Here is a 72089-nt window from a genome sequence, read left to right as displayed (position 1 = left end):
TGTCACCTGTTTTGGTACCATTTGATTTGGTATTATAATGACTGCAACTCTTTGAGCCTACATTGTTCAGGAATGTGCCGCACAGTGTATGTGAGGACGTTGCAGGCTGTGGAACAAAGGCATATTGATTTTTAAAAGAAGCAGTGCAGATATGCAGACATTTCTTGATAGGTGTCACTGTATGTTTATCAGATACCACTTCACTGATGTGTTCACAGTGACAGTAAGACAGATCAGTTGCAAGTGTGGAATATTTTTTTTATTATTTTTGAAAGCTGATGGCAATAGGAGGAGATCTCTCCAGTGTTTCCCACCGCTTGCCATCCTGTGTTAAAAATAGTCATACAAACGGTGACACTGAGCCATCATGGCATGTCATTTTTGTCATCATCTCTGTGCTGAGAAATGGCTGGAACACATGTGACAACCCGTCGATTGAGAGGAGAGATAGTCACGATTGTCCACCTGGCTCATGCGTTTGTGTTGGGTTAATTTTCAAAGAATACACGTGTAGGCTCTAATCATGCTGAAATAACATTAATTACCTAACGCATTGGCTCTGAGTCATTTTCAGGGTTCATATTTTACTTTTCTCCCCTGGTTGAAGTGCAAAAATAAGGTCTAGGAGTAACCTCTTCTTGTGGCTTTTAATTCCAGTGACAAGACTCTGTTGCGACCCTCTTGCTAATGTCTAAAAGTGATGATCTGGAGATGATAACATGTAAACACCTTAAAAGTTTTGTAGTTCTTCTGCATTTTTGGAATTGGCCATTCTCCAAAACTAAAACCATTGTAACAAATATAACACAGTGTGAAGAGGTACCAACACCATCCTTTCGGATAGTGTTTACTGAATGAAGATGGAGAAAGCACTAGGCATTAACAAGTCCCTAACCCAAAGGCCCTCTCCTCTCCATCTTGTGCCAGCAGTGGGGCTCTTGAGCATGTTGTTCACACACAGGCACATCCATCTTCTTTTTATCCCAAATTACTTGCCGTCTTTGATTCTCACTCCCCGTGTAAATGAAGTGGGTGTGAGAGGGCGGGAAAGCGGTGGGCTGATGGATCTTATTAAAGGTGTTGCATTGATAATCAGTGGAGAGACAACAAGATATGGGTTGAGCAAGGAGGAGAAAGAGAGAAAGAGAGAGGCAAGAAAGGGGTTGGGGGGGGGGGGGGGGGGGATATAACAAAAGATATGTCTCTGTTCACAGTGGCAACATGCCCTTGAGAGGACAGAGACAGAAAAGCCAAAGAAAGACAGAGAGAGCATGGGAAAAGAGATGGAGGAGACTGTTGAGCTGTCACAGATGTAGCAGTTATGTCACTTTGGTTTATCTCCATCAGTGCATCTGACTGACCAGGGAGGCAATTTCACATGTTTGAGCTGAGTGAAACTCCATGTTTACGAAGGGATAAACGTTTGTAGGACTCTCTCTCCCTATCCTTCCATCCATTCCGTTTCCTGGCCCTGCTCTAGACCTCCATTTAGGAAGTGAGAAATTACACATCTTTATTTATAAATCATGGAACTCCCATATCTTCCACTTGGTAACAATAACTGCACAATTCATTTGCCTTTTTCTGGATGCACTCTGTCTGCTACGGGGTGAGTGTTGTTTTTTTTCCCCCCATATGATAATGTGTTTTTTCTCAGTTTGATTTGTTTATATTGAACTGTGAACATACAGTGCGCAACATTACCGAAACACCGGTCTGATCTTTTCCTAACATTGTTCCTATTCAGTGCAACTGCAGGTCATGCCTTACAGAGTTCTTGCAATGAACAGAATATCACTTTGACAGGAGACCTCAGGGGATGCTATCCCGTCTCTCAGTCGGATTATTTCCACCTGCTACGATGTGTGGCCTGGAGGACATGCTATTATGATATTTTCTTTTTAAAAGAAGGCATATGTTTGACTGTAATATATACAATCAGATCTTGTTCTGCTTATATCTGCTTATATATAATGGTGGGCTAGGTTTGGATACAGCTGCAACAGTATTTGTTGCATTTCTGTATTTAAAGGGAAGTGATATATAATTTTAAAAAAACCCACCTGCATTATACAGGCAAAACTCAGACCTTCAAGCATTTATCTGGCCTGTCTATCGGTTTAGGTTCTCAGTAAAGCCATTGTCAGGAAATGTTGAAATTTTAAGGCTTTAAAAGTAAGTATGATTATGCCACAGAAAGTCACAGAGTCAAGGACCATTTTAATGTTGTTTCATGTCAGTTTTATGTCAGGACAATTTCCTGTATGGTCTAGATGTTTTTTATAGATATTTAGAAATTTTCCATTTATATGTCATGTTCAGGCAAGCAATACAGGATATATAAAACAGTTAGAAATATGTCAACGAATAAAAGAATTACAAATTAGTTGTTTTGAATGTATTTAATTTTCTAAAATGTCCTTATTGTGCCAATAGTTATCATGTTCAGACTTTTGAAACATGAGCTCTCTTCAGCATAAACTAAATGGTTAAATCACTTTTTAACTGACCAATAGCTGGCGGAGGATTTTATATGGACAAGATAATGTTTGGGCTTTTTTAAAATTATGATTATAATTATATTAAAGCATTGTAACAAACTGCATATGACTTGTTCTGGTTATTGATTGGAATTTTATTGCCTTATTCTTTATGACCACCCTTCTTATCTCATTATGTTGTAGATAAACTAAGTTTGCCAAGCTTGGAAGTCAAAGTCGAGGTGATGTGGGATGAGGAAGGAAAGAGAAGTGTTTGGGGCTTGTACAGAAGGTATTATACACACACTGGTACACTGCATGCTAGAGAAAACACACTGAGCCTGTGAGCTTGACTTTATTAGATTCAAGCTTAAAGTATTGTCAGTTACAGCTGGAAAGCTGACTTTACGTAATCGCACAGCCTGAGACAGCCAAGCAACCCAAGGATGCACGAAAAGACATGCATATATATATATGTCCAAATTTGTATATTTCTTATACTGTGAGGTATGAAAACTGAAAGTAGGCTAAATTGTATTGTTTATTATTAGAAGAATTTAACTTTTCTAGCTTCAGTGTAAAACAAGAACAAACTGCTTACAGAACTTTTAAATGAATTAAATTAAATGAAAAAAATAAAATGAAAAATCTCTTAGATGTGTTGACAACGAAAACCGTGTCAGTGGAAAACAATTTTTAAACTTTATGAAAATAACCCAAGAGTTATTATTCACTTTTGTTTGTCATTGTTTTTGTTTTTTAATTATTGCTTGTTTTAGGCAGCAAATTAACTTGCTTGTGGCCAATGCATTGCTAAGAGATTACAGTAATTTCACTTATTTCTATGTGACCAAGTTGAGTTGTAAAACTAAACCTTGTAAAACAGTTTTAAACCTCCATATTTGCAAGGTCTGAGTACTGAGCAGCTCCCATTAGCAAATCAAAGTACCCAAATTTGCTGATGGTAACTGTCATATTTCAGCTGTTTGTTCCAGCCGTTTATTTTTCTCACTACTCTTACTAGCACCAATATCTTTTGTAGCTTTAATGATATAGAGGAATAAAGGCAACACAGATACAGAGTATCGCTGAAACCAGAATATCTGTGTCAAACAGCATGAGATACTTCTGAATTCTGTCCTATCCATAGACAGCAGAAAACATTGACATGCCTCCCGTGACGTTTGGAAGAATCCAGTTGAGTGTTTTTGTTGTTGCCACCTTGGTGTTTTGAACTCAATCTGACAAAAAAGGGGTGGATCTGACTGTGAACCCACATGCTCATTGGCTAAGGACTTGTCAATCACCAGCACCGAGCCAATGATCATACTGTGCATAATCTTTCTTTTCTGAAACAGCCTAACTTTTTATTCAATATGACACAAAATGAGTGATGGAGACCATGAATGTGGCAAGAAAGTGTTTACAGAGGTCAAGTCAGAGAGCAGTTTTCCTGTAGACTTCTGTTTTGTTGGAAGGTTTAGGGTTTTTTTTTGCCACCACCCCCACAGAGATTGTCCCCTGGTGGCCATTTAAAAGAATGCAGGCTTAAGGTCCTACCATGTTGGCTTCACTTTTCAGACCCAGCAGCTACTCCCATGTTTTATACTGTTTATGGTCCTGTCAGAGAGCAGGCTGGTAAAATGAACTAACATTGAATCATTAGAAATGATTTCGTCATTCCATTAATTCGACTTTTAAGTCGGGCTGGTTCAGATTCGTTCAGCATACGCTAGCCCTATCTCTTCTTTTCATTCCAGTTTTGTTAAATGTCACATTTCTCAATTTGTCATTAGTCAGAGTTCAGTGTGGAGTGACACTGACTGACAGCCAAGTCACGCTGTGGCAAACGATCAGTGATGGATTTGACTGAACCAGCTCAAAGGGTTGTTTAAAAAAAGCATGATTTTATTATTACTTGTTTTCATCCGTTGCTGAAAACAGTGAAATTATCATCGAAATACAGTTTGTTTAAATGTCATCGTCTGCTGGCAGGGACCCTACGATGTAATTTAAAAAAAAAAAACTAAAAAAAAAAAGCAGGGTAGCAAAACTAGAACTTTTCTCACCCTGAGAATTCAGAAATGGGGATGCTTTTACTTCCCTTGTTTTACTTATTGGTTAACCACAGTGACTCGGTGATGGTGCTTTATGAAAAGTAAAAAGTATAAGTAATGTGTAATTTTTCCTGGGGTTCATCCTCTGAAAACTATGATATCTCTGCAAAAATTTGTGAGTTACAGTTAGTCAGATTAATGAGAGATTTCAGAGATTTGTTGTTTTCTTTTTTTTTAGGGTCACAGACAGAGATGTGTCTGGTCTGTTAATTTATCAGAAAACAGTAAAAGTATATTAAAACAAGAGATGTGAGAGAACATAAGGGTCAGTGTGGATGATGCAGTTATGAGGCGTAAGCACAACAGAGCCAAGAACTGAGCGAAATACATAGAGGAGGAAGAGGACAAGGCTTAAAAATTTCCCTCACATCGCGTGCCTCTGGGTTATATCTCAAGTGCACCAATGAAACAATGTTTTCTCACAATAAATTACACATGAAAATGCTGGATCGTAATATATTCGCAGACTACATATAAATGTCATTAGGTATTTAACTGTATGTCTCTTTGAATGTTCCTATCTGCGCCTCTGTTATGCTGCCTCCTTGTCTCTCTCTGTCTTTCAGAGTTTATTTTTTTCTTTGTTTTAATTCGTTTCTCTGGAGGGGATTAGAATAGCAGCAGTCATGAGGGAGTTGTTACCTGGATTAAACTTGATTGGTTGCTTTCTTGATTGTTGATGATAGTAACATAAAACAGTAATCCACTGGATAATGATGATTCTCTCGAGATGGTAACATGGAATTAGAATCACCAGGAGGCTATGTTTTCTAACTACCAACTAAATTAAAAATCTAATTTTCATAGCTTTGTTTTATTGCTTCTCCCATTTCTAAATCTTTATAGAAAAACAGATACTGCTAAGTATTAGTACTAGACTAAGATAATAAGCTGTCTGCGCTGTATGGGTCTATTTAATGATCTGAGTGAGAGCTATTTTAAGCTTAAATACCGGACATTAGCAAAGTAAATTGCAATGACACTATAGCTGACTCAAAACACAAACTGTCAGCTATAACTTTTGAAGTATTTTTCTTGTCAGTGAAAAGTTGTTGTACTTGTCAAGCAGCATTAATGGATGTTGTGCATTTTCTCTAGTGACACATACACATTATAGTTAAAGTGTTTTAGTAGGTTTTAGCAAAAGATGCTCTTTTTGGTTACAATCTAGCACGATAGAGCAGATACAGTATATATATTTAAGTTGAATAATGAGCCTTGTGAAATTATGTGATGTTGATAGTCAAGGATGTCTTTTAGTACATTTGGGTGGAAATGTGTAGGCCGGTTGAACATGCTTATTGAATGTTATTCCAGCCGCACCTCGGCGTCTCCCCAAGTCGCCCATTAACTGAAATGTGTGAGCAAATGCATTTGACTGTGCTGAGTGTGACTTTGCTGAGTGTGACGGAGTTTTCTTTTCAGAGGAGGAAAACAGCGCCTCTTGAATCAGTGGAGCGTGATGCATCTGTATGGCAGCAAGTTGGGCCTCTGCACTCGCGCAAATGCTGTGACACCCTGCTCTGCAAATGTCAGTCCCATCCAATTAAATGGTTGAGCGATGCCATTGCCCACAAGGGGATTCCGCCGATGAAGTTCTTTGTTTGTTATCAGCTTTGTTTCCCGTTTTTCACTTTCACAGACAAGAATGTTGTTCATAGATGCCCCTACAATACATTCTGAGAGAGGGAAGACCCGTGAGCTGTTACAGTGCCATGTTTCATGCAGAAGTACCCTCATGCTCTGTCTGTGATTCTCTTGGGTCATGTCTGTGCTTGTTATTCATTTGCAAGCAGTTTGGACCACCTACACATTGGCTATATTTACAACAATGTCAGTCTGTAGTCTGCAGTTAACTTCACTTTGATTATTGGTTGCTCTCCTTGTCAAGCACCTACATTATCTGCCTAGGCTGCAGTCAAGAAATTCATCCGAATGTTCAAGAGCAACCAACAGTAAGCGATGGTCTCTGCTGAGTGATGATAGATTAATAAACAATCCACACAAAGCTCAGTTATTGTCCTTATAATGCTATAATGCTGTTCTGTGTGTGGCAGAAAACAGCACAGTTTTATGTTTCCTTGGAGATTGAGCTAAAAATTAGCTTAACATTTGCCACCACACTGTCTCATGGTATATAATTACAAGGGGAGTCTCATACTTGTTTTAATTTGAACATGTCATATATATATATAAGTGTGTATATAAATAAAAGAATCCCATAATGATGAGCCAGGTCAATATAGTCATCTAAGAGGACATACTTTACTGTAATGTTCACAGGGAAAAATTCCTTAACATGACTATAAACCATACTGTTTGTTTTTGGCTGTCTGTCAGAGCATGGAAGGGTTATTGGCTGACTTTTGCTCATGTAAATCCTGCTTCAGCAGCCACAGTCATTTCCACATATTAATTAAGCCAACTTGCAAACCTACTGCTAGTAGTAGCTGTGCCAATGTGCCACTCTTACAACAAGAAGATAACGCGGAGGAGAAGTGTGCAGGCATTTGCTGTCTTTTAGGAGGGAAGGTCTTAACCGGTGAATTTGGATCTCGAGGCATATTCTCCAGATGCTAGGCCAGTCCCACCCTTTTCTGTTGGATGTGTGTTTCACACTCTTACTAAAGTCATTAGCCAAAGCCTTTTACACTTTGGCACCAAGACATTTTTCAGGAAAGGGATTTAAGAGCTCTGTTGAACTTTTTCCTTAACTGGGCTTGGTTTGCTCACCATGTTTTTTCCTGTTGAGCTAATGCTAAAAAAAAGATTCAGATAGTGATTAAAAAAAAGGACAGACCTTATAGGACTGTAATTCCCTAAAAGAAATTTGATGTTCATTCCACCATGTTAACAGTGACACTCTCCAAAGGCAGCACATGTGAAAGGTTGGACACTACATTACAGGGAAATGTTTTGTGTGAGGGGCTTCTCTACGGGTCAGTGGGTACTGCCAAGAAAATATTCAGACTCTGACATTTGTTCAGGGCTTGTCTTCAATCTGCTGTAAATATTTTCTTTGCCAAGGAAGTTAAGTCACATTTGTGACTTATAAGAATTATAATTCTCTCCAACACATTCAAAATGATTGGTTAACTCTACAAGCATATTGAATTCCTCCTGAAGAACTGATGATTACATACTGAGGGTATTATGAGAGCTATTTTGGGAGAATGTGCGCAGTGAGCTGGCAGTGGTAGACATTAAGTGGTCTAAAACTAGATTTTTCAGCCTGGCTTATTAAATGTTTGCTAATTGACAGTGCAAAGGTCATGATGTTCTTGGCTTGAAAATGCTCAAATACCTTGGGACAATTTAGCTGTCTACTATTTCTATGTTCAAGCTAATTGAGAAATCCAGCACATTCTTTTTCTTTTAGCTTCTGTGCAGTACCAATATATTAGAGAAAAGAAAGTGGACATCATATAAAGATTAAAGGACATGTAAGTTATTAAACACAACAGCTGCTTAATATGGAACATTAAATTAGTTTTATATATCACACATAAGTTACAAAAGTTAAATAGTAAGAAAAAAATTACACTGCTTACAATATGGATTCCTGGATACATGCATTGTTTTAAATCCTGCAGATTTCATTTAAGAAAAATAAATATGAAAGCAAATATATCAGACACAAAAACATAGAAGCACCAACAAATAATCCAGAAAGATAACGATGTGGTTAAATAGTAGATAGCTTTAAATTCATAGACACAATAAATCTAAGTAATCAGTTCACTGTAGTTTCGTTTATATACCACCATTTCATTGTCTGAAAGCATTTTATCTTGTAAACAATTTCCAAATATTAGTGTGAACACCAGCCATGAGATCCACTGTGAGTAATCTGACTCCAATGGTGGGGAGGAAGAACTCCCTTTTAACAAGAAGAGACCCCTGGCACAACCAGGTTTTGGTAGGGGGAGCCATCTGCCATGAGTAGAGTTGAAATACAAAACAGACACAAGGAGTCCCTGAACGTCAAATGGGACCAAATCCAAACTGTGGCAGGAACAAAACTAGACAAAAGTTAATGACATGCAATTAGTGGCAAATAGATGGGTAGTCAAAAGAGAAGAGTGAAAGACAAGCTCTCATTGCATCATGGGAAGTCCCCCTATAGCAGTACAACTAAAGGATGTTCCACAGTAGAGCTTAAGGCTCCTATTCAACAGTATTTGAATAAGAGGTTTAGCTTTGAATTTAAACCTCATCATTATGTACATTTTTAGAGTCCACATTAACAAAACACTTTTTAAAAAATTCACAGCACTATGTTTACAATATCATAACAAATTAAGACAGGCATTATATTTTGTGACTCCTCTAACAACTGCAAGGAAACTACATTAGTTCTGGCTTTAAGATTAAAAAGCAATGACTTGTACAACAAGCTCAAGCAGACAAGTAGACAAATGCAGCAAGTCCCTGAGGGGTTAAGAAGTGTCCATCAACTGTCTGTCTGCGCCTCAGCCTCAAGCTTTTCCTATCCTCTATCAACTCGCCTCCCTTCAAAGTGTCAAGTCAGTAAAAAGTTTCTTTAGACAGTGGAGACTCTACTGAGTGCAGCTATAGCCTAAGGAAGATTTATTAAATTGTAGTCTTTTTTTCTCAAAATTGAAAGTGACAGAAGAAAAAAAAAGAAAACAAATTTAACGATCAAAACGATTTGTTACGAGTTTTGTTTGTCTATGGATATCTGACAGCTGATAAGGAAACATTGAAGCATTGACAGGAATAAATAAGTTCCAAATGATGAGGAATACTTTTTGTATATTCATACTGAACACTTAGAGTTTGTATATATATAACATACATACACCGACAAGGAGAATATGGCATTGATAGAATACAACTCTGACATCAGACACAATGTGGTAGGTTATACAGTTAGGTATATAAATATTTGAACAGAGACAACTTTTTTTTATAATTTTGGTTCTGTTTGTTACCACAATGAATTTTAAATGAAACAACTCAGATGCAGTTGAAGTGCAGACTTTCAACTTTAATTCAGTGGGTTGAACAAAAAAGGCTGCATTAAATGTGAGGAACTAAAACATTTTTAACACAATCCCTTCATTTCAGGGGCTCAAAAGTAATTGGACAAAGTAAATAACTGAAAATAGAATGTTCATTTCTAATACTTGGTTGAAAACCCTTTGCTGGCAATGAAGGCCTGAGGTCTTGTTCTCATGTACATCATCTAATGCTGGGTTTCCTCTTTAATGTTCAGCCAGGCCTTTCCGTTGCTTTATGTTCGTGGGTCTTTCTGTCTGAAGTTTAGTCTTCAACAAATGAAATGCATGCTCCACTGGGTATTCCACTTCTTTGCTTTAAAAAACTCCTGGGTTGCTTTGACTATATGTTTTGGGTCATTGTTCATCTGTATTATGAAATGTTGGCCAATCATTTTCATTGCATTTAGCTGGATTTGAGCAGACGGTATGTCTCTGAACACCTCAGAATTTAATGCTTCTGTCCTGTGTCACATCATCAAAAAACACTAGTGTCCCAGTACCACTGCTAGCCTTGCATGCCCAAGCCATTACACTTCCTCCACCGTGTTTTACAGATGATGTGGTATGCTTTGAATCATGAGCTGTTCTACGCCTTCGCCATACTTTTTTCTTGTCATCATTCTGGTAGCGGTTGATCTTGGTTCAATCTGTCCAAAGAATGTTTTTCCAGGTCTGTGCTGTCTTATTTAGATGTTTTTTTTTGTTTGTTTGTTTGTTTTTTAGCAAAGTCCAATCTGTTCTTTCTATTCTTGAGGCTTATTAGTGGCTTGCACCTTGCAGTGGACACTCTGTACTTATTTTCATGCAGTCTTCTCTTCATGGTAGACTTGCATATCAATACGCCTACCTCCTGGAGAGTGTTGTTCACTTGGTTGACTGTTGTAAAGGGGTTTGTCCTTACCCTGGAAATGATTCTGCGCTCATCCACCTCTGTTGTCTTCCATGGATGTCCAAGTCTTTCTGCATTACTGAGTTCATCAGTGCTTTCTTTCTTCCTCAGGATGTACAAAACTTTAGATTTTGCCACTACTAATATTGTAGCAATTTTCTGAATGGGTTTTTTCTGTTTTCACAGCTTAAGGATGGCTTGTATCACCTGCATGGAGCAAAATTTTCCAAATACAAGCACCATACCTCAAATCAACTCCCGGGATACTGATATAACGAAGGAATTGCCCACACCAGCCCATGAAATAGCCTTTGAATCACTAGTCAAATTACTTTTGGTAAAAAAGAGGGTGGCACATGTTAAAGAGCTGAAGCTCCTAAACCCTTTATCCAATTTAAATCTGGATAACCTCAAATGAAAGCTAAGAGTCGTTATGTCCATGTCCACTATATGACTGTTATTGGAATATGTTTCCAATAATATATGCACAATGGAGACACTACTGAGCAGTGTGGACATAATGAGCCAACCCTGGTAGGAGAGAGCAATGTTAAGGAACTAGTTGATGATCAGGCACCTACTATGACAAATGTATTTACTGAGCTGAGTATAAAGATTATGGCTAGACTCAAAACAGTCAAATAACCAGTAATATGGCTCCTTAGCTCACTGTAGATATTAACATAGCTCTACTCACCATCTTCACTACCAGCATTATAGAAACCAGTAAGTTTGTATGTGCCACTGCCACAGTTTTCCTAGAAACATTTAGGTAAAGGGGCAAGAATAAATCCAAAGAGGTCCCCCACAGATGGGGTATTTGAAGCAAAAATCAAAGAAGCCTAGAAAGATTTTAGTAGGAATTTAGAGGTGCAGTAAGGTGTTGTGAGAGATGGGTTCTGGAGGGATAAGAAGCACAGCAAGATGTCCATAAGTGAGACTCTGCAGACTTCCAAACAGAAGCTCTGGCCTCTAGGCTGCAGAGCTATACCATGGAAGCAGGGACCAAGACCGAGACCTGCATGTGGTGGACTCCTTGCTGCAAGGGGAAAAGAGCACATGGACAAACCCACACAGAGCTGAGACTGAACAATACTGGAAGGAAGGAAGTGTGAAATTGTCTACCAAAAACTGCAGCCTTTTCCTCTTTGTCATCCCCCTCTGTGTCTGGTTGGTTGGAAAATAGCTGCCTTTTCCTCTGAAACTTGTAGTCCCAGATGTTCCAATCACTTCAATGGTCACAAGTGTCTAAAATCATTTTTCTAAAAACACTTGTGAAAAAATGGATTGCTCTCAGGAGCTCAGTGAATTCCAGTGTGGTACTGTGATAGAATGCCACCTGTGCAACGAGTCCAGTTTTGAAATTCCTTGCTACTAAATATTCCACAGTAAACTGTTGGTGGTATTGGGAACAATAGCAACTCGGCCACAACATGGTCGGTCATATAAAATCAGAGAGCAGGTCAGCGGATGCAGAGGTGCAGAAGTCACCAACTTTCTGCAGAGTCAATCACTACAGATCTCTAAACTTCATGTGGCTTTCAGATTAGCTCAAGAACAGCTTATACATGGATGACATCAAGCTGTATACCAGAAGTGAGAGAGACATCTACTCACGGATCCATCTCACCAGGATCTACATTAAGGACATTAGGATGTAGTGTGGTCGAATGGTTGCAAATAGAGGTGAAGTGAGCTGAATGAACGGAACTACCAGTCACAATAGCAGAAATTCAGAAACACAGGACAGCTGCAAGTACCTGGTTATTCCACACGCCAGCAGCAACTATGATAAAGATGTGAAAGGTCAGCCATAGCCAAGTACCTCTAAAAGACGGGGGCTGAGAAGCTAGTAATAAGATCCAAGCTATCAATATGTGTGGGTGTTTGAGTGTGAGTGTGCATTTACATGCAAGAGCACTCTAACATTTTGCTATCATATTTTAGTTGCAAAGAACTTGTAATTTTTTTTCTCCATGTTATTTGATAATTATTTGATATAAATGAACATAATTCTTTGCAGTGCCTTTTAAGATTATCAAGGTTTGTATTAGTGAGTTTTGTAAGAGTCCAAACATTTCATTTTCTGAAAATACACAGAGCATAAGAAGGCCCATCTCTTTACCAAGTTAAAATAAACCAAGAGGCTCAAGGCCCATTATCTATTTTCTTTGGTCTCATCTGAAACATCAATAGATTTAAGCACTTAGCAAGCCAATATATTTTCTCCTATTTTTAGAAGACCATTTCTTTGGTCTTTTGTCACCAGCTGCTTGTCCTCAGCCCACCAAGTATTCCAGTCTTTGGAAATTAAAACCTTGAAAATTGATAATAGTAGTTTGGAAAAGCTTGAAGAGCTCAAAACGCAGTTATATGCAAACTGAAACATCATCTAACTCAGGAGTGTCAAACATAAGACCTAGGGGCCAGAATCAGCCTGGCAAAGACTCCAATCTGGTCCATTGGATGACTTTAAAATGTATGCACTCCTCAACATTTTTCAGACTCTCAACTGTATTTCAATTAGTTTTACGGCTTTTCCTACTGATAAAGATCTCCCCATGGCCATTCATACTACATCAAAGTAATTAAGTATTAATAGTTCCTGTTTTTCCACTGCTATAGAAAGATATAGCTCTTTTCAGTCAAAAATAAATAAATAAATAAATGAATATTTTTTGAAGGAATTTTTTTGGGGAACTAACAAAATATTTCTGTTTTATAGTTGCACCACAGTCTGGGCAATGAACTGCCAGAACTTTTTTTTTGAATTTGACATATTTATTTTTCACAATTTAAGTTCAAAGAGTTGCACTAACAGATTTCTTTCATTTACTGCAACACCATTTTCTTTGTCATGAGACATAATGTTGAAATTGCACTTCTTTGCGTAGTTAAAGCTCTTTACACTGACAGTTTCAATGGTCTGGTCTATTTGAGATCAAATTGGATTGTATGAGGCCCACGATGTAAAATTTGTTTGACATCCTTGATCTAAACAGTTAAACGATTACTGGTTTATGTTTTATTCGTTAACAACATTGGATATTATTAGTTTAGAAATTTCAGTAAGTTGTAGTAAGTTGGATTGAGTAAATTGGGATTGGGTGGGATGTGGTATAGCATGGGGAAAAAAATCTAATCTAAGCTGTAAGAGTGAGTAGAATCTTTTTCGCTTCAATTCATCTTTATCTGCATGGATTTATGCAGCTGTCCCAGCAATTTGCCGGTCTTTATGCTACACCCTGTTATCAGACTTCAAAGACCATGCTGTGTTGCTTATCAAAGTGTTCAGGGTCTATAAAAGCTTATCGTGGTGGGACATCACTTCTGACAGCAACAATGTGTGTTTAGGGTGAGATTGGACTTTTGATTTTAACTAAACCCGTGGCTGATACAGTGCTGATGATGCTTGTTTGTTGTTTTGCAAAACTGATCAAATGTGTCTGAGAATCAAATTGCCATGAGGGAGCATAAGTTATTACTAGTTCACCTTTGTGATATTTTCTAAGACTGACCAAGAAATATCTCATTTATAGTTTTGTAAATAAATATTGAACTATATCAGTGTGACAGCCTTGCATGTAAGGGTGGCGGAATAACTTTACTCTAAGAGCTGTTTGCTACAATAAGTATAATATTGGGTGTTGGGACCATTACTGGTATAAGATAAGTAGTAGTAGAAGTATCCCTACTACCTGAAGAAGAAGCCTCAGATGTAATGTACAGCCAGTTAGACTATTTCATTGATTTTTGCTGCCCTTTTACTGAAGCAAAGAAAAATATGAAAAGGTCTGAGGTTTAGCAGTACTTAGTAACAGCTAAGGTGTGGTTTATGTAGGGAAATGGAAAAGAAGCCTCTCAAAAGAGGCTTAGAAGCACACCAGGACCTCAACGCTGCCCTGTACCACCGCAATTGTGTGATTATTTAAAGACAAAACTACCCAAATGCAAAACGCCACTGGCAGACAAATGCAAAACCAAATCTTTATTACAGAGGTTTAAGCCATAAACAGGAGGTCAAAACAAATTAAACAAAATGTAGACATGGAGTAGGAAAAAGGAAAAAGAACAATAGGAAAAGACAAAATTGCAAAAACGAAGGAAAGAATTGCCAAGAGGAAGACTGAGGTAAAATTGTTAGTCCTTGCTGAAATAATCAAGAACTAAATCATTTTGTGCGACAAATACATTTTTCTATTTGACTCTTGTTTATAGTTTGTCTTTATGAATCTCACCCTTGAAGCTGTGCCTGTAATTTACACAAGCTGTCATGGAGCTTGAATATAGGGAAGCTACACATCAGCTTCTTCAGTTTGCCATTTTTGTTTCTCATATATTTAAAATGGCCGTTTTAACACGCTGGGCAAAGAGTGATTTCAACTTGGAGGAACAAGACAGTGAGAGAAAAGCTAGAAGACAGAGCAGAGGGAGATTGATTGGGAGACATACCTTGGCTAATGGAAAAGCCTTCGGATGAGACTGTAATCTGGGTAAAATGTCAGACTGCTTTCAGCCGGGGAGCCTGACGTTTTCCCAATTAAGCAGAGGTGCAAAGGCAGCTTTTCCCTAATTGTTTAACATGTAGTCCAGTGGCCGAGTGGCACAACTTACACAGGTATTCAGGAGATCACCATGTGGTGATTGACATAGCCAGCCCTCTGTGATGTCTACTCCATGAACCTCATCAGCCTTCAGGTCAGCACCTGCACAACAAAAGAAGGGCTTGTGGCTCGGCTTAGAATGAAGAGCTTCAGAGGGATAATGAAGCTGTTATCAATAGTGGTGGTTATCAGACATGAGTAGTTTTGAAGGACTTCATTTATCTTCATTATTACTCTAAATGTGTCATTCAGATATTTGCACCTCCCTCTCTGTTGACCATTCAGAATAATTCAAATAAAGAACGAGGGAACTGCTTTCCCTCTTCTTTTTACTGCCTTTTTTGAAGTCCTACAATATGTCCAGTTTTACTGAGCTACTGCCATAGATCCTGCAGGGCTCTCAGAAGTGAAACATCCAGTTTCGGCCAGTCTTGTGTTTGCAGCAGTCCTGCGCTGGAGTGGCTGGTCAGTGCTGAGTTTCACTGTGTTTGGCCAGCTTAATGAAACCTTGATTTCCCAAACTCCCTTTCTGTATGTTTCTTCTCTCATCACTCTGCTCAGAGTCTCTGTGCCTCTGACAGTGCCAGGAGCTGCCATTTGGTTTTGTTTGTAGAGTGCTCATAGCCAACTGAATCAACAAGCTGACTGATTAAAATGAAAATGGGCCCTCACTCTTGGCCCTCTATTTCTGTCTTCTGTTTTCTCTCTGCTCAGCTGTGGGGGCCTTACTATATACATTTTCCTCTCATGAATAACAGTGATAAACCTCAATATCTACCACTGCCACTTGAAATAAAAAGTTAATGAAACATAAGAATTGTTTGGACGTCAGACTGTGGAAGATGGTGTGTTTCTGGAGAGTTCCAGCACTTCAGGCAATATTTAACTACAGAAAATGCTGACTCAAACATGCAGAAATCTCCTCTTTACCGTTGGTAATGCAATAATAGAACTAGTCAGCATTGTTGGATTTTAGGTTATTCATTAAATGTCAAATATGAGAAGCTTGTTTATGAAGGAATCTATCCTGCTCTTTTTTTCTATTTAGGAATTTTGTAATGATTACAAAGGTGTGTTAAAATTAAAGTTGATTTAACATAGCAGGGCATCTGAGATGTGGTTATCGCTGCCTCTGCAGAAAAATAACTTACTGGAACTTTATATGTAGTATGTCGGACTTGTACAGGTGCTCAGCTGCACTGAAAATAGGTAAAGTGGCCTTACCTATGTAAAAATGCTTATTTATGATGTTAGGAAAGCAGGGGTTTTTTTTTTTCAATGATTGCACTTTTATGAATTGAAGCTTCACTTTTGGAAAGACATGACAGCGGCATATCACCAACTGCTGTGATGCTGCTTTTGAAGTGACAATTGGCTAAGTCTGTTGGAATAAGTAAAAAGACTGCAACTGGCCAAGCTAGAGCACTCGATGAGGGATGTCAGACTTTTAGACACACCAGAGAAGACACACAAACTGTGGTCAGCACAAGGGCTACAAAGCAAAAGGGAACATTTGCATTTCATTGCAGATTAGATATATGTACTCCAGTGGTTTTAACTGACTGTCTTTAAATACTCAACTCTGAGAAGCACAGAGCAAGTTGTTAGGAGACTTGAAAAGACGTGATGAAAAACCAAAAGTCAAATCTATATTTTCTATTTTTGCACAGGCGTCTTTCTCTAACAGGGCTCTATAGGATTATAGCCACTCAGGATCACTCATGTTCAGGCAATCAGAATGATCCTCTTCAATCCTTCGGGGTGCTGCCCTTATAAAAGGACAGCAGCCGCCCACATTTCTTCAGTGACAGCCGACGATACCATGGATAGCTTCATCAGACCACTCTGCAGAGTTCTATTGTGCCTGGCACAGTTGACTGCATGGGCTGCTGGCTGCTGTGCAATGATGCTGAGCGCACCCCTGCTGGTGTCACACAACTTTCTCAGTTACTGGCTCTGCCACAAAGTTTTGTTACACCGCAAAGTACATGAAATTCCACATTTTTAAATCTCTGCTGTGAATAAACTTCATACCATCATATATGCTTTTGTCAAGGCACATACAAGTCTATTCAACACATCTTTTTATGGCTTCTGTAGCACTATGATGTGTTAAAATTAGTTTACATTGTGCAGTGAACTCTTGTTACATTAGGGAATCCTAGGTTGTGTTTTATGTATATGGCAGATACAAATACAAATGCATCAGGACTATAGCTTTTTCTTTTTAGCATGGATAGAGCTACAGGTACATTTTCTTTGCTGCTTCTTTCTCCACATTTTTATATTTCTCAACTATCCTGAGATCCAATTTCTTACAAAGAAAATTAGCAGTGATTAGCATTAGGTCCTGCAGGACTTGCAAATATGATTTTGTCTGGAAAGCTACACTGTGACAGTTGGTAGATCACTTTCTGATAAGATATAAGAAGTTTAAATCAACCTATCCTACGCTTTATATTACCTACTGTCCAGACAGATATAAAAGCAAACAAGTAGCTTGGAGAACTTCCTGAGTGTAAGAAAGGCTGTAAATTAGCCCTTTCCATGGCAGAACTTCTCCTCTGTCGCCCAGTTGGATTGAGCACACACTGTGAGTTTCTGCACTCGTCATGATCACAGACCTTTGTGTGATACCACAGGGCACAATGGGTGACATCCTTAGTAATCAGCGCCTGCTGCCTGTGACAACAGAGCTATATCGGCAGATGACATGTCATGTGGTCACATACTGTGCGTTGATGTGTGCGTTTGATAGCAGGGAGAATAAAGGTGTGAGTCTAGACTCAAGAGAGAGGAGATCGCCGTAGGAGACTGTGAGGCAGTGGCTTACATGCAGAGCTGGTGGTTTGTGTGAATAGCTAATGACGAACAAAGTCATCCACAATTCTTATATGGGATAGGAAGTCCTGGGAATTAGCTAGCACCCTTCCAGATGCACCAAAGCGTGAATGTCTCCTGTTGGCAAACTGTTACAGCACCTCCCACAGTTTGCGCAGATTTCTGTGTGTATGTGTGTGACTGAACCTTTCTTATTTAGGCATGCCCTAATTATATTGCCTGTACCGAGAAAGGTTTGTCTTGGATTTTAAACAATTAAACTGCATATAGACTACGCATATTAATTATGATAATATTTCCTCTCTCTTCGATTTGAGAACTTCCATTCTTACAGCATTGTTTCCCATACTCTTTATCTATTTTCTATCCCGTGCACAGGGATTCAGTTAAATCCTTCATTATCATTTTCTGCTTACCTCCGGGTTGTCAGATGCAAATTGATCCTCTCTTTTCTACACTTTTTAATCAACATCAGCCTAAGGGAAAACAATGCCTCCCACAAGGTAAAAGTGTTTGTTTTCAATATGTAGAAATCAATCTGTCTTGCATTGCTGCAGTGTCCATTTGTGGTGGAGAAGCTGCACTATCTGATAGCTTCAGAAGGCTTTGACCCTTTGTTACTGTATATCCCTGAGTGGAATGAAGTAGTTAGCTTTGTCTGAGTGCTGAAGGAGTGCACACACATATTTACACAAAAATCCACTCACAGACGGGCTCTGTCCTTGAGCGTTTAAGAGAGCATCTCATTGATGGGTGGAAAATTAATTTTTCTTATATGTCTATAGTAGTTTTCAAGCGTTATTATTATTTTTTTTTTAAAAAGGGTTGTCTTTTTTTTCTTTTTTTTGCTGCATATATTTGTTATTTATTTAAAATTTTTGTTTTTACAAGGTTGTACACCAAATAAATATCCTGTAAGGTTTGCAATGTAATAGAAGAGCTACAAGGGTGCTACAGAGATTTAATTATGTGAGCAGAATGATCTTGAAAACCAATATATATACTTTTTAAATACACAAGAGGGAATATAACTCATTTTGTTCATTTCCTCAATTCAAATTATGACATCATCCCCTTTATTGCAGGATAATTGTTTTATACAGATTCCTTTTTTTGTTTATTAACCATTTTTATTTCAAACGTAAACACAGAAAAATTAAAAAGAATAAGTGTTTTGACACAAGCATAAAAGCTATTCTATCAATGAAGGCAAAATTAATTAGCACAGGCTTAATGAATAAATGATAGCATTCATGAAGCGTGTATCCTCACACGCGCTGGAGAGAGAAAAGTGTTGCAGACAAAGGTGGGCACAGATTATCTGCTTGTACAATGAGCTTACATCCTCAGAACACTCTGCAGCCATCCTGAACAGGTGTTGTTGCGGATTTCTACAAAGACAGCTTAATGATGCGGTGAAAGCTTATCCATGCTATCACCTACCTTTTTTTCCTCCCCACCCTAGTGAAGTTCACCTGCAGTTCTTTTTGGAAAATGAGCATCCTGTCTGTACTGGATCTCTCCAGCATGAGTTTGCCCCAAGCAAACAACAAGGTTTCGTTTGTTCGTACCCTCTTGAAGAACACATAGATGCTTTTTCAAACATAATTTCTCTGTGTCTTTCAAAACTGTTACAAGAGTCTGTGTTGGGAACAAAAATGCCATGTATTCATCCAGTTTCTTCTGCTTAGAATCTCTAATTAACCTAAAATATATGTTTTTGGACTGTAAAGGACATTAAGTTACAATTTCACAGCCACTAGAGGGCTTTGCCACTTCACCTTATGCATATATCATTTAGTGGCTCTTAGTGAAACAGCTAATGTCATTCTCACCTGCTAATATTTTTACTTATATTTCTCTTTTTGTGTCTTTTAACAGTAATACATTATTGTTCATGTAACTGTTGCTATATTAACAGAGGATGGTAAGTATTTCTAAACAATGGTACAGTATCAGTGCAATTTAAAGTCCAAATCTGATGGAAACTGTGAACCCTGTCTCATCCTCTCCTGTGTGAGCTTTTATGTTCAGCTTTGGTTTGGTTTTTTAAGGTCTTTACAGTCCTGCTGTTGTTACGATTAGTCTAATATTTTAGTGCTGTGTTAGCACTGCAGTATATGGAGCTTGTATGATTGAACAGCAGTGCTGCTAATTCAAGTGCATAATTCTCCCACGTCTGGCTATGAAAATGTATAGCGTCTCCGAGCATGAACAGTCATTCTTATTATGAGATGCGGTCTCAGTTGTTTGACCATTATTGTGATGCGCACGGTTAAGAGATACAGCTGTCAAGAGGCCAAATGGAGAAGCTAAGTTCAATACTAGGTCAGCCTTGAAACAATTCATGGTAAAGTGACAGTGCTGTCATCAGTAGCTGCGTTTCAGTGACACATTGTGGAGAATCATTAGGGAGTCATGGTGAATGTCATATTAGAAATCCTTGTCCGCAAAATTCATTAGTGCTTATTGTTGTTGTTGATGTTTTACCTTCCTCGTGGAGCCATAGTGTCTCCCTGAAGACAATAAAATGCCTTGTTCGGACCTGCTAACCTGCTATTAAAAAAGAAACTGGTCAAAAATAACATTTAGTCAACAATAAGTTCCTTTTCTTTTTGAATCATAGACTGTAGATCCCAGCAACTCTTCCACATATTGTAGAGTGTTAATGAATACCCTTCTGTCCCCTGCATTTTCAGCTCAAATTATAGGAAAGCAGGCCAACTCTCTTTTCAGTGAAGCTGTACTTAGTTTGTGGTTGTGGAATTAGAAAAGCAAATTTATAAAAAAAAAATTTCAGCAGTTAGGGAGCACTGGTAATTAGTTTAATTTGTAACACATTCTAATCCTGATCACGTCTCAAATTCGAGACACAGTGGGTACTGTTTTTGCAGAATAGTGTCACCGAGCCTGTCAACTCACACACGCAATGACTTATATTTAGATGTTTCTGTTTTACTCCCAACATATGTTGCCACTAACGGAGACAATGAAACAAGGGGTTTGAAGATAACCAGAAAGCAATCAACGTTTGGCAGCAGTTGTCAGCCACTGAATGATTTATGTCCGATCGCAGTTCTGGTTTACCTCTCTTCCTGCCAGTCAGCGGCCGGTGTGTTGTTGTGAAGCAGAGGTGCTGCTCGCAGTTTGATTGGAGTGGCGTGGAGCTGCAGCACATGAAAAAAGAGCCGGTGTCACCTTGTCACTCCTGGGCACGCCGCCAAACTGCCGGTGGGGGGGTTGGAGCGGGCATGTTGCCGAGGAGGGATGTGTGTTGAGCACGTTGGTGATGAATCATTGTGCTGCTCGACTCTCTCCTCTACCCCTTCTCTCCCCCAGCCTGTCCCATACCCCACCCTCCACCTCTCCCCATCACTAACACTGTAATTATCCGCCTACAGAGGGTGGGACATCTGCAATAACACTAGAGTTTGATCATTTGTGTGTGTGTTGAAGACCATAGTGACTCACTGCAAAAAGGAGCATGCTGAAGAGGGTAATTTAGGATTGAATCTGTCGTTTTCATAAGTCATTCAGTGAGTTTCGGTCTCTGTATGTCAGAAAGTTGGCAGCAGGTGGACTACATGTTGTCAAGTCGGTTGGTCGGAGGACCTATGTGGTTCATTTCAAGCTTGCACATTAGAGGCGCATTCCTGCACAGGACTGCACCTAGTCACGATCCTGCAGCTGATCCATCTGGGGGTTTATGTGTGGCACATCTGATTAGAGACCGAGGGTCGAATGTGAAGTCACTCAAGATCAAGGCTTGTGCTGAAATAGATGCTCCCATGGTAGCAGGGCTGTCACAACAGCTGAAGCTCTGTGGTGGAGAAGAAAGGTGGATGGAGGTGACGCTGGGGGACTCTGGGTTGGTAACACACATGCTCAGTCGCAGCAAATGCTTCTGGTGATCGGAACTGATTTTCTCATATTTGATCATCCCACAGCTGTGTAGAATCAAAGTCAGTGGCTCACTGATGAAAAAACAAATATATTTGTTAATATAACAACACAAGTATTTGACTAACTGAAGAGAATATCAAATAAAGTATGCAGTGGATTGTGTATTTATTGTATTTAATTATTGCTCGAGATGTGGAATTATATGTTAAGACATCAACTTGTTGAAGGTTTTCATTGTTGAAGGTTTACAGTGTTGTGCAATCTGTATTCAAGTTATGCTTTAAAACACAATCGCAACACAAACCTCCCATTGCCTTGCATGCTGTTGAGCTTGAGGTTTCATCATTATGATATAGCGCTTTACTATAATTCCTCCTCTTGGCTTTATTTCTGTGTGTCAAGACAAAAACTGTCTAAACTTTCTGCAACTTTTTCTTTTTCTTTTTTTTATTTCAGGAGGAAAATTTCAGGCTAAAACTTCCATGGTTCCTATCTCTCCCGGCTGTGGCCCAGCAAGGTCACTGAACTGCACACTAATTATCACCTGAGGGTGTGTGGTCTTCTCAGGGGTCTGGGAACCCCACCCCCACCCCAACCCACTCACCCAGTTTGAGCATTTAAGGACTTGGAGCAAGTGTTGCATGTGTACACATCTGTGCCTGCTGCATATGTGTTTTTTATGCATAAGAATGTAATGTTCACCATTATCTATGCTGCGTGTTGTTTGTGCGCGCGCGTGTGAGAGAGACAATGGATGATCCCTCTCGGATTGTCATGGTAGTGAAGTCTGGTTAAGCACCTCTTAAGACAGCTGTGCTATCTGTCTTGTCTCGGTGGATTTCCTCCCAATTTCTGTGAAATGAGACAATATAAGAGACCAGCCAACATCTCATTTGAAGACTAATTAGGTTATTCAGAAGGCGGGCGAGGGCGTGCGTTGCATTAATGGTTTAATATGTGCTCTTTGAGATGATGAATATTGAGTCACATTTGTATTGCATGGGTGAGTGAAAATACATAATGTTATCTGTTATTTAGATCCTTGTAGAAGCAATCTGCATATCTCAGCTTTTAAATTCTCACAAGATAATTAGAGAGATAGACTGTATGTAACACTGCAGCATGTTTGCTGGCACACAGTTGATTTCTCAAAGTTGGGGGAAAAAAAGACAACTGTGAAATGTGTTTGGACAGCAGAGGCATTAACATCTGTGAAGTCAGGAGTGTGAAAATGTCTGAAAAAAATCTGAGTTTTTATCTGTGACTCTTCTTTTTTACCTCCTCTTATATAGACATGACAAGGTTAAGAAAATGTATAAATTTAGTGGAGCTGTAATGTGATATCTTTTTCCAATTAACACATGAGATGTTAACCGAGCAGCCATCTGAGCGAAGATGACGTTTTATGCAATCCCCGCACAGCTTGCCCCACTGGTTCGCTCAGCCCAAGAAGCAGGACTTGAGGGGGGTTTAACTCGTGTCAACATATAGAAAAAGGGAAAGAGAGTATGATATGAAGCAGAGAGAGAGAGAGAGAGAGAGAGACAATTCCCTTAAGAAGAGAAGAAAGAGCTTTCACATGACCTCCATGTACATCCACTGGTGCTACCTGGAGCACAAACACTGGGATCCAGAGGATATGGAAATTTCCCCTTGTCATCCATTATCGTTTATGGCAGCTCATGGATTTGATATTTCTAGTCAACTGAGATCGTCTTTCATCCATGAACACCCCTTGGAGAAGAAAAGCCTCAAATAGAGATTAAAAAAGGAAAAAGTATGGGAATTAGGAAGGATGAGGGAGAGCTGGACACTTATAACCTCACCTTATAACCTTCTCTGTTAAGCCATCAGTCTTTCTGACCCTTGTAATTAACACACAAAGCACAGGGATGGAAATTGGTCCCTGTGAGACTCTGGTCTCAGCCTACAAATAAGATATTGCCGCATAGGCAGTATTTTACAGAAAGCAGAGAATAGATTTGTCTCCTGGCAGACACAGCAAATATTTCATCCAGGGTATGCCTGCGGCTTAAAGCCTTGTCGGTATTAGTGCGCCTAAAAGTTGTCGGGAGCTTACAGTCCACATGGGAATGCTTTTACAATATCAGTTACTTCAAACACACACAGGCATTCAGAGGGATTTACACACACATTCGTGTCAAGTGGAGGAGAAAAAAAAGCGAAAACAGCTGGAAATGACATAACAACTTCCTCTTGTTTTTCTAATTGGCTTAATCTTTAATTCTGTACTGTTACGGTGCAAAATGACGGTGATTTTGCTCCACGCAGCACTCCCATCTTCCTCTGTACCCCCCACTAGCAGCCCCAGGGAGTGGAGGCCAGCCGGATATAGTAATTGAATCACTAACGGCAGATCACTTTTTGGCTGACTCCAGCTTGTGGGGTAGACAAGAATGCTTCGACAGTGCTGGCTGGCAGGCTGAGCAAATAGTGGACTATATGGATGCGTGCTGAAGAAAGCCTGAGCTCAAGAATGAGAATGATTGGGCTGCACATGTTAGCTACAGGGCTGATGGTATAAGAGCAAAGGATAAGGCTGTGCCAGTGTAATCTCACAAGGGACCACTTTAACACCATTTCTGAGTTCTTCTTATCATGTAGCTTAATGACTTTAATGACTTGTAGAAAAATTCTGAAAACTGTTAGAAGGCTTTGAAAATCAAAGAAAGGCTTTATGAAGTCAGGGATTTTTTTTCAAGCGCAGCAAAAGCCTGTACAATCCGGTCTGTGTAGAGTCCGCTCAGGACTCTGACTGCAACGCCGCATTTCAACTCTTTGTCTTTGTTCCTGTGAAGAGGACAGGAAGTGTTGCAATGTGGAGGAACTAGTTTACTTATTCATCAGGTTTTCAAGTTCTAGCGGACACAAGGTTTCTCGGGGATGATAAATGGCATTGGAAGGCCCAGGTGGATGGAGAGGGGGAGGAGGTAAATAATGGAACAGCCTGACAAACAAAGGGGGCTACATGATGCATTGTCTGAATGTGAAGCAAAGCTACAGGTGTGTGTGTGTGTGTCTGTGTGTGTGTGTGTAGAGGTGTGAATGTGTGAGCAGAACTGATGGTTGTGGAAACTTTATTGTCTCTTTCCGTCTCTCCCTGATCCCTGTAGGTGTGTTTAGGCATTTTTTGAAGTGAGCCTTGCAGCGCCACCTCTGTGAAGTGACTGCGTGGATGAAGACGGCGCATTTGGGCAGGGATAGAAAATAGAATAAATAAATATATAAAAGAGAGAACATCCCCCCCAGAGTGGAAATGTAACTCTAATGCAGCAGGAGGAGGTGGACAGGAAAGCTATTAAGGCTGAGCGAGGGCCTGGGGTCCACTCAAGTTTTACATTCCTACTCTGGGCTGCACCGTGTGTTTCACTGACACATTCTCTCTGTCTCACACACACACATATAGACACACTTAGACACACATCCTCTCAACCTGCTCTTCCAGCTCTGTTCCATCTGAACTCTTTCTCAGCGCTGAGCTGAGCAGACTCAAGGAAACGGTTCATTTAAATGTACATAATTTGCTCTCCGAGGCTTACTCTTGGTCTTACTGTTCCCCTGTGGCACCATAGAGAAACAGCCCAGGAGAGAGACACAGAGAGAACAGATTTTATCCTGGATGAATCCAGTGGCCTGGACAGAAGCACAGACTGGTAAAAGCCAGGCAGTGTGAGAGCTTCAGGTACACTGGACATTTATCCCCTTGAGGCTTTGATGCCAACACGTGTTTTCATCTTGTCTCGCCACCAGATTCTGTGTGCTGGAGAAGCCCAAACACTATGCTGCACAGTTAGTCATTTACTCAGTAAGGTGCTCAATAGCATAGATTTTCATACATGTCACTATATGTTGAGAAAATTATGAACAATAAAAAGAATCCTGACAGCGGACTAGCAGGAATTGGCCTAGTTCCAGTACTCTCATTCTGAAGCAACAGGCCAATGAATAATAAAGGTAACGGTCTAAAACCAGATGAAAAGAGGAAGGCAGAAAAGAGACGGATTGAAAGAAAGGGAAAAGCGATTTGGCCTTTGTCAAAGTCAACACTTGACCTTTTGCGGATCAGAAGGTGATTGTTTTGACTGTGTTGCACAAGCTGGTGTGTTGTCAGAGTGTGTAAGATGCACACCATGGCAGACTTACTGTGAGGCGTCACAATATCACTCATCAGGCTGTTTGCTTATTTCGGTGTGTGAGAAATTTCTTAACCTCTGGATTTAAACTGGCTCAGTCTTTACACTAAGCGTTGAAGCTCCGAGCACATGTCTGTTCTCCGTGAATAAAGTAAACAAAGCAAGCAAATCCACATAATTGATTCCATTTGGTCTGAGTCAATTCATATCAAATAATGGGTAAACAACAAGAGGGATAAAAGGGATAAAAGACATGCTTTTTTTTGCAGAGGGACTTCCAATCACTACAGTAGGAATGAAATAAAATTAAAGATTTAAGATCACAACAAAAAGAGTTTTTGCAAAACAAAAGCCTAATTAGGTGGTTCATTCAACATCACAGGTGTATTTCTTTCGCTCAATTTTGACCTGAAAAAATAAATGAATTCAAGAGTTTAAGAGCTGATGGGCGGGTATACTTGACTTGGTTGTAATATACAGCTGAAATAAAATTGCTGGCAGAAATTCACAATACACTGGTTCCCTTCTGTACTTATCATTAGTGCAGAAGATGCATTATCATCCATTCTAATCAAAAATAAAGAAGAAAGCAGTCCAGATTATGAAGAAGACTTCATCCCTTACATAATTAGTGAGTTTAACTGATGATGAGGTGACTTTTGATTGCTACTGCTAAATTGCTCTATATTTGTTCTTTGCAAGGCTTTCAAGTGTTTAGATTAAAGGGGAGAAAACGATCGTTTACATGTGTTCGTTCAAAGATGTTCTTTAAAACAGCAGCAGGCAAATAACTGCTGCATTACTTCTTAAGTTCCTCAATCTTGGATTTCAGACTGTTTGAATTTGTTATTGCACATATTTGTTAAAATCATAGCAGCCTCTTTTAAAGCTCTTTAAAATCCACACTTGCTCAGAACTTACCTGTGATTAATTACAGAGCAAATATACTGGAGATCTGAGGTTTAATTATGACTTAACTTCATTTAAGCATTATTTTCATGTGTAAAGCAAAGTCTTTTATTCAAGAGAAGATTAATTCACAATATACTCCTGTGAAAGATGCCATTTATTATAAATTTCATTTCCTCTTAGGACCACAAATGGTGGCTGTTTACCCTCTAAAAGTAATAAAAATAATAATAATGACATAATTTATTCAGTCAAGTCAAATAATCACTAAGGACAAGTTCTATGTAAATTCATTTGATTGCTGTATTAGTGCTTACGTGTATTGTCTCAGTAAATTAAACTAAACAAATAAAAGCAGTCATGAATTCCATTTCCAGACTTCTTTATTTTGTATGGCAACATGCACTGGTAGATCTGGTCTTTTATCAGTGTGTCAGTTTACAAAAGACCATAACGCCCACACTCCCACTGGGCTAAATCTGCTGCTCAAACACACACAAATGAAAATATTTAAGAAGCATTTCTCAAGAATCCATATGGTGTAGATGTGTAAATGTGTCTCATAGATCACGGGGCTCAGTTGTTATTAAAGCCACAATAAGCAAAGCATTCACATTGAGTATTGTTAGTTCTTGCTCCTTAATTGGTTGCATTCGCAACCGATTACTGGATTACATTTCAAACTAAACAACACCTAACGTTAGCCTGAGAGAACTGGAACTTGTAAATTCTTTTGTAGAAGCGGGTTGCTTACAATGCTCATCAGTAATTTAAAAAGCAACTCAAAAAGGCATCAATGTATGGTGCTGTGAAAAAATATGTGCCCCTTCCTGATTTTTTTTATTTTTGGCATATTAGTTACACTTAAAAACAAACATATCCCAAGTCCATACAAAATAAAAATTGATTTTTTAAATGATCGTCACATTTATTAAGGGACAAAAGCTATCAACATCTATCTGGCTCTATAAGAAAGTATAACTGTGAATTAACTATAATTACAAACTTCTTTTGAAAACTGAGTTCAATTTCATTGGCCACACACAGGCCTGATTTCTGTCAGGGATGTTGAATCAAATAAATCACTTAAATAGAATCTGTCTGGAAAAGTGACGTAGGTTAAAAGATCTCAAAAACACCATGTTTTGTAGCATCTAAAGAACTAGATGAGAAACAGCCAACTTTCAGTCTGCAAAGGGATACAGCTCCATTTTTAAGGCTTTGAGACTCCAGCAAACCACAGCGAGAGTCATTATCCACAAACGTGGAAAAGTTGAAACAGTGGTGCACCATTCCAGGAGGTCGCAAAAGAAACCAGGAAAACATCCAAAGAACTATAAGCCTCACTTGTCTCAGCTGAGGTCAGTGTTCCTGATTCAACAATAAGAAACAGACTAAAAGTGTTCCAAAGTGAAAACCATTTCTGATCAAAGACTTGCCTTAAATTTTCCAAAGAACATCTTGATGATCCCTTCTGGAATGACTTTTGGAAAACTATTCTGAGGACTGACAAGAGCACAGTTGAACCATTTAGTAAGTTTGAGTCCCGTTACATGTGGTGTAAAACCAACAAAGCATTTCATAAAAAGAACATCATATCAACAGTTGAGCATGGCGGTGGTAGTATGATGGTCTGCCGCTGCTTTCCTGCTTCAGGACCTGGACAACTTTCCAGAAAGTACTGTAAGAGAATGTCTGGCAGTTTATGTGCCCTGAAGCATAAGCTTACTTTGCTTATGCAACTAGACAATGATCTGAAACAGCAAATCCACCTCTGAATGGCTAAATACATAAATAAATTAATGAATTAAATAATAAATAAACGTGACGTTGTCAAATTCCAGACTCAAATCAGGTTAAGATGCTTTAACATGACCTTAAACAGGCTATCAAAAACCCTCCAGTGTTACTGAGTTAAAACAAACTTCTTCCACAGTGATGTCAAAGCTCCATTGTCGGTTATCACAAACACTTGATTGCAGTTCTACCTGCCAAGGGTGGCACAGCAAGGTATTAGGATTAAGAGGCAATTACTAGAGTAGGATCTCTTGAGACCAGTCTTTTACGTGGTCTTGGTCTTGGTCTCGACGGACTTTGGTCTTGGTCTTGTCTTGGTCTCGGATCCCTCGGTCTTGTCTTGGTCTCGCTGTCTCGGTCTTGCTGTCTCAGATCGACATAGTGGTCGGGAGATTTGGAGTCAACAGTATCCATGACACACAATGTAACGTTTGATAATGTGTCATGCGCAAAAGCATCAGCTCTAAGAACCGTGCTTAGAGAGTGCTTTGTATTGAATCAGAAGAGTCGAATCCCAATGAGCGAGAGCTGGCTCCTCACTTAATTTGCTTTCGCTGCTCAGCTCTCACACAGTGGCTCAGCTATGCTCCAATCACTCCATATTGTGGCCAATCACATGCGAGGATATAGGATAATATCATTATGTGAAAAACAGAGAGGGCGAGAGACGCGACAGTCAAGTGGAGCATGCATCTCTCCTCTCAGTAAGTGAGTGAGACAGTAGACAGCGGTGAGGAGGGCTGTGCGAGTGCATCGCAAAAACACATAAATATGCCTGACACCTGTAAATGAAGCAGCGTCTGGCTGCAGTTTAAAGACTTTTTTTTGTCTCGGTCTTGGTCTTATCTTGACTTTGTCTTAGTCTTGACTCGGTCTGTCTTGGTCTTGGTCTTGTCTTGGTCTTGATACCCTCTGGTCTTGGTATTGTCTTGGTCTTGGTTTAGGCGGTCTTGACTACAAGTCTAGCAATTACTTCTTCACACAGGGCCAGTCAGGTTTGGATGACTTTTTTTCACCTTAATAAATTAAATCTTCATACAAAAACTGCCTTTTATATTTAGTTATGTTATCTTTTGATTTGTTTGATCATCTGAAACATTTAAGTGTGACAAACATGTAAAAAACAAACAAACAAAGAAATAAGGAAGGAGGAAAATAATAATAGTTTGTCACAGCACTTTATTATAAAGTATGTTTGTGGAGTCTTACTCTCTGCAGTCTGGTCAATGAGCTTTTTTAAATGACTACATACACTCTTTACTTTGAACCAATATTGGATACATGTACATTGCTGGAGCTGACGATACAATAAGGCCTTGTTAGACATATTGCAAAGGAAACTATGACAGTATGTTCATTAATTAAGATATGACTTCTTTAGCTTTCAATCAAATTCATATATCTTTATCACTTATTTGCAAAGCCACATATTTTTCTGTTCTGTCCTCTTCAAACCTCACCTTAATATGTTAATATGTTGTTAATATTTTAAGCTGCTGTAAACTTAGCATAAACCTCTAACCGCTGGCATCCACTAGGTTTTAGTCAAGTATAGTAATTTATCACATTTCCATAATAATTAGTCAACAGTGAGCTCCATAGCCGCCTCCAGGAACACAGTCAGCAGCTGCTTCACACAATCGGAGTGCACCAGGAAAACAATGGCTGGCAATTGTCACTTCAAAGTAATACTATTTATCAAGTGAACAAAAGCAAAGACTATTGGTTGTATACATAGATACTTTAGAAAATATTATAATTTGCAATTTGTTTTTATTTACAGAAGATATATTTTTATTTAATGCACAAAAATAGAAAACAGTTTTCACTCGAAGGACGGCGTGTTCTAAAATCATGTGCATGTATGCACTTATTAGGAACAAGTTATATGACACAAGCATTTAATAACAAAAATGACTACAACTAAAAGACGTCATCAAATGGAGTGCAGAGTTGTGCTTGCCTTTTTTGTTTCATGGAGAATTTAGACCTTTGTATTTTGGCAGAAAATAAATGCCTCTGTTATTTCAACTGACACAGTGCCAGTGCTGGTGCCCAGTCAAGAACCAGTTACGCCTATTTCCACCAAAAAAAGATTGGTGCCAGTGCTAAATAGCTGGCAACAGAACAGCACCACAAAATTGCTAGGTCCAAAGTTGGAAGCACTGGTGTTAGCAGAATTTCACCACAATGAATTCATCAATGATTGGCAGATGTAGCTATCAAATTCATGATTTTCTTTCCATGGAAATGATCCCAACCTGTTATGGGCTGGTTTGATGGCTCTTTCCAAGGTACCATGTTGGTGGAAAAGAGACACAGGTGTCAGAGTTTATGTGTAATCTTATCTTGCTTCATTACAGGCCCGTGTTGGAGTTGATGATTTCTTAAAATATTAGATTTTTGAAGATGAAGTTCATTCATAATCATGGAATTTATCACAGTATTACTCCTTGTAAAACTTCAATATGTTCATACTCAGTCTTAGTTTTGAAAGTTTGGATTAACATAATATTGGATTGCACTGTATTGAAATTAATTGAAGCTTAAAGAATAAAATGAATACCTGTGCACCATTCTGCATTTATTCAGCATTTATTATTAATCTCTGGCTCTCTTCCACTGTGTTTCTTTTGTTCTGTTTCCTTCCCATAACCCCTAACTTGTTGTGGTAGATGGTTGCCCTTTCCTGAGCCTGGTTCTGCCAAAGGTTTCTAATTTCTTTCTGTTGAAAGGGAGTTTTTCCTTCCCGCTGTCACCAAGTGCTTGCTCAAAGGGGGTTTGTCTAATTGTTGGGGTTTTCTTTTTTATTATTGTTGGGACTTTACCTTACAATATAAACTACCCCGAAACAACTGTTGTTGTGGTTTTGCGCTATTTAAATAAAATTCAATTATATTGAAACTGAATGCTGTATGACTGGATTCAAAACAGCAACATCACCATTCAAACTGCTAAAATAATGTTAGTTTTTGGGTTCTTTTTTAAATCCTTGCTTCTGCTTACTGCAAAGGTTCTGCAATGTACATTGTACAACTGGCACTACTGGAAAACAAGTTTTAACTTTTCATTTTGTTTGCAGTCTCTCCAGAGGCAGCCTAGTTTTACTTTGGATGATCCAATCTGCAGTTCAAGGTTTTACCCTAAAAACTGATAAACATGAGCTGTTTTCTTAAACACCTTTTACCTAGGTACTCCCTTCAGTTCTTAGCGAGCACTCTTTCTAAAAAAACAAACAAACAAAAAATACAACAACTGTATTTTGATTTCGTAAAAACTTGGCATCTGAACGATCACTGTCACTGGTAGAGTGTAATTCGGATATGTAGCAGGGTTATTTTCTTTGTTTTATATTTATACAGACAGATTCAGATTTTCCTCCATGTTTTTTTATCACACTTGTATACAGTCGTCCTACAAACCGCAGGCTCAATTAGCTGAAGCAAATAATCTGGCCTTTGGCAGACACACTCTACTTCTTGCCAAACTTTGCCGGCTGTCATGGCAACAGGTGACACTCTGACATTTTCAGTCGGATGCGTTTATCACCTCACACCCTCCCTGCTATAAACACCTCTGACATTTTGGAAGGGGTGGAGCTGGCACTGGGTACAGCAGCTCCACTGCCTCAGGAGCCTCAGTTGGTGTCTTTATGTGTCCGTTTGCAGAATACAGAATACTACATGCATATATGCTCATGTGTATGCATGTATGTAGATTAATGCCATGATGTCTTTATTTCATTCAAGACCCGATGTCTCACTGAAGAATTTCGGTGCATTTCATGCCCACGGTGGAATAAATAAAAAAAGAAAGAAATCTAAACAAGCTGTGGTGCCATGTAAGTTATCCATTATGAAAACATTATGAATAACACAGCCTTGTTTCAATGATTCATCTCATCCCATATTGCGTACTTGTGTGGAAAAGTATTTTTCTATTAATGTGTGGAAGTGCTCAAAAATGAGTCTACAGACCTTGTGCTTAGGCCTCTAGCCCAATAATTGAAAATTGAATAGAACAGTGAAGTCGCGGGCTTGTGGCTCATGGCCTAATTTGGCAGATGGCTCACTGAATCTCTCGGTGGAACCAATCCCTCAAGTGTGTGTGCGTGCGTGGTGTGTATTTCTGTTTGTGTAACTCCTCAGAGATAACAACTACTCAAAGTGTCCTCTTAACGATTCAAGTTTACATCAGGATCAGCAGTTGGAAGCCATTTAATAGTTTGGGGTATTGGCGTTGGTTTGGCTTTATTCTCTCTCAAACCTCTGTTGCCCCTCTGCCCTCCCCTGCGGTCTCCTTCACCTTGCAGAGGCTCATTACCTCCTCTGTTTGTTTGAAACCTAATCTAATTCCCAGCCAATCAGAAGTTTAATGTATTCAGTTTACCAGATGTCATTCTGAACATTTGTTGCTGTACTTGTCTTTACTGTCCAGGAATATGTCTGCTAGAATAATGTTAATATTATTCATAGGAATGACAGTCAAAGCTAATGCTCTAATGTACCGGTGCCTCAGTGTACAGTAACTGTGATGGTAACGATTATTGTTAGGGGGACGAGGGTGCTATCTGAACATATGGCGCTGTGAAAGGATGATTAAATTGTTGCTCCGAACCTCCAATCCTCCTAAAACTGGCGCATCTCCAGAGGTCCTTTCATGTTTCTAAATAACACTAAAAACAATTCGTTGCGCTTCCAAAGGCAGGTGTTAAATGCACACATGTGGCTCTATATATGCATACAGCACATACTAATTTCTCTTGCACTCCACGTGAAATGCATTTTTCACTCAACATATTAATTATATTCTGCTCGTGTAATTTAATCCTTTGCGAGTCTATCGGTGGGCTCATTGCGGCCTCCCAAGAATTTCTCATCCTTTCATCTGTGTCTTTATTTAGTCAAACTTTTGCCGTCAGGAGCAGGTTGTGTGTGAGCGTTTCCCAGCGCGCCTCCCCGCAAATCCTCCACACTGACACGTGTCTGTATGTGTTAATCACAGATGTCTATTTCACCCCCACTCTGGCCTCCTCCAGACCTCCCATGGCTCTTCCCCTGTCTCCCTGCCCGGTGCAAGTGCAGCACAGGTGACACAAGGCAGCATGACTAGCGTGCCACACATCCATCAGTCTGCAAGAAGCAGCAGGAGAGAGCAAACTGAGCTAAATTGGGAAGTTATTACTCACTACAAGCAGCCTGCTCAAAGTTATCCAAGAATCTGGTGGCTTTTATATTTTATTAAAGGTTTGGCAAAATTACCATTTTCTGGTTTCACTGTCTCCCTCAGACATGTTGTTAAGGTTTCATGTATTATTCACAATATCTTAATTTTCCAGCTAATACTTCTCTCACTTGTCAATATTTGTCTTATCTGCATGCTACTGTCTGAAATACAACATGTAATGGCCTATCCTGTTTGAGTGGGAGTAATGTGGAGGGTAATATCTCCTCTTTGACATATGCCCTGTGCAATTCTGAGCTTATCCACCTCACCGCGGTTTCCTGCCGTAGGCCCTGTAGCTCCGTCTGATGTCCGCTCACGCAAACACGACTGCGCTCCGCGCACATAAGCATCCATACACGCACAAACACACTCACTGCAATTAGAGTCATATGGTGTGAGCTTACTGCCTCCCACGATACTACCCAATAAGGTCATTTTGTAGATGAAGAAAACAAATACTTCCATTTCTGCAAGAAGCCCGTTTCGAATGTGCTCTCCAGCCTTTCTTTTCCTTGAACCAAACAGTAGATTATATGGTTGTATTTACAGTATCCTGGTGTCTTTCCTCCTCCATAGTTATTGTTTCTTCACAATCCTTCTCTTCTGATTCCCATTTGTACAAGAAATGAAATGCGAAGCAGCTTAGCACGGATATTGTTTTACCTAATGAAATAGAACCACAGCGTCATCCAAATGGTTGAACAATAAATCAAGGCAGCACTAAAAAGTAACACAACATTTTATTTTTGCGTGCTTGTAGTCTTCACCCAGCACAAACTTTCACTCATTTGGCTGCTGTTTCTGTACAAAGATGTTTGTTTGTCTTGGCTACATAATTGAATAGCATTAATGTAGCAAGAGCTGCCTCATAGCCAAGAAATTGTTTGATCTTTGTTTAAAGTGTGTCAGCTCTTTAGCCCTATTAGTAGTTTGTTCTTCTTTGGGGGGTGTGCAAAGCGCTAGGGAGGCTGCACTTTAAAAGGTCACTAATGCACTCAGCCTGCTGAAGGGGAAAAAAGGCATGTTGGATGTTTGTTTGTGCTTTTTTATCTCTCTTTACAGTGAGTTCTCTGGAGATGTGGCACTACAACATGTGAGAATACCACAGTAGTTTTACAGTGAGGGAGCAGGAGGAAAAGAAAGCGAGAAATATTTACCGCATTGCATCCTGTCGTTCCTGCCTGCAGCTTCTAATATCACGGTCCCTGGGCCTTGGACCCAAGGCTTTTGCAAGTTTCACAAGTTCATGGTTCCTTTTTATCCTGAGCATGATTCATATTTGAGTTTGTTCCTTGTTATTCTTGAAATTTTGGGTTGTTTATTCTTTTTCTGGTATTTTATGTCCTCTGTACTCTGTTTTTGTACTCTGAGTTTTAATATTTTGGTCATCTTTTTGGTATTTTCCTTATGTGCTTAGCTATTCACATTGATAGTTGTAATCTTGAACCTTTTAAGTCTTAGCTTTTGAGTCTGCATCTTGTTTCCTTTCCCATAGTTTATTTGCCTGTATATATTTTATTTGTCTGTATTTATCTTTAGTGTCACAGAAAGGTTTGCCTTTTTGTGCTCTTAATAAATGCGTTTTGGTTGAGTTTCTTCTTAGATTCTATGCTTTTACAGTGTTTTGATTTATATCCTAAGTTATCGTGAACCCCTTAGTTTTTTAGTAGTTAAGTTAATTTCCTTCGCATTCTTTCTCATCTCTCCTTTCTTTTGTCTTTCGGTGTTTCTTTGTCTTCCCTGCATTAAGTTACTTTACTTGCTCTTTTCGTTACTTCTCTTCTTTATTGTCTTGGTCGTATTAAGCTGTGTTTGATTTCCCTGCTATTTTCACTTCCCTTGTTACCGTTTGTGTTTATATATTGTCTCAGCCTTCCTTTATCCTTTCTCCTGTTGTCCATTTAGCTGTTTGTCTCCAGGTGTATATCCCCTGTATTTCCCGAGCTTCTGTTCCAATCGTTTCTGGATATTGGGATTCCCTGGCTTTGCTCTGTGTGTATTCTTGGATTTGGACTTTGTAAATCTTTGGACTTAATCAGCATTAAATGCTTGCTTTGTGTTTGACTTCTGTCCTGTCTTTGGTCCTTAACCCTGTAAGACCCAACCGATCAAAACATAAAATTCAGCCAGAAAATTCAGATCTTTTGGAACTGAGATGTTTATTAACCCTTATGACAAAATCCACAATTTTTTTTTCTGTATCATGTTGTGTGTGATATATTTTTATTATATATTTATTATATGTTTTTGTATCTCATTTGATACATTGGGTGTTTTTTGGCAACTTTTTGTTAACAACAATGTTAATTTTAAGGAAAAAAGGAGTTTTGTCCATAACATTTCGAAATTATGGCAAGTATTGATCATGTTGATGAGATAGCGGTCTCAGAAACTCACGTATCAAATATGATCCAAAGGGAATTTTAGGGTTAAAGTAACTTTACATTCTACACAGCTCATTATGATACAACCAAATTTCCCCTTGTGGGACAATTAAAGGATTATTCTATTCTATTCTATAACTAACACACGTCATGATCAGAAATTTAGAAGGAATAGAAATAAAAGACAGAGTGGTGAGTTTAATGAAACAAATGAGGGTTATCAGTGTCTAAAGTTCTGTGGATCAGTGTGTTGTTGCTGTGTTAAATTAGTGCATATAAGGCAGCAGAGTGGCGAGTTGGGGTCAGAATGTCACAATGAGCGAGGGTGGGTCTGCAATAAGCGCCCGGGCAACTCAGCTCGGCCAGCTCCCACAGTGCAGGGAGTGACTGCAGAGTACACCTGGCCTGGCAGTTTCAGAGCATACAGGGACAACTGAGAAAGGCTTCTTCCTCGGCCGCAACCCAAACTGACAAAGGGAATCATGCGCTGTAGTTGAAGCAAATAGAGCAAGGGTGGCAGTGTTAATGTGTGACTGTGCTATCATGCAGAGGTTTTTCCACGTATGCTTATGCATGTGCGTGTATGTGTGTGCATATAGTAGAGGCTCAAGGGTGGCAGGAGGAGCCCCGTCTACTAACAGCTGTCTGCTTTCCTAACCTTTGTGTTTGTCATACCAGGTTAAAAGCAGGGCACAGTAAAGAGAAAAAAAAGTGAGGGAAAAGGTCAAACTGAACATAGACCAAAAAATGATGGTGCTAGAGTGCATGCATGCCAGATTTATAGAATGTATCACTATATGAAAGCAGCGTTTTGCAAGCTTGAACTGGCTGCCAAACCACTCATGAAACCGTGTCGGGAAAGTTGCTAAAAACATTAAAAAAAAAAAACCAAACTGTGAAGCTTACGTCACTCAACATCTTAGCACTGAGAAAAATAACAGACTGTGATTTAGCAGCCTTTTTTCTTACATAAATAGTGTAACTTATTGATTCAGATTCTGTTTCTTGAAGAGAAAATTAATAATTCAAGAAAAAACATGCAGTCCACTAATATACATTCAAAATACTCCATCTAAACATGCATATATATATATCACCTGATTGCTGGGAAGGGCACACTGCCTATATGCATCTATAAGAGATCATGTCGATATGGATGCATAACCGAAAAGAAAAACAATCAAATAAATAAATACACTCTGGGTATCGGTTTTATATAGGTAATGCTCTATTACGCAGAGCAATAATTTAGGATTTATTGAATATAACACAATGCATTGTGGGATTCAATCGACATTGTTTTTTAATGAAAGACCCTTTAGTCTTCAGCTGCCAGTCTTATATATAATGCATATTATTCACACTTATGACTCAAGCACTCAAATCATAAAGAAGCCAGTAAATGAATGCGTGTTATTCTGGAAATAGACTTACTCTGTGTTTGCTTGTTTGCAAGGGCGGAGGCTTATGCAGCAGGGCCCCTTTAGCAGCATGAGAAACATCTGGGCTCAGTGTTCTCTCGTGATGATAAGCAGGTGACATTACCAATGCAGACATTGCTACAGTTGCACCTCAGTAATTGGTAAATAGGCAAACAGTTAACATGTTTCAGGTGCATTCACAGGGCAAAACATCGGCAACACTGCTGAGGTAATCAGAAGCTTCTGTGAGATCCACAGCACAAAAACAAATAAATAAATAAAAATCGAAAAAGGTGCTTATACAAAGGTTTCACAAATTTGGGCACTTCACAAACAAGAGAAATAAATGAAGCATCTCATTTTTTTAGTGCTATATTTTAATTACAAGTAAAATGTCTCACATTATTTTCACAGTCCTTCATAAATCATCTTTTACGTAACCTTTTAGTATACATCATACTATACCATATTCTGATTGTGCTGATGCATGCCATCAAGTTATCACAGCACACACTGTTCATTGTATTTGTAGTGATACTGATTTGAGTACAGTGTTATGTTGCATTGAAAATGAATGAAAAAATTTGTGTTTCTTTAGTAGAAAAACAGGTTGAGTTCCAAAAATATCTCCTCCTTGCACAAATTCCAGAATTAATTATTTTGGTTGCTGTTTTCACCATCTAATCACTACTCTCGTTATTTATAATTAAGCTTTCCTGCAAAAAAAATAAAAATAAAATAAAATAAAATATATATATATATATATATATATATATATAATTACATTTTTAGAAGTTTTTTAGTTACATTTTTTTAGTTTCACCTATTTCTCCTGTAAATAATGTGGGTGTCTCTTGCTATATGACTGCGATAAATATGAAATAAAATTGTCCTTTTGCTACCTTTTTACCTTCTGACTGTGAATTGAGATTTGATGTTTAGTCAATTTGTGCTGAAGTAATTCTCAGTTTTACTTGGCACTGAAGACCTTTTTTTCCCCTGCTGATGGCAATGTCTTTAAAATTACACCTGGAACAATTACAGCTGTTAAGATGCTCAAGCACTCTCAATATCACTGATGTGCTTGGAATTGTCGTGCTATATGCTCGAGGAAATTTCATAAAATGATACAGAGAGGGGTGAATGGCCCCTTAAGAGCAAAGTAGTGCAGGCGAGCATGGCAGCCAGTGTCACATCCCATTCCTGCCAGGTCTGAGGAATGTCCAGTCCTTGACACTTGTCCAATCTAAGCTATCTCAAGCTCTCTCCTCCAGCTTCACGCTGGCTAATCTCTCCTGACACCTCACACAGGCCCGACAGGGAATCACTCTACCCTGAAAACAATCCACCCCTCCTCACTCTTCACCCCAAATCAGTACCACCCCCTTTTATTTCTGTCTTCCTTATATTTCTCTTTACCTTCTCCTTCCCTATCTATCCATTCCCCATTACTTCTCTGTGGTCTGCTCTTTCTCTCATGTTTCCATCTGTCTTTGTCAAACCATATTCTGCTCCTTTTCTATCGTTCTCAATCTTTCCTCCCCCTGTCTTCTCTTCTCCATCCTCACTTCCTCGCTAGGTATATCATACCCCTGTTGATGTGAATCTGTGAAAAGAAACTGTGATTGCAGATTGAGGAATAGCCTGCATTTCCCTAAGGGCTCATCTGCATTCAAAAAAGGCATTTTACTCCACTGGAGGATGTTGCTAAAGTTGGAGAGTCTTTATCTCCAAGAGCACCTTTCCAGATGGAGAGAAGCACCACAGGATCACTTCAGGATGGGACGTGGCGGGGAGAGCATAAACACAGACATCTCTCCCTGGATGCTCGTCATCCTGGATACACTTTACATTCTCCAGAGAAAAGAGAGATAAGGGATTTGCTGATAGGATCTTTTTATTGTTTGCACTGAGTGTCCATTATTCGAATTCTCGCTTCAAACAGAACAAGAAACGCACATTTCCAGTCATGTTGTTTGCTGTCGCTGCAGTTAGTCTCACAGAGCGAATGAGCTCTTTTACAGATAATTTGCCTTAATTAGTGTATTTGGGATTCAAAAATTCTCCTGAGACAAGTCACTCAAAAAAATCCCATTTATTATTGAAATGTATTCAACAATTCCAAAAGATAAGATAGACAAACAAGTCATAGATTTCAATTACAAGCTGTTTGTTCTTCTCATCATATCTATAGAGGCTCCACCCTACAGAGCACAATCTCATTGGCTGCTGCGTAAAATATATGTCATTGGCTGTAGCACAGGATAACTCTGAAAAATAACAATGTAATTATGGCACGGCACATGCTAAGATGCAGACACTCACTGGTATGCACAGAATACACACATACGCGCACAAACGCAAACACGCATACACTCAAACGTGCGGTCATAATAGGCCAAGTCACTCACCCAATCAGTTTCATTCTCAAGCAAGCCATCAGGCAGCCATGTCGAGTAAATATTACCATAATGCCTGTGTGTCATTGAATATGCAGCTAATGAATGGATGACATCCAGTGAAGACACTGAAACATAAAAATTGCCCACTCACTTTCACTGTGCTTGAACGCCTCCTCTACCTCCCCATCTCACTCACTTCTGACTCTTTGTCTGCATTTGCGACTTTCTTTTCCTCGCTCGCTGCTTCTTCTTCTTCTTCATTTTTAATAACTCGCAAGAAACCTTGGAGGTCGGCATAACAGAGAAGAGGAAAGGATTGGCTTTCTTCAATTGGGTTACCTCTGAGTTTGAAAATTTTCTGTATCACATAACTGGTTGTGTTGAGTGGAACATCTACATGAAGCTAGAACATTGAAAAGATTATTTGTGCCCTCCTTTAATCTGAAGAGCAGCTGGACATTTGTGACAGTGCCAGAAACAGTGTGAGGTGGTTTCTGGATAGGGTATTGTCTATATTAGATGTTTTCTTCTTCAGATACATTGGAAGTGCAGAATGTGTTTTTATTCTCCACATGAATAATAGTTACCTTGTTTTACCTAGAAATGAAGAAAAACACCCACTGCTATGAAATAGTAAAACTCTTGATTTAAAGATTTGTTTTCCAGCTGTTAGAGCTCTGAGCTGCATCACAAATAACATCTCTCAGTCAAACAGGATATCTTCACAAGGGACAAATATATTCTCTTTTATTTTTTTTTAAAATCTTGCTTGTGTTGAATATTATGCATGTCTACAAAATGAAAACACAATCTAAGGAAAATTTCACGGAACAACACTATAAGTTTCAGTCACTTCAGTCCACTGATACTGCAGCTGACTGCTGCCGCTGTGGAGAGAAGAGGTGAGATCATCCACTTAGCAGGGTTTTCATATTTGTTGATATTTCTGTGCAATGGAGCAGGGCTAAAGAGGAGAGACACTGAGAGTGAGGAGCTTTTGACCAGTGGCATTGTGGCAAGGAGTGCGGAAAAACCGGCCCACCTCCACCTAACATCCCACTCCTCCCACACACGCCCAACCGAGCTCCTCTCAGTCCTCAGGAGCTTTGCATCCAGACTTGGCTACAGAACCTGGATGTCTTGACTGATGGATACGAAGCAGAGGTGTCCGTGATGATGGAGAGAATTAGGAAAACTAGAAAGCATTCCAGGCTTTTAACACATACACCCCCTCCCCCCCGTCATACTACACTTAGTCTGAGTCTCTTCCTGTCTGACTGTCTCTGTGTCTGTGTGTTCTCAGTCTGCGTAGAGGATGAAGCCAGAGAAGGTGCTGTACTTGTTGTTGTTGCCACCGTGGGCTTTGCCTCCATCCAGTTTGATGTAGACCTCGTCTCCTGCATCCAGATGGAGGATGACGCTGTTGGAGGCATAGTCATAGTTCTGGTCAGCATCTTGGGCAATGGCACTGGCACGAACCTGCAAAGCGAGGAGCAGATAAACACGTAAAGAAGGGGTAGCCTTCATAGTTGCTAAAGGTATCAGTACATTAGCTTAATGTATTTAGGAAATGCTATGAATCAGGTGTCAGTCTCTCATGCTAAGACAGATAGACAGATACTATATTCACTCTTACAAGTCTATATTACTGTAAATCTAAACTAAAAGCACTTAGCGCTTGTAAGTACTCATATATCTCCAAGGATGCACAGACATTACATTTGCTATTTTGAGCAGGGAATGTGTTTGCCGTTTGAGCATAGAAGCTTGTAAGAAAATACACATAGCAAATACAGTTTTGATTACAGTGGTGAATATATTCAGAAAACCCCAAACTTACAGTATTAAAATTACATTATTTTTAAAGTCAACTTGGATTAACATTTAAAATAAAGCTAGCATCCTCTTCCTGTCTCCATGGTCTAAAGTTCATAGAATTTTTTTATTGATATTCTGCTAATTAAGAAGCAAAACTGCATTATTTATGACATGGAATAATGAAGGTGCAAAAAAGAGAAGCTTTTTTTATCATAAGAGAGCAATAATGTTTATTCAACAGGAAGACAATTTATCATTTAGGACATACATTTCAATTTGGTTTCATTTTGAAGTTGATTTTTTTTTTTTTTTTTTTGGACAAATATATCTTTTTAATATTGATATTAAACCTATAAAACCGACCCAAAACTCTAGCCTCTGTGTCAGGCAGATTTATGGTTTCAATCAAGCCAGGGGTCTTTTGCAGAGCTATTATTCGACCTTGAAGCAAAATGCGCTCCAAAAGTCTCAGAAATGCAACAACAGGGCTTACTCTGGGGGGTCACAGTGTGGAGGAAATTAGAAGAAACAAAACATAAAAGATGTTTACTGAGTATAAGCAGAAATATCTGATAACTAAGAGGAGTGATGGGAATCGCTGGAATGAGTTTGCATCAAAAAGAGGAAAAAAGAACTTTGTTGTTGTTGTTTTTGGGTTTGCAGCTTCTGTCTGGCCACATGTGTGTATGTGTGTGTTTGTGTCCCTGCGTGCCTGTGTGTTTTGGCACTCTGTCTGCAGGACATTTGGAGCAGTTTCTAAATAACCTGTCCGGGGTAATTAAGACATCCACTACAAACGTGCTGTGTTTTTAAGTGTAGGTGCAGTCCCACATGAGTCTTGAAACAATAGCTGTGGTTTATCGCATGTGTGTACTTGTGTGTGTGGCAGAGAGCTGTTCTAACAGTGATTATTTAAGTAGGAATGAGTACTGCATAATGCTTTTCAATTCAATTCAATATTTATATAGCCAAATCACAACAAAAGTTGCCTCAAGCTGCTGTATAGTGTAAGGTAAAAACCCTACAACAATGCAGAGAAAACAGAGAAACTCCAAACAAACATATGACCCTGTATGAGCAAGTGCTTGAGCAACAGTGGGAAGGAAAAACTCCCTTTTAACAGGAAAAATCCTCCAGCAGAACCAGGCTCAGGAAGTGGCAGCCATCTGCCACAACCTGTTGGGGTGAGGGGAGGGAGACAGGGTATAGACACGCTGTGAAAGGGAGCCGTACTAATAATAACTAATGATTAAATGCACAGAGGTGTATAAACACATAGGGAGTGGAAAACATGACTGAAGAAGAAATACTCAATGCATCATGGGAATCCCCCAGGAACCTACACCTACTGCACCGTAACTAAAGGAGGATTCAGCGTCACCTCATCCAGCCTTAGCTACATGCTTTTTTAAAAAAAGGACAGTTTTATGCAAAATCTTAAAACCAGAGAGGATATCTGTCTCCCAAATCCAAACTGGGAGCTGGTTCCACAGAAGAGGGGACTGGAAGCTGAAGGCTCTGCCCCCATTTTACATTTAAATACCCTAGGAACCACAAGTAATCCTGCCATCTGAGAGCAAAGTGCTCTATTGGGGTGATCCAATGCTATGAGGTTTTTAAGATAAGATGGGGCCTGATGATTCAAGAACTTTCTGAAGCTACATTTTAAGGACTAAAATCTTTAGCCTCCCTGTTTTCCAGCTGAAAGGTAAAGAGTGAAATTAAAGGCAAACCAGCTGAATGAAGATCCTAAGTTGGTCAACAACAGCTTTTATGAAAGCCTTATTCTCTATTCTCACTTCAGTCTGGCAGTAGTGCCATGCATTATTTTGTGTTGTTTTGCTTCTAGCACATTCGATTTTAAATTAAAAGAGTGCTCATCCAATTTATTATTACACTCCTACAGTGTCATTCTCATGATGGTCTTTTTTATGTCTGCAGCAGTAGCAGAGATATTGTTTGTTTGGTTTTTTTTGGGTTTTTTTGTTCACTCAACAGAGTCTGCATCCTTGACAAAAATCTGGCACCAGTTCAGCTGGAGACAGTGGTGTGTTGCACAAGTAGCAGCTAATATAGCCTCAAGCTGTAAGCTTTAAGCAGAGATGAGGAGTGGGCTCAAAGGCTCTAGTATTCCAACTTCTTTCTAACTTCACACCTCCAAATTATTTTTCAGATTTAAACTTCATTAGTGACACCAGTTGAAGAAACATAAGGCTTTATACAACCTTTTAAAAACACATTTAGAAATTATTCTCAAGATCTGAAAGTGTAAAATTGGCTTTAAACAATGAATATTAGCTCCGAGGAAGCGTTCACTTTAATGTGGAGTGAACAGACTCATTGCTCTTCTTCATTGCCTTTTATTTAGGACTAGAGTAATAGGCTGGCAAGCCTGATATACAAATGCAGAAAACCATGTGGATTTTACAGCTTAATGGTAGGATGATCAGCCACGATGACCCCTAAAGGAAACAGCCAAGAAAAGGAAAAGAAGAAGAAGAGGTAGGATGTTCTTTATGGGACAAGTCTGTAGCTTCAATTATACCAAATGCTGAAAATCAAACTTAAGCCAAAAGGCAGAGAAGGAAGCAAGAAGTGGATGTGGATTCAGTAAATATACATAAAGCGGTAATAGTAATTAACAGCAAAGGAACTGGAGCCAAATATTCTCGCACACTATTTGTTTTACGCTAGTGAAAATAATGACACAAACACAATCAGCATGTCCTTGATATATGACACGTGCCTCAAACGAGGAAGAACCGTATCACTGGTAATCTATGTTTGTCTTTCATCGCTTTCTTTTCTTGACTTAATTGTTATATACATCACAAAAACTGCGATGTGATGGTGCAAGGCCTTTCTACCATAGACCTCAGAGCTGGTGTAGATCCCTATGTAACACTCTGACATAGAGGTGTGCCTATAACAAATCATTTTGTCGGTGTTTAAATGTAAAAGGTCTGTGATCTAAATGTAAAGACTAAAAAATACCAGCTTTAATTTTCATTGCATATTTACCGCTCTGGAACAACTTGTGAAAAAAAACAAAAACTAGATGAGATCATAGAGTGAACTTGTTTAAGGTTAGAACAATTCAGCATTTACACCTGAACTTGTGGAGCATCGCTATCATTAATGCGGACTCCTTATTTTGTGATTAACTGATTCTGACTCTCTTTTCTCTGTTTGGTCCCTACCAACTCCTCTGGGAAATTGTCGACTTCATATCAGGTAAATGCTCCACTATGCTCACCAGCTAATTGTGCAAGAACATGTGTACTGTTTTTTTTTAGAAAACAGCTGCTTCTTACCTGAAATGGCAATAAGAAGGTAGTGTGGGTGAACCAAAACAGTAGATCTGAGGCCAGAAAGCTAAACAATGAACTGTAACTTAGTATAACACTCGGTAAAGCAGAAGTCAACTAAGAATTTCCTGCATTTTCATTGTTAATTACTCTTGTCGTTGTTTTTAAATCGCTATCGGTTATAATCTTTTTCACTCAACCAGTGTCGTGCTTGGTGTAGAGGACAAAAAAAAAAGCAAAACACACACAAAAAAGTGTAACTCTCTACTTAGCGTCTGCATTGTGTCTCAGTGCTATTAAACAGTTACTAACTAGACAAACTGCATCATATGTAACTCAAATGGAGCAGAATCGAACAAGAAGATCATTAAATCTCTAGAGATGGAAAAAAAGAAAGCACTGTACATTCTTAAAAGTATCTTGTGGTTAAATAAGCCTATTAAGCACTTAGTCTGGTCAGTAAGGTTGAATCCAAATCAATAGTTCGTGTGCATTTGCAGTGTTTCTTGTGGCTCATTATGGGGTCTCCAAAGTCTATTTCAGGCCTATCTTTAACTCAGTGTCCACAAATCTTTAAATCTGGGATTTTTGAGTGGGAGTCGACAAGCAGCTCAACAGGCATGCCCAATAATGCTGAGAATGCCCAATAATTAGTTGCCCTGTTTAAAGGGAACACACACAACAGGCATATTGACAAATGTTTGGGCAAGCCAGCTACTGACAGAGCTCTCCTGCACAGAAGGTATCACTGGTGCCAAATCTAATGGGGAACCTAAAACAGATTTTCTTTGCATTTAAATGTATAAAATAATAATATATAGATTATTTGTGTAATTTAAATATGTATCATTGACTAATGAAGCATTTTTTAAATTAAAAAATGTTTTTTTATTGTCTTTCCTGCTACAATAGCTAATGCTGTCAGTACTAAACTCTTAGCTCATCTTCTGTTGATTTTTGAAAACCTGCTGTTGGAAACATAAAAGTGTGCAGAGGATGTGCAGAGGCGTACAAAGTCTTATTAAAATAGCAAATGTAAAGCTTTCATGAACTCAGCATTCAGTAGTTTGAATAACTGTTACATGAGCTCGACCTGACAATTACGTGTATTTATAAAATGATTTATTTAAAATTCTGCATTTTTAATCTTTACATGGTTCAAGATTGAAAAGCTTCTGATAGAAACCACAAAATTCTTTCAGGGAAGCTGGAGCCAGTAAGTGTTTCTCCTCTGCAGCGATACAATGATGAACAGCCAGGCGTACACAAAAGGCTACAGTGGGTCATGAAATCAAAAACAGAGGTGTTCTTTAACCGCAACTGTAAAAAGCATTTGAGTCTCAAGATGTCCTATTTAGGACACCGTATTTACAACCTGTTATGTATGCTGTTAATGCTGCATCTTACTTTAGGTGCAGCTACATTTCTGCTAATACCTCCAGAAATAATAATAATAATGCCCCCACAGTGAGAGAAATGGCTTGGTCACTATTAGCATGTGTGACAATGATTCTGCTATAGAGTCAACATAATGCAAAATCTTATACTTTGTTAATTGCAGATGTGTTTTATGAACTCTTCTTTGCATTACCTTTAGCTCACTGCTTTAAATTCAAGTCAAGACTGACACTTCTTCAGCTTTCCACTTTTAAAAAAAATGTATCGATTAAAAAAAATGCTTGATAAAAGACTGTGAAATTCATCAGAAAAGTGATATGCAAGTTTAAAAGGACAGAAAACTTAAAGAACAAGTGAAACTATGACTAACTTTGTAAAGGTGCGACTTCTGCTTCATAATTAACAAGTGAGATAGACGTAAGAAAGGTGGAAAGTTGTGGAGGGCTTGACAAGTTCTCTAACAGCACGCTGTGGACAGTGTCACACTGGTACGAAATGTGCAAATGCTGTAAAGGCTAATTTTGGATAATGAAATTCCGAGGAGAGGTTTTAAGATCCAGAAGTAATATATGGAATATTGTACATTTTTTTTCTTATTGTTTATCCTCCTGATTAAATCTAGCGCAGCTCATATCGATGTGCAAACAAAACCTCCTGTTCTGATTCTAAGATGCCAGCGTCCGGTGCATAGTAATACGAAATGATATGCAATGAGTGTGCAAAGTCAACACCATCTTATTAGAGGGTTACCGCCTTGGATTGTAGGGGAAGCAGGTGATGATGGCTCTGGAGGATTTGTCAGCTGAGATTTTTAATGAAACTTTACCAAAATATTTGCTTTGCAGGCAGTCGCACAGAAGCGGGAAACCTTTGGCAATGTCACAGATGTGTAATATCCTTAAGTTATTCTCTTTTCTTGCTCTTTAAAGGGCTAAATTTAGGCCATCTTGAAGTAAATGATTTATGGGATTTTGGTGGGGGAGGAGATGAACAATACAAATATAACGTTTTCTTTTGGCAGAGATGGAATGAGCAAAGCCCTGGTGAAAGCAAACTTCCCTGAAATCCTTCTAGTTCATCCACAATGATATTTTTGTTTTGTTTTGTTTCTTTGCTCTAATGGTTTTTATCCCCTTCTGAGACTAACTGCCGCAGTCTAGACCTCCTTCGCTTGCTTTCAGTGATAAGCATGCATGAATAAAACCTCTCACTATTTTTGAAATAATGATCAGGGAGCTCCTATTGGAGCTGTTTTTCTTTTTCTCTTTTCTCCCCCCCTCCCGCTTTCACTCCTCTGCACAAAAGTTGCTTGCGATATGAGCCAGAGGTCTAAATTCAGGGTATGGCAGATGTATAGCCAGAGATGAGCAGGACAAACAGCCAACTGGCAGTGCGTGACCTTGACACGGAATATGTAGAGGAACTTTGACAAGACAAACAAAGCGTGAGGCCGTAAGCGGCGGCTCCAGCAATGGTAAATGAGGTGTCAGGCGATGTTGTCTTCCTCGTGGCTGCTCGTGCATGTTTGAATCCGTCATATCATCAACATGATGGCCTTTATTGAATAATATTTAAGACAAAAAAATACAGGGCTGTGCTTGGACTTAATAATGCATGCCTGTAACAGTGCAGTTTCTCTTAAATGTGAATGTTACAGCTATCAGTAATGATAGCATTAATCTGAAGGATGAATTTGTGGAACATTATTAAAACCGTCACTCATCCTCAGTCACTTGGGATTTCCTTTACAATCAACCTATTATCTAAAAGGCGCTTTGCATTATTTTCATTCAGCTGGCGCAGCTTGCTGAGTTTAATTGTAAACTCTGTAAAAATTCAGTTTTTTTTCTTTGTCTGTTGTCTGCCACAAGACAGGCCTGAAACATCTCAATGGGACAGTGATCTTACAAGAGGCTTTGTCACTGTGACAAGGACATGTCTCGTGGCTTCTCTGACAGGGATTTGTTGACTTGATGTTGAGCCTCCATTTTGGATCAACGAGTCTATTGGTCCCCTTTAAATCAAAGTGTACTGCCATCTAATTGTGTTTGAACATTCCAGCCGTGAACCGCATGCCTAATGGCAGCTTAGATAGCACGCCATCTCTACCGAGCCCTATTCAACGCATTCCTGCGACACACATGCAAACGCATGCACGCACCATGACAGAGCGACACAAAGAGAGACATGCTACATCGAAATGCATTTTTATGCAGCCGCGTGCACTAGAGATACAATTTTACTAAAGTAATGAGAACAGGAAAGTACGAGGTGCTGCAAGAGAATTGTACTGTCAGAAAGTGGCATGTGTTTACACGTTCATTTGTTGGAGACCTAAGTGAAAACATGATAAGAGAAGTGAAATGGTAACAGGAGATTTGCCATCTGTCAGAAGCGAGTAAAAAAAGGTCTCCTGAATTAATTTCACCAGCTGTTCTCTTTGTACCTGCTCAACCTGCTTTGAAACGCAGTGACTTTACAGCACAGACCTCTCACTGTTTATGAAATTGCCTACAGTAATGCTTAAGGTGAGTTTGGTATCAGGTGTTAGTTCATTAGTTTATAGCATGTAGCAGCAGTACCTGATACAAATACCGTAAAACCTTTTCCCAGGGCCTGATTATTAGTATTGCAGTTAATCAGTGGTGACAAAGAGGATGAAACTCGGGCAGCTTCTCCTGAAAGAGCCACTGAAAGAAGCCTGTCAGAGGAAACAGTGGTGGGGGAGAAAAAAAAGAGGAATGAACTTTGACCCGCAATCCAGCCACTCTTTTCTTTGTTGTGTCTGCTTCATCGCGGTCAGTTAATTACCGAGATACACAGCACAGTCTGCCTCGAGCATCACCACCAAAACCACAATCACTGCTTCTAGCATTGTCTGAAAAGACACTTTCACTGCAAAATTTTCAACCTTTGTTCACACTGAGCCTGTTTTCCAGTTTGTTTCATAGTAATCCTCGAGGCACCGAGAGTTTCCTTTTTTCTTACCGAGAAAGCTACAAAAAAGGTAAAGTGGGTTTCTGTATATGTGTTGGATGAGAGCGAGAATGTCAGCTTTGTTATGACATGCATTTTTTCGTATAGTAGTCTGTGTCGTTCTTACTGGGCAGTTGTTGATATTTTACCCATACTCATTTTAAGGAGGGCATGAAGTGTTAAACGCGCTGAGTTATGTAGCAGACTGTGAGTCATTTGGAGCCATTGACTTGCTGCTTTCCTGTGAAGAGGGAGAGAATAATTGTGGGTATCAGTGAAGACTGAAATCGGGGGACGTCTAAATGTCAGGGGCGTGAGGAGAGAGAGAGAGAGATGTTTGCATAAGAGGGCCAGGGGCACTTGTCTATCTCCCATATGGCCCTCATTATAATGAAGAAGCCTTGTGAGTCAACACCATAGCATCCTTGAGTCAGCCAGTCACAGGAGACAATCCATAGCCTATTTTGGACCGCATGTTTTAGGTCTCTCAGTACTTGAGATATTAGACATTATCAGTATTTCATGAGTTACTTAATCTGAGATGCCAGCTCAGATGGTCTGTGTACTGCTGAGCTGTAATAGCGCTCTATTTGAGAAGCTCAGTGTAAAATGTTTTAAAAGTAATTGAATGATTACTGACAAGTGGTGGGCAGCTTTCGAGCAACTTTTGAAACTTCACCAATAAATGATAGATTTTCTCTCAGTGCTTTCAGATGACAGCCCGATGTCATCTTGACATTTCCAATCTGTGTGGTATTTCCTAACAACGTGGGCCAATCTTCATTTAATAGCCCTCGCACCTAATTAGGCCAGCTCTAATGTTCCACTCGGCAGAGTGTCAAATCCAATGTCCAATTACACAGCAGATCAAGGCCAAAGGTCCGCCTTCACTACCTCTCAGGCTGATTATAGAAGAAGTGCCATGATATACATCACATAGAAACAGGTCTGTCGGAAGAAGAAGGAAACGCACATACATGGGCACACACGCTTCCACACACACACGCATAAGGGGATCAATACCGCAGGCAAAGAGGGACTGAGGGTAGCTCACTAAAACCCCGCCTGTCTATTTCAGACAGAGTCTCTCTGTTACACCAGGCGAACGCACAGAGGCCTCTCAGTGCTGAAGTCAGACCACGATGAAGAATAGCAGGTCTGAACATTACCAGAATGTTAAAATCAATCAAGTCGAAGTATTGATGTATTTGTGTGCAGATAATCCGCGAGAATGCAACGATTACTCCATTTTTTACACTTTAAGAATGAAAATGACTGAAAATCTGCCTTCTTTTCTGAAATCTTACTTGGTTTAATTAAAACTTAACTTGTTTGTTGCACCTTTTTTTCTTCTTCTAAAACATATGTCAATAATCGAATCAAGCAGAGCAGACCTTCTCCAGATGGCTCAGCTTCCCTTGTTTAATGTTGGGATTGACACCAGATGCTAAACACAATGCGTGGGTTTCACCTGGATACACAGCAACAAGATAAACAGCCTTGTGCTCATGTGTATCAGAGCTGAAGTCCCACCTGGAGGTGTCTTTATGAGAAGAGATGGGCTGAGGCAAATGGTTTGACTGAGAAATGACATGTGACTGAGATGGGTTTTGGTTAAAAAAAAAAAAAATACAAAATTTTTTTATGGATGAGTTGAAGGATGGTTCACTTTAACTTATTCTGTTGTAGCGCAATGCATCACTTGAAAGAATTGAAGAATATTGATGACATTGTGTTTTAGGAAATCAATCCTGTGATACAGCGACCTGGATTCTCTTTTAAAAAAAAGTTTTTCTTTTTCAGAAGATGAAAACTTTCTGCTCCTTTAAAAAAGTGAGCTTCTGTAGACCAGATGCAGAGGAGAGATGGAGGGCAGTGCACAGTTGGGGTGGGTTGAGGCTGTGGGTTAGAAAGGAGGGGCAATCATGCACGCGTGTGTGTGTGAGCATGTGCGAATGTGTGTGTATGTAAGGAGGAGACTGCTGCGGTAATTGCTAGGGAAGAGCCATGTGCACGAAGGACGTTGAAGCTTATTAAAGGAGGAGACAGAGTGATTATTCACTATGGTCCTCTTGAGAGACTGACGCTGAAGTCATTGCTTTTAATTAACTCTGAAACGGTTTTGCGGATTAATAACAATATTAAGAAGGGAACGGAGAGGAAAAGCGCAAACACATCCTGGATCTGGTTCAAGCTTTTTAATTACAATTAAATAGACTCGATGGCACAATAGCACAATAACTATCTCTTTTCTGTCCTCTTTCTTTCTTCTCCTTTTACTGCGTCTATTAAATTTATCTTCTTATAGCTGCTGCCATGTCTCTCAGGATGTGTCCAAGACAGGTTGTAGCAAAGCATTGATTTATTGGAAAGAGTTTAGGATCGGTTGGGATATTTGGCACAAAAATAAAAAGAACATGCAAAGAAGAAGCCAAAAAAAAGTGTGAGAAGACGAAGTTGGAAAGTGAATAAAGTGTGCTGTGCTGAAAATAGATTTTCCTTTTGTTTGTTTACCAAAAACTGCAACTTTTTGCTCTAGCTTGAAAAGTGTCAAAGTTCTGGAGACAGTGTTTGGATTCTACTTGGTGCCCTTTGCCAAGTTAAAACACAAAGTGGAAGAAGCTGAGAAGAAATAAAGTAACCTCTGGATGCTTATGTTCGAAACAGCTTGTAAGAACCCCAGGAGTAGGAGGTGCACATGCTGGAGTAAAACAGTTCTGCAAGGCCTGGAAACCCACCACTTCAATAACGCCAAAAGATGATAAAATACTAGTATTGTCTGCAATTCCCTGGCCTCCCCTATCCCAACTCACAGTGTAGCTTTTTGCTGCCTTAATGAGCTGAGTAAAGCACCAGTGTGACTGTAGGAGTTTCAGTTTGACTCTGAACACTTCATCAGAGATGTAGCATAAGTTGCCCAACATTTATAACTATTCACAGTCATTTACACAAACTAAGTCTCTGGGGCCTCCTCCATCAGCCAAGCAACCTAATAAACACCATGAAAGGACTGAACATTCATGCATAAGCTGTGCATAGGACACAGGAAGACAGAGAAAGAGAAGCAGTTACCACTTTATAAACATTACGCGGGTCTCTGGTGATGCACACTGTGTGCGTCTAACTTAAGTACCTCCACACCCTCCTCTTGGGAGCACAATGAAGCGGGAACAGAAGGCGTTTTATAGGAACATATGTTCTTCTTCCCCTATTATATATCAATGCTTTTACGCCCACCCAGAAACATTACTGTTGAGTGAGACATTATACTGTATATAGAAGGCAAATGTTGTAACTCTTTTTTTTCTCCCTGGGTTTGAACTTGGTGAGGTTAAAGGGTTTAACCTCTATCTCCCTGGGTGACACAGTAGTTTCACACCAAATCTTATTTCATCTCTAAATCTCACATATCATGACCACAGCACTTGTTATTGAGCACCCCATATTAACTATTGCATATTTACATTTTTTTAAACAGGTCACTTAACATTACAAAAGTGAAAAATAGCCATTATATGTCTTATAGTATTTAATAAATGTGAAGCAGGTCTTTTAAATTGCATTTGGAGGCTGAGTCTCAGAGGATCAATCTCATTGCTGTGTATCAGGCTGTGAATCACTGTGAAACTCTGAATGTGGTCCAAATATAATGCATTTCATGTGACTTGAAACAAGTGTTCTCATATGATGTTAATTTAAAGCTGAAATGTCTGTCACATTTCCTAAACAATGAATATTGTGTCTCAGTTTGGGTAAAGTATTCTGACCATGCATGGTGGCAAGGAATTAAGTGCAGCAGAGCTTGTAACGCATCCAGGTTCAGCCCACATTACTAAAGCATAATAATGTGTGAAGTGCAATGTGAAGGTTATTATTTTTATTATTGTTATTTGCCATGATTTCTTCTCCTATAATAGAGATTTTATTGTTTCGTGTTAAGTGTGCAGTTTGCAGGTTGAAACGTGAAATCAGGTAAAATAGATCTGTTTTTATAAACACGGATATTAATTTCTTTACTGCAAATACTGCTTTTTGGTGTCTGTGATTACACTTGCAGCAAACTACAGTGTTTGATATGGGCTCAGCCTCAAGCTGGTTAAGCAAAACAAAGAATAACTGTAGCATGGCATCCGATCTGCTTACAGGCAAACCATTTTACTGAGCCGTTTTGAAGATAAGAGATCTGACGGCGGGTGGGAAGCCTGATCTGGTACGCATTGCCAACCTGAGAAGACCCTCCGGGGCGCGCAATAATGTTAGCTCCCCATTAAAATGATGCATCAAAGAAAGCGATAATAGATCATGCAGACGTCCTAATGCATTTAATACGACTGTAAAGGCAGATGGATTGGTCCGCGGTGTCCGCTAAGCTTCCACATGTAATGTACAGTTAATATGTTGTAAGCGAAATTTCACATTTCCCCATCTGCTACTTTCACTCACAGCGACTATGAGTATAAAGTTATGTCGCAACAGAATGTTATAATAATAATATTATTAATAATACTTACAATAACCCTCCCTACTGACATTTGTATGGAGTATAATTCGTCCTCCGAAATTGATAAAATGAAAGTAAAGCCCTTTAGAAAATTCAGTCTTGTAGGTTAAAAAAAATACTTTCTACTTCTGCAATTTGATTTAATAAACACTCGAGCGTTTTCACTCTAAAACAATTTAGATACTCAACTCCTTGCACAAACTGCGATCACGTTGCTTCCACTTCAGGAAAATCGATACGCACAATAGTTTTTTCCTTTCCTTTTCTTTTTCTTTCTTTCTTTTTTTTGGTGGGCTAATTTTACAGCGTACAAGCAAAAAGATCGGTCGCACCCCACGCTCAGTCCACACCGTGACCGTCCTCTAGATCGCGGGACGCGGCAGTGTCAGGACGCATCATGCAAAGAGGGGACGCACTTGCAAACGGTCAACACATCTTTATCTCTAGGCGCGGTGTATGCCACAGCTGCGCGCTCTAGGCTTTGGAGGCGGACGACAGATGCCCAACTTGTCTCGCAATGTCACTTTTTATTTGCAGGGTGTGTCATGAAGCTACTTCTTTAAGCAAGAGAGCCACAGAGGAAGCGGGAGAGGACAGGAGAGTGAGCATCAGAGGAGTCAGATAGTCTTACACCGAGAAAGAAAACTCAGAAAAAGTTTCAAAGCACTAACCTGGCCATTCTTGCAGAGGTCTGCCCACATGCTTGTGCCGTCCCCTCCTCTCATCAGCACATGGTAGATGAAGAAGTATGTACCCGGTATGCTGCAGATGAACTTGCCCGAAATGCCATCATAGTTGTTGCCTAAGTTGGTGACCACATCGTCAAACTTGAGGATCTCGTAGCCTTCGTGGGGATTTTTAAGCCCTGCATAGAAGGCCACCCGAGGTACTGTGCTGTAGGTGGCTGTGCTGATAGCTCCGTTACCCCCCAGACCCAAAATCCCAGTCCTTCCTTGATCTCCTCTGTCACCAGGAGGTCCAGCTGGTCCTGGTGGCCCTGGTGGCCCTGGTTCTCCCGGCGGTCCAGGTGGTCCCGGCTTGCCTGGCCTGCCAGGCTTCCCCTGTGGACCCTGCAGTAAGGTGGAGGGTGGAAGCACATTGCTGTGGTCACTCAACGCCTCTGCCTCAGCCTGAAGACCGGTGGAGCTCGTGCTGCTGGCTGGAGTGCCTTTGTTCATGTAGGGATCACACACCATACGGCAGGTGCCCAGCATCTCATAGTGGCTGGCATCTGTACCCACGGAGCTGACGAGCACGGGGATGAGCACCACCAGCACCAGGACCAGCATAACCCCTACGGCAGCCGCCACCAGGGTCTTCCTCCCGATGCTGAGTCGGGGAAGAGGCTGCGCTGCCAGCGTGGGTCTCCCGGGGGCGGAAATGGTGACTGCTTGGTGTGGGGAGCCTGTCACCGAGGAAAGGGATCCACAGATCCCAAGAAGAGTTGCAAGAGGAGCGGCGAGTGTGTGAGGGTGAGACAAAGACCCACATACACTTGATACACCTCACTGCTCCACTAAGTCACTCTAAAGTAACCAAGCAGTCACTCACACACACAAAAAATACTTAAGGAAACCCAAGCATCCACACGAAGACATTCAGCACGTACTTACAAACACAATCTGACTTGTGAGAAGAAGCAAGAAGGATGCAGAGCCCAAAGGAATGGAGTGAGAGACAGAGGGAGCGAGACAGAGAGAGAGTGAGTGAGAGAGAGAGCGAGGATGATGAGAGTGGGTGAGTGTGAGAGAAACAGAGCAGTCACTGGATCTCTGTGAGTGTGTGTCTGTGTGTGTATGTGTGTGTGTGTGTATGTGTGTACGTATAGTGAGTTAGTGGAGCCGGATTCTCAGGCTTGGCTTTTTATATGGCAGAGCAGCAGAGCCTCCCCCCTTCCCCTCTGCTCCCCTACCGAGTGAGGTGCTGGTGTGGCTACGTCCCCTTCTCTCTCTCTCTCTCTCTCTCTCTCTCTCTCTCTCCCTCTCCCTCTCCCTCTCTCTGGCTCACTCAGTAGAAGGACTCTCATCACACTGCATTTCATTCAGCCACGCTCCGAAACCACAGAGGAACCACAACAACCCCCTGACCACCTTGCTCCCCCTCTTTCAACCTTCTCGTTCCTCCTCTCCTTGCTTTCCCTCCTTTCCCCACTTGGGATGTTGTTTCTCACTCTTTTGCTTTCTCCTCTCTCTCATCAGCATCCAGTCTCTAAAAATAAAGATGGAGCTGTGGAAAGCCAATCTTTTTTTCTTTTTCTTTTTTTTTCCTGGAGGTGGGTTCTAAAGATTCATGCATATATGTGCAGACACAAGACAGCATTTAAGTCTTCCATGCCAGGAAATGCTAGCAGCTTCTCAGGAAAAAAAAGGTGCTAATTATAAAAGTTAATGCCAAGAACAGACCAATGAGCCAACAGAATGACCATACAACCACACATGTAACCTGTTCTTAAAGGTCTGAGTGTGGTTTTTTTTAATGATCTCGGTGGAACATCACATGTCTACCCCACTCTTCGGGGCAGCCGACATTGACGCTCCTCTGCTGATTTTTTTTTCTCTACTCCCCTTCCCCCTGTGTCAATAAGACTGTTTCTCCACCTGAATGTGCTGACACCATTTCTTATTTGTGTCTTTTTTTAGGTATCGATTTCATGGTTTTTATCAAATTAAGGGTCCTTGTTGGGAGGAAAAAAAATCCATATGCAGCAGTGATGTCATTTGTTTGACATTTTCATCCCTTGGTGTGATGAATGGTAAAGTAAGAAAGCAAATGACAAAGTCTGTAGATGGCAAACGTAGTCATCATGAAATGTGTTTTTGGGCTGCAGCAATTTTGTTTTGCTTGTTTTTGGTCAACTTTAAATCAGAACACAAAAAGAACTAATATGTGATGGATGGAGAAAATCTGGCATGTTCATGCAAATGGAAACCAATAAAAAAAGTAGGATTCATAGGATTTTACAGAAGCAAGCGTAAAAACAGCAGGGGTGGGTTTATTCCTTTATATCTAAATGTATCTTTTATGTATTTAATCGTAAACGTATTAAGCCAATGCAGCTAATAGAGTAACAAAATGCATTTAAAGTTAAAAAAGAAATCAAAACGATCGCTATAAGACCATTTTCATCATGACAGAAAAATCCAGATCAAATGGATTGAATTGAAAACGTGTTACTATTACAGGTCTCATTGATAAAATGCCACAGTATGCTTTAAAGTTGCAGTAATCCAGTGTTCCCATTTTTAGATTATTTTTGCCGTGGCATATGCACACATATTTGGTTAAGGTCAAGTTTTTTAGCACACCAGGTGTTTTTATAGATAGATTCCACTAATCTGTTTAAACTTGTGTTAATTAGTGAAATCAGCCCATGTGGTCATTGGTTGGAAAATATTTCCAGACTCTTGGCTTTCTCAGCGTTGCCTATTTCTGGCTTTGATAGGACAGTTTGTTCCTGAGCTGGACTGCGCTCTTGTGATGGATTGAGATGGATCAATGAGCAGGATGCCTGACTATTTGTCACCACTACACTTGACATATCACCAGTTATTTTGCTGTATTTCTGACTCTTCATCATCATTAAACTTCAGGCACAAACTTATGGCATCACCAGTTGGTTGTCTAATTTATCACTGAGCAGAGAGTGTGAGACATATCCAAATAACTGGCACACCAGGTGCACCTGCAATGCATATTTGGCTGTTTTGTTCTATTCCTCATAACAGACATGGAGTTTGCCTATATGACGAAGTACACAGGGCCTAAATTGGTTTTGGGGTTTGCTTAAGGGGTCATTGTTTGTTCTTCACACCTGCCGGCTGTAAGTGACAGTCAGATCACTGTGCCCCAAATCTCTAAAGCTCTGCACCACAGAGATCAATGCACACTAGAGAGGACAAACAGAATGCAATAGTGATGAAAGAGAGATGAGAAAGACAGAGAGCCAACCAGTAGCGATGGGAGCAAGAGGTACAACATAGGCGGGCACTACCTGCTGTAACAGCTGAAATATCTGTCAGTGGAGCTGGTTTGTTTTGCATGATTGGTTAGAGCATATAAAGAGATCATCTGTAGGTGTAATTAGTGGTGAAATTCAATTGAATGTTGCTGACATCATGCTTTGAGACCTGAATAGCAGTACGATAGAGAGATAAGTCAACTGAATTTCTTCTTTTTTTTTATTTTATAGTTATTAGTTGTTTAACCCTGTGATTTCTAAGTCATTATTGGTCTTGACCCTAATCCTATGGTGTCAGAATATATCATTTTTGGTTTTTTACTAATTTGTTCTCCAGAGTCTGTAAAGTCTATAAACTGAAACGCATCTAAAATGTCAAATTGTTTTTCCAAAATTGACTTTTCACATCACTTTGAGGTTAGAATTTAGAGGTAGGGTTTGTGTCATCACCACTGAAGAGGTTAGTTGTTGTTTACACTTGGATGTTAATCAGTGCTTCACTACCTGGCTAACTTGGAATCCTTGGTTGGGGTCTTTGTGGGGACTACTGGGTGACCTTAATGTTCACATGGGCAAAGACAATGAAACCGGGAGGGACTGCCTTCCTGATCTGAACCTGAGTGGTATTTTGTTATTGTCCTCGTGTGTTCAAGATCATGTTTGAGTATAAAGATATTTATAAATGCGCTTGGCAACATGGCCCCCTAGGCTGCAGGGCGATTAAATTTGTATTTGTCCAATAAGGTATGTGGCTGTATGTCCTGGAAAGTTTGTTGAAGAAAGGAGCTGAGCCGTCAGATGACTTTGATGCCGAGGAAAATGCCGGGCAGGCTTGGTGCACCCAAGTGTGTAATGATGGTGTGCTGGGTGAATCTGCAAGGCCTGGAACTGGAGATCTTCAACTCCCACATCTGGCAGGATATCAACAGCAGCAACTCCTGAATCCCAAAAGTGGAAAGAGAGTGGAGCAGGAGGTTAACAGCTAGATTAGGTTATTTACCAATTAACCAATTAACATCAGAATCAGAATCATCTTTATTTGGCCAAGTGTGTGCACACAAATAAGGAATTTGACTCCAGTCTGCATGCAAAAAAAGAAATATTTTTTTCTATCTTTTTCTAGACATTAAAAAATCAGGGAAAGTGAACCAAAATAGTAATGTTAATGTTGCCTTTGAGTTTTTCAATAACTAGATTTGTTAATCTACATTCTCACTTGCTCACAAGATAATCCAAGTATTTTTTTGACCTGGTTTATTGGAGGGAGTGGTTAGCACTGTCACTGAACAGCAATATAGTGCTGGGTTTGAATCCACCAGCCAGCTGGGGCTTGTCTTTGTGGAGTTTACTTGTTCTCTTGGGTATTTCTGGTTCCTCGCTCAGTCCAAAGACATGCTTGTTAGGTTAGGACTGGATATTCTACACTGGTAGTATAAGTGTGAAAATGAGTGGTTGTCTATTGGTCTGGGTTAGCCCTGTAGTAGCCTGGCAACCTGTCCATGGTACACCCTCCACCCTTTGCCCCATGACAGCAAGGATAGGCTCCAGTCTTCTTGTGCAACCCTGAATTAGATGAGTTGAAGAAAAATGGATGGTTGCGTTATTGGAGTAAATGTCAGACTGCAAAATATATCAAAGAATGGTGAAGACATATTTAAGTATAACAAATATGCATGTAATAGAAACAAATGCAATAAATAAAAATGCAGAAAAATATGAATGCATTTTTGTGTAACCCTGCTGTGTTACTCTGAAAGACAAAGGGGTTATCCTTTAAATGTACAGCATGCTTTTGGGGGGTTTTTGGGAGGGGGTTGCACCGTTAAGTGTTGTTAAAAGGAAGCACAAACAGGTTTTGTACTGTACTACTGATCGAACTGTGATGAGAGCAAAAGCTTTTGAAATTTGAAACGTGAGCAGATGCGAGGACATGGCAAGAACAGGAAACCAGAACCTCAGTAGCACTGTGTCCAGACATCAGCCACATCCAAACACACCTCAAAAGCTTTTAATCACTTTGTTGTTCTCCCTGGTTACAAAGAGATGGGGAGGAAGAACAAATGTGTTTCCAAGAGTTTCAGAAGTGCACAAGGGAAAACCACAAAACATGGAAGAATAAAAAAAAAAGACTTTCATGGATTTTTTTAAGAGTGAAGTTTAACAGGTCAAAGAAACAAAACAACATCACAAACACACAAGCAAACACAGTAGATGTCTCATCTCTAGTTGAGTTTGTGTCTCTGATTGCTTCCCTTGTGTTGCTCCTGGCCGAGGCTTATCAAAGAGCTCCTTTCATAAGTGCCAGGATCAAGCCACTGCTGTGACTGCTTGGCACCCACTGAGGTGGTTTGGAGATGGGGAGGGGGTGTGAGCTTCAAAACATAGGCAAGGCAGAGGAAGTCAAAATTGAAGGCAGTAAGTGAGGGGGAAATGGTGCATTTGTGCATTTGAAGGAAAATGGGAAAGGAAAAAGGCTGATTTTAGGGTGGGGACATAGCTTCTGCAAAATGCCTGGAATAAGTGTATGTGTGTTTGTGTGTGCGTACAGTTTTGTTTATGACAGAGAGAGAGAGAGAGAGAGACGGGAGAAAGAGGGCAATCTTTCAGTCTGGGAGGAGTTATTTTATATATGTGCTGACAAAATTAATATGTATTTGCTTTAAGCCTTCTCTGCTTCTGTGATTTCTTGCTGACGCACACTAGAATGCACAGAATATCCAGGTGAATGCAGAAACAGTGAAGGACATGACTCCAGAGGAAAAGAGCAACACACACACAAATACCCTCGGGCCATGTGCTCCTCCTCACTACAGCAGCTATAGTCCTCACAAGCCCGATATCTGCCCTGTTTACTAAACCATGTGACAGCATCGCATTTTTACAAGACATAATAACTGACTTTGCAGACTAGAGCTCATCCACTAATTGGCGAGTCAGTCTGGTGTTCCTTCATGTTGGGGGCTCTTGTTTGCACGATAAATCCTGACACAGAAGTGATTATGACATGTTGTAACCACTTTGCATGTTATGTCACACGTATAGTTAAATCAGCCTTTTTGTATGCGCTTTTCAGTGCATTGGGCTGATTATTGTTGCATGCTCTGAAAGCAAGATTATGAAATATTTACTAGCTGATTACACTGACACACATCACCATCCAAGAGTAGAATACTGTACAATTTACACATTCAGGCTGAATTTTGTCATCCATAACTGTGGGTTGATTTTTAGTCTGCTTATATATTGTCTATTTTTTTCTTTTTTACTTGACTGAACAGCAAAGCTTCAGGCAAACTGTTATTTAACACGTTTATTCCCAGTACGTAAGAAATTACTTCTTTATTTTTTTTCCAATTAAGTTTCATTTATATAGCACCAATATAAGTAAGGGGTGGTTTAGGGTCGCTTCATTCAGCTCTAACTATAAGCTTTTTTACAAACTTAGTACTTCCTATGATCAAAATCTCATAATGAATTTGACAATTTAGTAACTGTGTGCGTGAGAGAGATTCATATGCGCATCCTCTCAGTCTGCCCTGCATGCTGCAAGCTTGTTGTCTGCCTTGACTCCTCTCCCTCAAGGCTCCCAAATGATGAGGTGACCTTTCCACCTCATCCAGGACTGCAGTGTCACTCACAGCATGAACTGAAAAGTCATCCTCTCGCTAAACACCTCACATCGCTCTCTGCTTTCCTCCTCCACTTGCATCTGATTTGAACTGTGCTTTGCAAGAAAGGTCAGAATTCTCTTTGGAAAATTACACTTATACTTAAAACTAAGCTTTAAACTACAGTAAAGTAGAGTGGCAGCAATTAGTTGTTAAATGAATTACTATTGATTCACTAGTGGTAATAACTACTTTTTCCGAGCATTAGAAAAAAGCAATTTCCAGAGTTCATGACCTGGTGACTCAAAAAAGTCCATAAACCTCGTGGTGAGCAGCAGTAATGTACAAACTGTTTTCCCTTAGAGAACCGCGCCCTGTATCACTGTGAAGAAAAGAAGCATTCATCTGGGTTAATGCAACTGACAGCATGAAATTATTAGTGGTGTCCACTCTAACCGCAGCTGCAATGATCGCTAGCTACATTCTTCTTTTGGTTGAAGGATTTAGACAGTAGAAATTGTGTCCTGAGTGTTGTTTGAGTGCTTTTTAGATTTAACGTAGACATGTGATGATTGTTTTGTGTTACTTTCTCTCTCTGATTGTTTTCCTTCTTCTTGCCCAACCCAGGGGATGTCCCAGGGTGGCTTCCTTCATCCACCCATTGAAGACAAGAGTCTGTCGAAATCTCAGCTGGAGTCCAGCAAAGGCTCTCTGTGGTCTGGTTTCGCTCCCAGCATGGCAAAGCTTGGGCAGAAACTCACAGAGGAATATTCTGTTGCGAGGGAAGAGTATGAGGCTTTGTGTGAAATAGACAACTTCCCCACAGGTGAGATAACAAGAGAAAAAAAGAGCGTTAGAAGCGTTAAAGTAGCAAATTTCCTGTGTTCTCTGCATTTGTTATCTTGTGATTTAGCAGGTGTATGCAAGAAAAGATAAAGTGATATCTTAAGAGGTATTAAATGTTTACAGTTGGTTAGTGCAGCACCAAAACTGTTGTTTCTGAAACTATGATTGCAACAATAAGATTGTTTAAGGTTAAATGAATAGTGTGACATTTTGAGGCATAGATTCTCACGCTCACTTTGCTTCTAATCATTAAGCGAGATGATTATTAGCATTTTAATGTCTGTGCAGTATCTAAAAAGCTTTAGCACCACTAACAGTGGGGAAAAGCTTCCCTCATTCTGTCCAAAGGTAACAAAGTCTGCACTTCTTCAACGCTAAACCTCACTAATTTATTGTAGTCATGTGTTCATTTTACATTACCTATTGAATTCAATTCAATTTTATTTATATAGCACCCAATCACAACAACAGTTGCCTGACAACAACAGCTAAAGAAAATAATACACAATCATATGACCCCCTATGAGCAAATGCTTTGGTGACAATGGGAAGGAAAAACTCCCTTTTAACAGGAAGAAATGTCTGGAAGTGCCACAGTTACTTTACTTTTTTCTTTCTATCCATCAAAGATCATATGTCACGTCTTTGGTATTTACTGTGCAGAAATATATGTAGTATTTGTCAGGTAACAAGCAGTAAGTCCCACAAGACAGGAGAATTTACTGACCATTTACCAGCTTGTAGTTTCCATTTTGCAGTGATTAAACACAACTCTCATGAGGAAATTTAGCAGTAACCCTCACACTCGCATGATTGCAAATAGAGACTATATAAAAGATGAATGTTTCCATCAAGATGCTGCCCAGTGGTTTGCTAAGTCCTATTTTTGTGGTCTTTTTGAAACCAGAAATCACAAAGTGACATGTCTCCACTTCTGAATGAGTTTTCCCCTGCGGTGTAATGTAAGCCTGCATTTCTGGTACACAGTGCTTGATTTGTTTAATGACTACAAAAACAATATGCAGAGTTTAACAAGAGGCTATCTGCTGGACAACTTCTTGACCAAAAGTCCCCAGGAAGTTGCTGCTCTGGAGAAAAATCATGCAGTTTTGAACATAAAACCCTAGATTAAGCAGAAGGCACAACATCTTAATTAGAGAGGTTTGAGGAGCTGGCAGATGGGTTTTGTATTTGGCATCAGAAGCTATTCCTCATTCCCTCCAGTATTTATGGTAACTTCATAAATGACACAGCTCTATAGAAGCCAGTTTTTGGAGATTTCCATGGAGTGGTGTATTTTCATGTTCACAGTTTTTCTCCCCCCCTCTTTAATGCCTCTGTTCCTAACTAAAGTAAAACAGTGCAAACCCGAAACAACTATAAATTAAACATTATGATGAATGCATCACCTTGTAATATTATTATTAAAACAACAGAATTATAACGCAATAACGGCATCCCTCTTTTAGCACAACTACAATAATTCTGCAAAAGTACACTAAAGGTCAAGGCTCTATATGGGAAACAGATGCATAATGAAATCACCCCATATTTCACTGCAAACCCACTGAGCCTGCAGGAGAAAATCGGGAGATGTGTGTAGGCACACTATGTGTGTGCTTTGATGGTAGAAGCAATAAAGCTGCTGGTAGAGCATCTCTTCATCAGCAAAAAAGGGACTAATACTGTACAGGAAAGCATATGATTTATGTAGAAAATAAACTAAAAGTAATATATCTGTGACTTCACATACACAGCGCTTATATGTTGTATAAAACTATATGATTTTCTTACAGTGGGATGTCACATGGAGTCATCCTCACTCCTTATTCCCCTCCCCACTATGTACCTTTCTTGTCTCTACCCTTACCCATGAGCCCTTAACCTTGAACCTCTGACTCCAACTCGCTATTTGAGCCACCCAGAAGCCGCTGTCTCAGGGCATAGACTAGCCACACAGCATTAAGTATTGTGCAACAAATATGTATTTAAGTGTATGAAGTCTAAATGAATTACATGTGTCACGGTGAAAGTTTCTGATGAGCTCTGATGAGGACTCTGTCCTTTAAGCTTTTATGTCAGCCAGCTCAGTTATATATCTTATTGCCATCAGGCAATAAATGGTATTATAAAATATTATGAGTAAGAAAATAATTAAAAAGGATGTGGGAGCAATGCATCTTAAAATAATTAGAAATCCATGATTAGTAATGCTGTAGCTCCACATTTCAACCAAATCTATTATTAATTATTCATAAATTAGTGTGGGAAACACATATACAGGGTATTTACATATACTGCGTTTTGAATGGCGTTTACTCTGGGTAAATTAAAGGAGTACCCACGTCCAGCACCTTCTCAGCAGTAAGCGCTGCCCTTGACCTTGTAGATTTCCTTGTTATGAATCTGCTTACTGGAAGAAAAGAAAATGTTTTCATCGGACTGAGCATCTTTTCCTGTGAAATTTTTCAAAGTCCATGAGTGAACTGACCACCTGAATCCAAAAAGCAGTACAAATTTCCCCCATGAGAAAGAGGGAAACAAGACAGAGTGGGAGAGAAAAGACAGAGAGAGAGAGATTGAGAGGTGGAGTGCAAAGGGGAGCAACCCAAAAAGCAGTAGTAACCTCGATCCTACCTCTGTACAGCACGGCAGTTAATTTAAATTCTGCAAGGAGACAACCCATAAATCACCTCCATTCTGACTAATGGCTTCTGCACTGAGGGAAAACTTGCCTCTCTACCTGGAGACTTTCTGCACTGCAAAAAAATATAGGCTACATTCATTTTGTGTGTGGTGTGTGTATATAAATATATATATATATACCGTATATGAGCGCGTCACTCAGACAGACAGTTTTTGAAAGAGTCAGCAGCACGACTAACCCCACCACGTGAGCAGCTATCACTGGAGGCAGAAATCCCCCTGTGCTGGTCCATAATTAGCCCCCATAACTGCCTGACGTCAGAAGTGTGTGACATAAACCTAACCTTGGACTGGATTCCAAAAAATCACCCTGGGTTAGCACACAAGCACAGCTCACCCAGATTTGTGAGTCATGTGAGTCATAAAAGCTTCTATAAATGTGCTTTTTAAGTGCTAGTACTTCAGAGATTTCGAAATGTTTTTTTTCTGATTACTTAAGAGAAAATGTTTCTTTTGTTGTGTGTTTGTGTGATTTTGCAGTAATACTGTTTTTTTTCCTTTAAGGAAAGAAAACCTGTTTAATTATAAGGTCCAACAGAATTACTTTAGATTTAAAAAACTGTTTTACCAGTTAGTTAACGGAGCTATGAGCAACAAAATAACCATAAAATTGTAGTTTTTAAAACCCTAATAACTTATTTCGTCAAACAGTTTCTTAGTATGAATATTTGGTTTCACTTTTTCTGAAAAGGTTTGAGGGGAATTGGTAGTCTCATATTTGCCTCTATTTTTGTGGGGGTGGGTGTGGATGGTCATAATGGGCTCGCACGTAGTTGTTGTTTAATGCTTGGTGGTGGCATCCTTTGTGTTTAGGGAAATGTCTTTTCGGGCGGTGATCCTGATCACATTGTGTAAATTTACAAGATAAGCTGACAGAGTTTCAACTTGCAGCTGACTGACGTCGATACACAACTCTCCAGACACATTTGCAAATGTTTCTGGTACAATAATACTCCCTTGCTCAGCTCCTACAGTCAATGCATCTCAATTTCCAACAGATTCTGTTGGTTTTTTTTTTTTTTATTAGTAATTGCTGCTGTTCCCTGTAGCCGTTAGACTCAAGCTGAGATGATGTGAAAGTTATAGTCATGTCAATGCTTTGTGTTTTTCAAAAGGGGAATAATTTTAGTATCTGAGAAACAAGGACGCGGAAAACAAAAATTCATACTTTTGCACTACTTCAGTTTAGTAGACAATTGTATACTGTATGTGTGTGGGGACACAGTGATGTCACTCACTTATGTTGGGGATATCCTGGCCAGAGTGGAGTAGACAGGGTGGGTTGGGGACAGTACATAACTTCTTGCTTGGGGCACGCGGTCACTTGCTTGTTTTTTTAGTTGGTTCACAATTTCCTGACAGCAACTGCCCTTTGCTCTGGGATGACACACAATACCTTGGGGCCATGCTTGCTTCTTTGTTGCTCCTTCATGAACTGTCACTACTCATTTGAGAGTTCAGTGGAATGACTAATTCAAAACATGCACCAGTCTTGCTAAATACATTTGTTCTATGATATGTCTAGATATCAAATTAAAAGACTGGAGCTGTTGTTGCTAACAAAAGCCACCTCGCTTCCCTTTATTCTTTAGTTTGGACTGGCACCTACCCAGATCTGGAAATAGCTTTTGTTCAGTGACACAGTATGGTCAAAGCAAGTGGAAAATCATTATGAAAATTCTCTAAACACCATTGATGGACACACACGCGTAGGCCATTTCATCAGACTTGAATATCCATTGAGAGCCCAGTGGAAGATTAAACAGTGTTTTGTAATTTGTTACACTCTGTAGGCATTTAGTCTATACACTCCACATGAAATTGGGCGATTGCTTGTGCAGTGACCTGGAGTAACCGGCTGCAGCCTGCTTCGACTCTTATTCCATCCCAGTAACATGAGTGACCTCCAGCTGTGATTGGGACCTCTGTTTCCCCTTGTGGTTAATAAATGTGCTTTAAAACCCAGAGATACGCTTTCCTTTCCCCACCTTTCCCTTTAGTCCGTTCACCTCCTGCTCCCCACTTTAACCCTCTTTTCTGGACTGTAGCTTAGACAGGCACTGTTTACAGCTGAAATCTGACAGAGCTTTAGAGGAGGTTTCAAGCTGTCGGTGATGACACATAGCTAGGCTTTCCAGTGCTCTGGACCACAAGGGTACAGCTTTCTTACTTCCATGTCAATCTGTGGAAAAGACATATGACTGTGTCCTTAAGCTCCGCTCAGTTTTACCTACAGTTAAGGACCCTTACTGCCTTAAGATGACCTGGTACACTCTAGCACTCTTCAGTTTAAAACAGCTGGTTTATGTGCGACAGCCTAATGACTGTAGTAGCGGCTCATTGAAAAGAGCCCTTGCACTGCTTACCCATCCCACTGATTAATAATGACTATGATCAATCATATGTGAGACTTCACTGCAAGACTGCTAGATCACATGAGATAAGAGCCGATACATAAATCCCCACTAGCCATGCAGGTGCTGAGTTGTTCTGTCCCACTCAGAAAAACAGCGGGAAAGGCCTGTCAGGCAGCACATGGTTCAAGGTCATGCTTTGCATCTGAGTCCTCACCCCTAAATTTTTCTTATTGTAAAATCTATTTTCTTTCTTTCTAGCTTTTTAAGTCTTGTAAGTATTCCCTCTGCTCTCTGAAGCCTTGGTCCTGTAATCCAATATCATTAGCCCTACGAATGGAAGGCTCTCTGCGTGAATCCATTAAGAAGGCTTCTCTGTTACTCCTTCTCTGTAATCTCTCTAACCCCGTGGGATTAATCACCCACAGAGAACAGAAATCGATCCATTTAATCACTAAAAGATGTGACAAAAACACTATAACTCGCGTATATGGTGGGAAATTATTGGCCAGTTGAAATTCATTGGGGAGAGAAGAGAGAAAGCCCTATAGAAAACAATACTCTGTTGCACCTTAATCAGGCAATCATTCCACTTATTTGTGCTTTGTATTTATACAAACAAAGGAAACCTTCTATTGTTTTCGGGAAACCAATAGTGAAGAAAGTAATACCTAAACAAATTAATGATTAAGAATTTTTTTTAAAGCCCAGACTGCGAGTTTGACCACGAAACTCCTGTCTTGTTGCACAAACGGACAAGGTTTTCATGTAGGAGTAAATCATGTTTAGTGCCACTTACTTTGCTTGTGTATCTGCATGTTCAGCAGATGTATTTTAGAAATGTGTCCAGGGTCTGCTAAGAGGTATTGTAACAGTTACAATTTGTTGATGCCTCTATGAGCCTATAATGATAAGGAATGAGGGTCGTGCGGCAGTGTTAACCCACTAATAAAATCTGCCTTCCTTTAAAAGGTGTTAGAAAACCACAATTACCCCCCTGACATTTTTTACTGCATGATTTATGAACTGATTATTGCATTTCTCTCTCTAACCCTTATTCTAGCTGCGGAGTAATAAAGGGAAGTTAAGGGGCAGTATTGATCAGGTAAAAAGTAGTCTTTGATTTGCCATAGATATGCAGCAGGAGAGGAGAGGAGAGGAGAGGAGAGGAGAGGAGAGGAGAGGAGAGTAGAGGAGAGGAGAGGAGAGGAGAGGAGAGGAGAGGAGAGGAGAAAGCTATTGATGAGTTTTTCCTCTCCCACGGCCCTCTACCATGCAGCCCCTGGCCGTCTGGACACCCGCCACGTGTGAACAAGCTTTCAGCTCACATCATCTTCTCCACTTCCACCTATAATTGGCCATATGTGTCACTAGCACCCTGCTGCTGCTGCCACTGCTGCTTCTAGAAGGAAAGAAAAGAAGATCACAGCTTTGACAAGGTGATTGTTGGATGGCTCTTGCTTTGACGTATCAGGTAAGCCTTATCTTGGCAAACATTTACTTTTGAGTCCTTCTATGACATAAATTATTAGATACCTGTTGTGTCACAGCAGTTGGCTTGATTTTAACTGTTGCTTAACTCCTCTGGTGGTAAAGTTATCTCCATACTATAGCATAAAAATAACACACCGAGGGTTTTTAAGTTTAAGTACTTGTCCTTCACATAGAGGCTGGATATAACGAGACATTTAAACTGTCTCAGGAGGATATTTCTAGAAGCGCTGGACAGAAAATGTACAGTAGACCGTCAGTGGGCCAACAACTGAATAAGCTGAATGCATAATACCCAAAAGTGGCCCATGGCATGTGGCATTCAGTGAGCATTCATTAACCTTTACAGCAGCTGCAGCAGTTACCTGAATTAAATAAGGTAATAATAAGGTATAGTGTTAAGATAAATAAGGGTAATTGAATCTATATGGGCCGACTTAAGCTCAAACAACAGATATGCTATTTTTTTTCTGGTGTCTAAAATGTATTCTTGCTTAATTGGCAGCAAACCTATTAGTGATGCCAGAGAGGGAGAGGGGGGAAAAGGTCAGAGTTTGGATAAGTGTCGCTCTGCCGCTGTCTAAAAGGCAAATGTCACACCATAGCAGGGAGGCTGCGGAGAGAGGGTGGTAAGTGAACAAGCTGGTAAAGTGAGTACAGAGAGTATGGTTAGGGTGGGGAGAGGAAAGAGAAGTAAGTGGAGAGGAGAGGTGAGGAAGCATCTCTTCTGAGATGCTACAAGGCACATGTAGATGTTAAGTGGTGAATGGGGATAGGGAACGTGCCGAACAGAATTCCAGAGCAGCCACAGGGCAGCCTGGGGTTTTGCCACAGGGGAGTTGGGAGGCAAATTTCATGTGACAAAAAGGCATTCACAGTAGCTCTAATGCTCTTTTCTTGGGGAAGACCACTGGTGTCATTTTTATCACGTGCAGTTTTCACGATCTAGAGTTGTTCAAGAATTGATGATGTCAAGCTCAGTTTTACTTTGGATTTCAAGCTCAAAAAAGAAAGGAAATGGTCTATGTGACATGTAAACAGTTAGGAAGCCGTTCTACTTGTCTCAGTCTCAGCACTTCATTAATTCATTAGACCTAAATTAACATGTTGGGGCTTGTATGATAAGTCAGACTTGCCTTTAAGTTTTAGCTTTTGAAGCAATTAACAGGCTTGATAAAGAATTGAACTGGTGCCCTCATAACAGGAGAAAGCTCCAAAATTAAAACAAAGCAATTACCCATATAATTTTCACTATCACTAAAAAATAACAGTTAACTGTAGCTATTTTTTAATATTTTTTTTTTTTTTATAGCCAACAAGCTCCACTGGTCTGTCATATGTTGTAGCTCCTGCAGTACAGGTTTCAAATCGTCTCATTCACTGGAGCTTCCACACTGCACTGGCATTGCTGAGTGGTGGATACATTGCTCATTGCTCTGCTGAATCCTTCACTCATACAAGTACACTGTGTGAATGTATCCCATCCAACTGTTTTTTCTTGTGAATTACACATATACATAGTCATCATGCATCTCCAAAATCATCAGGACACCAGAGTGTTGGAGTCCTATTGAAAACTGCAGCGCTGATGCATAAACATTGCCTACACTGGAGTCTTCACAAAGAAACCTTACCTGACCTCATGACAAAAGTCCCTCCTGGAGTTGTTTTAGGAAAAGAGCTGAAGTTCTGTTAGGCGCGGTGTGAAAATATTATGCTTTGGGGTTGTGCGGCTTCTTGTGGCAGATGAAATTACACCAAAATATCAGCAAATTTGGGATCGGAGTGTGATGCAGTTGGTAGAGAAATTGAAACTGAAAAGAATCTGGCTTCAACAGCAGGACAGTGATCCAAAATGCACCTCATAATCAGCAAATTCACTACAGGAAGAAATGCAAGCTGTAGCTTTTCCAGTGGCCCTGAAGGTCCCCTGATTTGAACCTTACTCAGTTTCTGCGGATACATCTCAATTATTTTGCACATAGGAGATAAGCAAATTATTTCAGAATTTGAAATAATCTGCAAGGAGCAGTGGGTGAAAAAAGTGGGTGATCTCACACGCCTGGATGAAAGCCAGTGGATATTTTTTTTAATGATGTTGTTTACTTTCCCCTGTTGTTGTCACATAGATTATATCATAAACCAAGAAGTGTGATAATGCATAATCATTTAGAACAAAAGTAGCAACTAAATAGTCGCACTTCTTTGCTTGTGCAGTGCTTCAGTACAAATATCTGTCTGCAATTTTAAATTGAGATGTTTAATTTTCAAAAAAAACAAAGGGGTAGTCGAAACTCCTCTCGGAAGATTGCAGGTTCTACATGACAAGCTAAAAGGGGAGAACAAATAGTTAAATAGTGATATCAGTAGGATGCTTTGATGGTTTGACACAGTTTATTTGTGCCATCAATGGCCTGTAATCACAGAGCACACAGCAAGTCCTTTGAGCTCCTCAGAGAATGATGAGTTGTTGTTTTTTTCCTTTGGTGCCATAGCAGCAATTTTCCCTGTCTCTGACACATCACAAAAGCATGTGGTATGAGGGATGTTGTGATGTTATGCTTGTTTCTTTCTCTCCCTTTTAATCTAGTGATTATCTAATAGGCTATTGCCTTTAACAATGGTAATGAGACATTTCACTGAAGCATACTGAGATTTTATCTTCACCTTTTGACACAGGATGTCAACAGCACAGTGTGTGATATGCTGGTGTGCACAGTGTCTAACTGTGGAATGCCAGCATCCTGATGTCTTGTTTAGAGGACATATCACATACCCATGTGACAGCTATAACTGAATTCCCCTCTGGGTGCTTTTATCTTCTGTTATTTTTGTTCATTTTCTGTATATCCACATAAAACAACAGTCATACTGCAGATACTGGGAAAGGACAATCAGGCAGTTTTAGGGGCATTAATTTAGCAATAGAAAGTCTTTGATTGTCAGTTCTAAATGGTCACAAGAACTCAAGCAA

General features: G+C 39.8%; 1 protein-coding gene across 1 annotated transcript; it reads right to left on the bottom strand.

Annotated features, from left to right (window-relative positions):
• Positions 1 to 39829: 39829 nt before the first annotated feature.
• Positions 39830 to 55655, bottom strand: LOC134626420 (C1q-related factor). Its single transcript, XM_063472231.1, has 2 exons — positions 54824 to 55655; positions 39830 to 41630 (listed from the first exon to the last, which is right to left on the bottom strand). Exons 1-2 carry the CDS (start codon positions 55439 to 55441, stop codon positions 41451 to 41453), a joined length of 798 nt encoding a protein of 265 aa, XP_063328301.1. The 5' UTR covers positions 55442 to 55655; the 3' UTR covers positions 39830 to 41450.
• Between the last annotated feature and the right edge of the window lie 16434 nt (positions 55656 to 72089).

Source organism: Pelmatolapia mariae, linkage group LG4 (genome assembly GCF_036321145.2).
Source record: "Pelmatolapia mariae isolate MD_Pm_ZW linkage group LG4, Pm_UMD_F_2, whole genome shotgun sequence".
NCBI classification, from domain to species: domain Eukaryota; kingdom Metazoa; phylum Chordata; class Actinopteri; order Cichliformes; family Cichlidae; genus Pelmatolapia; species Pelmatolapia mariae.
Note: the sequence above shows the minus strand (reverse complement) of the source record. Positions and strands in the feature narration are given on the sequence as shown.

Bases quoted from the DNA above. Each gene is read 5' to 3' on its own strand.
- LOC134626420 (XM_063472231.1), bottom strand. From the start codon at position 55,441: ATGCTGGTCCTGGTGCTGGTGGTGCTCATCCCCGTGCTCGTCAGCTCC. The intron at 41,631-54,823 runs GTTAGTGCTTTG...CTCGCTTTGCAG, and splicing joins ACCTCTGCAAGAATGGCCAG to GTTCGTGCCAGTGCCATTGC.